The following is a 71491-nucleotide window of genomic DNA, read 5'->3' on the forward strand; positions in this document are numbered from 1 at the left end:
GTCCAGGCTACACAGAGCTCTGCTGGTCAGGGAAAGGTAACTAGAGGGATATAAGGTGGAAGGATTGTTTAGCAGAAGTAGTTTGCACATATTGTAAAGAACCACGGGGCATAAAAAAGGCAAATTATTGTACTAAACCAATGTCTTTATCAAGACTGTGATTTTTCGTGTCTAGTGAACTGATGAATGTAGCCGCCCAGGCTCATCTTTTGAAAGTGTTGTGCAGGTTTCCTTTGAGGCTGAGGACTGAGAGGTCAGCTGTGGAGCGATCGCTTTGTGGAAAGTGTTTGCCCACCAGTGATGTGGTGTTTTTGTCTCCTTTTTTCTGTGTATGTTCAACAGCATCACAATGTGGCTTTGCCCACATATTTATTGTGGAATAAATAGCACATAGAATCGTTACCCAAGACCTGAGCTTTCTGACAAATATGGGGCTAAGTCAAAGCAGTGAAATAGAGGGGTTTAAAGCCCTTAATTTACTGTTCTCTTCTGCACCGAATTACCTATTTTCCTTTACAGTGGTGCAGTAAGAAGCAAAGCTCACCTAAAATAAGACATACATGAGTTGTGGGAAATTTAAATGAAAAACTTAATTCAATGGCATGGTTCAGTCTCCAGATTACTAGACTAAGACTGTAATTCTGCAAAGACTTAATCTTCTGCACTGTGACTAATCCCAGTGGACTCAATGGAACTACTCAGTGTGTCAAGTTAAACCTGGACAAGTCTTTGTATGGCCATGACATCTTCATAGTAACAGGAGGATTAGTATTAATACTCCCTAGCTCTTGTTTTGGACTTTTCATCAACTTTGCCAAAGGAGGCACAGACTTGCTTATGCTCACCCATCAGGCCAGAGCCAGGGTTAGAACCCAGAGCTTGTTCAGGTTCAAAGTACAACAAGCATTTTACCCTCAGGACTAGAAATAGAACCCCTATGTCATTAGGAATGGGGGGTCCCTCTTCTCTCAGGGGGCAGCATTTCCTTCTAACCTTTGAAAGCTCCTAAATTTTCAGAAAGCTTTTGACAAGGTCCCTCACCAACAGCTCTTAAGCAAAGTAAGCTGTCATGGGATAAGAGGGAAGATTCCCTCATGGACTGATAACTTGTTAAAAGATAGGAAACAAAGGGTAGGAATAAATTATCCGTTTTCAGACTGGAGAGAGGTAACTAGTGGTGTCCCCCAGGGGTCTGTACTGAGACCAGTTCTATGAACATATTCATATATGAACTGGAAAAAAGGAGTAAACTGTGAGGTGACAAAATTTGCAGATGATACAAAACTACTCAAGGCAGTGAAGTCCCAGGCAGACTGCGAAGAACTACAAAAGGATCTCTCAAACCTAATGATTGGGCAACAAAATGGCTGATGAATTTCAATGTTGATAAATGCAAAGTAATACATATTGGAAAACATAAAATGATGGGGCCTAAATTAGCTGTTACCGCTCAAGAGAGAGATCTTGGAGTCCTAGTGGATTGTTCTCTGAAAATATCCACTCATTGTGCAGCTGCAGTCAAAAAAGCGAACAAAATGTTGGGGATCATTAAGAAAGGGATAGATAATAAGACAGAAAATATCATGTTGCCTCTGTATAAATCCATGGTATGCCAAGATCTTGAATATTGCTTGCAGATGTATTCGCCCCATCTCAAAAAGCATATATTAGATTTGGAAAAGGTTCAGAAAAGGGCAACAAAAATGATTAGGGGTATGGAACAGCTTCCAAATGAGGAGAGATTAATAAGACTGGGCCTTTTCATTTTAGAAAAGAGATGACTAAGGGGGGCTATGATACAGGTCTATGAAATCATGACTGGTGTGGAGATAGTAAATAAGCAAGTGTTTACTCCTTCTCATAGCACAAGAACGAGGGGTCATCAAATGAAATTAATAGGCAGCAGGTTCAAAACAAACAAAAGGAAGTATTTTTTCACACAATGCACAGTCAACCTGTGGAACTCTTTGCCAGAGGATATTGTGAAGGCCAAGACTATACCAGGGTTCAAGGAAAAACTAGATAAGTTCATGGAGGATAGGTCCATCAATGGCTATTAGCCAGGATGGGCAGGGATGGTGTCCTTGGCCTCTGTTTGCCAGAAGCTGGGAATGGGCAACAGAGGATGGATCACTTGATGATTTACCTGTTCTGTTCATTCCCTCTGGGGCACCTGGCATTAGCCACTGTCAGAAGACAGGATACTGGGCTAGATGAAACTTTGGTCTGACTCAGTATGGCCGTTCTTATGTTACAGTAGTGGATCCTGAAAATATGTCACATACAGAAAAGCTAGTGGAGGTCATTGAATGAAGCCTCCACCAGCAATTAGAATTTTTCCTCTCTGAGGAGTAATGACAGAGGAGTAATGACAAAGGAGCTCCAGGAGGGTAACTGGCCTGTAGGTTGTAGCCTAGATTACATGACTGTGGAGTGTGGCTTTAAGGGTTCACTGGTGCTGATTTGCAAGGCAGGGAGACCAGCCCAAACTGTGGGCCCCACTCTTGCTGGCAGTCCCCACACTGTGCTGGTGGGGCTGCAAACTGAGAAGCACTCACAGCTGAGTGCCCAGTGCAGCAAGGTGGTGGCAGTGCTTAATTTGTAAGGAAAAAGGTACCCGGGCTCCAGCAATTTTTTTTTTACTTTAATAACTGACACAGCAAACCCAGAGGTGCTGGGACTATGAACGGTCAAACCTAGAGGTGCTGGGACTCAGCACTGGCCAAAATTCAGCACTGGCAAGTGGCCGGCAGGTCCTGAGCCTGAAAATCTCAGGTTGGCATGTTCAGACCAATCCAAACCTCGGACTTGTAGTCAGGTCCTGTGTGGGTCAGGTTGTAAGGCTCGATACCCCACCATTGCACAGGCTGTCTAATATAATGACACAACAAGCCTCCCAAATTCCATAAGGAAGCAGCAGTTGATCTTTCACCCACTAAATTATATGTCCATGGACAATGTCGTGAGTCTGTGCCTATGGGTCTAACACTTCCTTCTGGGAATATCCTCCATGAAACACAGTTAAGATGGAACCAGATAAAGGGACACTGCGCTTTTACAAATGTCTAGTTAAAAAAAAAAGGCAGGGGGTGGGAGCGCTTAACAGCTAGAGCATGCACATGCCCTGCAAATTACTTATATATAAAGCAAGTGTCTTCTATGTTCTTTTTCCTTGGAGCTGTCTTGTTTCCTATAACAGCAAAGAATCATTATGTGCCTGATCTTGCACAGTGCTTTATGCACATGAGTAGTCTCATAGCAAGTTAAGCAAATGTGCAAGTCCTTGCAGCTTTCATAGCCACAAACCACTTTGAGGCTGAATTTCCCTTCACAATGAGGTCTGCAGATAAGGAGTTTAATATTGCAACTCTGGACCCAAGAGTCTGTTAAATGCAGACAAACATTAAAAAAAATAGGGAAAGGGATGAAGCTTGAAGGCAGGTGTGTATCCTATACCAATTCCCACCCACACCACATGTTTCCAGGGGTCCCACTGGGACAGATACATGGACATGAACACTTAACTGAGTTGACGACTCAACCACTTTTAATCAGAAAATATTTATTTCACGTGTAACTCCCGCCAGTCTCACAATTACTGCATTTTAGTACAGTACAATTTGTAATACCACTTCTACACAGAACATGACAGTATGTCATACAATGCAGACATAAAATGTCCAAGGGTGTTCAGAACCTTACTGTTCTTAAAGCTTCAGCATAAATACCAAATATTTAAATTGCATAGAAATAATTTAACACATCAAAACAACCCTAAAGAGTTTGCATAAACTTCAGCTAGTGACTGGAAGCCACATTTTCATAAAGATTGCTTTTCTGTGAAAGGAGAGCAGCTGCTAGTCTGTTTCACCCAACCAAGCAAATGATTGTGTGTCCCAGGGACATGTGCCTTGGCAGCACATTTCAGGACTGTAGCAAGTTACTGTGCTTCTTCTAATTGGATTTCACTTTGGAATCCTCCATATTTGTGGGCTCAGAGGCTAAATGCTTGGCAGCTCCAGAATCTGAAGCTCTGGTTATTCACAAGCCAGCAGGCATCCTGCACATCCACAATGTGAAAGGCACAGCTTCACCGTACTGTCCATTTTGAGCTGCTCAGAGGAGCTGAGGGGATGGGCTAGTTGGAATGTGCACTAGATTAACAACAAGCCATTTCTTGAGCCACTGCTGCAGCATTATCCCTTCAGGTGATCAGGAAGATCTAAAGGGCTTAACACAATACCTAGCTGTTGCAGAGCTCTACAGAGATGTATTAATAAATACATAAATAAGCACAGGTTGCAATAACTCAGTGGAACAGGTTGAAGTTGAATGGAGCAGGCTGGTCTCTCAGACCCTCAAAAGAAGAGAGTTCAGCATGGCGAGCTGTCCAGCCTCAGGTTCCCATTCTCTCTCACACACAGGTAGTTTCTGTTGTGGTGCCTTGTTCATTTCCTCTGCTCCCCTCACAGCTTGTTAGATTTACTGCAACAGTCAGACAACAGAAGACGGGTTACAAGTGACATCCGGAAAGACCTCACCTGGACTCATTTCTGCTCGTGCCTTTCCCCTCCACAGGCTCCCCGCTTGCATTCCCTGTGCCCTCGCCTCCGGCTGCCCTCCTGGGAGCTGTGTGTGTCCCGGGGAATAGCGGCAGTGCTGATACAGCTCATCCATGGCGTTTAGTGCCAGGGACCCCGCCAGCCCCAGGTAGCAGCCCGGGGTCATGGCGAAGGGTGCAGACACCGGCCGCTGGCACAACAGGGAGAGCGACACCCCCAGGCAGGTACCTGTTCAGGATCCTGGTGACGATCAGCTGGACCCAGGGCGCGGAGGGATCCAGACAGACTTTCTTGCCGTGCTTCGTGGTGGCTCTGCGGGGAGGCAGAGGGGAGAGCGGATGAGCGCGGGGCTGGCGGGGCGGGGAGGGGGGCGCAGGCTGGGGGGGGAGGGCGCAGGCCCCCGACACTTACATGACTTCTGGCACCCCGCAGTGGGGCCCCTCGGGGATCAGCTCCACGTGGGCGACGCGCTTGGGGTGGATCACCGCGGCCTCGGTCTGCAGGCAGTGGCACCGCAGCTCGCCGGCCATGGGGGCACCTGCCCGGGAGGGGGAGAAAGACTCAGCTCCTGCCGACGGCCAGATCCTCTGCAGGGGGGCGGCCCGGGACACACCCTAGGTCCGGTCCATGCCCCCGACCCAGGCACTCCCCGCATCCGGCCGGCTCTCGGACACCTGGGTCCCATCCATCCCGCCCGGGACTCCCCGCATCCGGCCGGCTCTCGGACACCTGGGTCCGATCCATCCCCCCCCCCCGGGACTCCCCGCATCTGGCCGGCTCTCGGACTCCCGGGTCCCCTCCATCCCCACCGGGACTCCCCGCATCCGGCCGGATCTCGGACACCTGGGTCCCCCCGGGACTCCCCCCATCCGCCCGGCTCTCGGACACCTGGGTCCCATCCATCCCGCCTGGGACTCCCCGCATCCAGTGGCTCTCGGACACCTGGGTCCAATCCGTCCTTCCAAGCTCCAGTGGGAAGCGAGACTCCCCCAGCCCGGCCCCGGGGCCCCCCGGCGCAGCGAGCCCCTCACCCCGGCACAGCGCGGCGCAGGCCGCTAGCAGCAGCAGCAGCAGAGCGCTGCCGGGGGCGAAGCTCTCGGGGTGGCTCATGGTCCGGGCTGGCGGCGGAGGCTGGTGCTGGGATCTGGGCTCGGCTCAGCTCTGAGCCACCGCAGCGCCCCGCGGCCGCTTTTATCCCCGCGGGGACCCGGCCGGGAAATCCCCGGGGCAGAGGGGGCGGAGCGGCCGGAGAAACCCGCTTCAGCTGGGACCCGCGCCAGGAAATCCCGCCCGGCGCCGCCAGGGCGCCCCGAGCGCTGCGGCCGCAGCTCCCGGCCGCTCAGCCGGGCCGCGCCCCGCCGCAGCAGAGCGGAGCCCGCCGGGGCCCCACGGGCCGGCCGAGCGCAGCGCGCGGAGCCGGGGGAGGAGGAGGCCGCTGGTGGGTTTCAGCTTCACGTGGTCTCGTAGCCCGGGGCGGGGCACAGGGGCTGACACCCCCCAGTTCCCTGCCGTGGGGTGGGCCAGGGGCTGCTGGCAGCGAGAACCGGGGCCCGCTGGGGGCCGGGGCAATTGACAGGTTTGTCCCCATCCCGGCAGCGGGAGTCCTGCCCCCGGGCTCCCCTGCCGCCTTACCCGGGCTCGGGGCCGCTCCCCGCCGCTCCCAGGCGTTCGCGGCCAGTGGGGAACAGCGGGACGCTGCGGGGACCGGGCGCCGCTTTAGCTCCACGCGGAGCGGCAGCAGCAAAGGCAGCGGCTCCCCGCAGCTCCCAGCTGCTCCTGCTGCCTCTTCCCAGGCCGCAGCTCCCGGCTTGCCGCTTCCCGCAGCTGCCCTGACGGGAGGGAGCCTGGTGGCACCGTGTGACCGAGCAGGGCCCGCAAACCCTGGCAAAAGTCTGGGGGGGCATGTGACCCCCGTGTGCCCCCATCACCTCTGGCTTGTGCCCAGCGGGGAGGGGGGTTGGGGGCTTCCCCAGGGCAGGACCGAGCCCGGAGCCCCGGCAGGTGCCACCGGCTCTGGAACTGCTGAAGCTTGTCACATGTGGCTCGAAGGGTCAGACAGTTCGGCCACCCCCGTCCTAGCCTGTGAATCGCCCTGGGGGGGGGAAGGGAACTGGGCCGCCCAGAGGGGGGGCAAAAGGGGCAATTTGCCCCAGGCCCCGGGCCCCACAGGGGCCCCCACGAGAGTTATTCGGGGCCCCTGGAGCGGGGTCCTTCACATGCTCGGGGGGGCCCGGAAAACTCTTGCGGAGCCGGGCCCAGGAGCTTCTTCTGCTCCCGGTCTTCGCTGGCGGGGGGTCCTTCCACTCCGGGGCAGAAGGACCCCCCGCCGGTGAATTACCGCCGAAGTGGGACCCGCCGCCGAAGTTCAGCTCGGTCTTCGGGGCACTTCTGCGGTGGGTCCCGGAACGGAAGGGCCCCCAGCTGCCAAAGACCCCAGGCCCCCGGAATCCTCTGGGCGGCCCTGGGGTGGGGAAGGGAACTGGGAGCAGCCTGCAACCTGGGGGGGGGGCTGAAATATGCACAGTGCTGTGATTGCTCAGCTTGGGGGGGGGGTGATGACGACATAGTTGGGCCCAGAATCCTGCTGGAGTTTGTGTCCTTCGAACTCCTTCAATTCCAAAATCGGTATCAGCCCCGAGCGGAGTAGCAGTGATCTGGTGGGGGTGGGGAGAGCTCTGGGCTCAGCTGGGAGAAGTATTTCCTCCTACTCAAGTCATTTTACTCCTGGATCAATATGTAATGACAACCAAGTAGGCTGCCGGGCACTGCAGGAGGCAGACCCTGTGCCCTTGTGTAATGAAGGCAGGGGCAGACCCGCACAGTGCACGTAGGGTTTGGCCTGGACGCATCAGCTAAAGGTGATGATGCCATGTATCAAATTTTGCCCTTGGTTATAGCGAAGCCAGTCTGGGTGAACAGGTGTAGCGGGGGGCAGATTAGTCTCTCGTGTTTAATGTACCAGGGCCGCCCGGGGGGGGGGGCAAGAGGGGCAATTTGCCCCAGGCCCCGGGCCCCACAGAGGCCCCCATGAGAGTTTTTCGGGACCCCAGAGCAGGGTCCTTCACTTGCTCCGGGGGCCCCGGAAAACTCTCGCGGGGCCCGGGCCCCACGGAGCTTCTTCTGCTCCAGGTCTTCGGTGGCAATTCGGCGGTGGGGGGGTCCTTCCACCTCGTGACCCGCCACCGAAGTGCCCCGAAGACCCATGGCGGGGGGCTCCTTCCACCCCGGGTCCCACTGCCGAAGTGCTCCGAAGACCCACAGCGGGGGTCCTTCCACCTCGTGACCCGCCGCTGAAGTGCTGGGTCTTCGGTGGCAATTCAGTGGTGGGGGCTTCATGTGGCCGAAGATCCCAGGCCCCCTGAATCCTCTGGGCAGCCCTGGCTAGTTCCTGGGATCTTAGTGCCCATTGCTGCTCCATTCGGTGGCATAGGTTTTTATTAGGCCTCTAACGCTCCCTCTATGAAATAAGTTCACTTATTCTAACACTCGACGGCAGCATTCGCACAATCAGTCTGAACCATCAGCATGATTTGATAGGAAGCAGTATGGGCCCTGTATTTTAAGATGACTCTGCAGGGATTTTTACATCTGCAGGCTCACGCTCTCCATAATTGCAAAATTTTTACAGAAAGGGGAAGCTAAGAATGTAAACAGTATAGCGACATTTGGGAGATCATGTACTTATTGGCACAGCAAGCACGGTTAGCTGTTAAATTAATCCAGGGGTCTTCTTCCTCCTCATCTGATGAGGAGCTCAGATTTCACTGTTCTCTATGGAAGCTAAAACTCCATATCTGGTTTATTGCAAATGACTGAAAGCACATAGTCAGAGGGGGGAAATCATTCATCCCACGTCATTAACATAACCTTATTTATTTAGATTACACTAATGCCTAAAATGTAGTTGACCAGGGAGTGAGATGTCTATCTCAGCTGACAGCTATGGCAGCCCTAAATGTTTCTTGCTCTGCAACCTTATGGGCAAATTACAGAAACACCTGAAAATGACAACACATTCCAAACTGCGGGGAACAGTTTTACACACAAGTAGCTGTGCACTGAAGATCCCCAGGAATGCTGCATCTTCCAAAGCTAGAGCAATTCTGGGAATTGTGTGGGTCTTTCTGCCAACCCAGTTTATAATATCTGGCAACATGTGTCAAGTTCGTTCCTTTGGTAACATTTTCAATTTAATTTTCTTCATGCAGCAAAGAGGCTGTGTGACCATCTTTTCTCCCATTTCAAAATAGCAAATCAGTAGCATGTCTGTTCTGGGACTCAATCCAGGTCCAATTAAAATTAACAGCAAATCTCACTTTGGGTTCAGTAGGAGCAGAATGGGCCAGTGGGCAAAATCCTGGCGACCTTGAAATCAGTGGCAAGACTCTCATAGACATCAGTGGGGTCAGGGTTTCACCATTGACTTCAGTTGGTGCTTTAGGTGGACAAAGAATGAGAAACAATTGATGTTTAAATGGAGCAGGTTTTATTTTTAGTTTATTTCATGAAAGTTTTTGAATGACACATTTTGGGCCTGTTCTGGCAACAGTAATCACAGCTGGTAGAGCAAGGTAGCCCACTTTCTTATATGTTTCTCACAGAGGGGGAATTTTGGCATATAGAATGATTTATGCCCTGTAGCAGGAACAGAACTGTAAATCCTGTAAGCAGCAGTTTTTGTCCCATAGCAGGTCTAGTGACACAAGTATGTCATAAATTAATAATAGACATGCAAAGCGTACAGCAGTAACAAGTTCTCTGGGGAGTATAAGTACCTCTTTTAGGTACCGCCAATTCCACTGGTTTCACACAGAAATCTTCAGCAGTATTTTCTTAAGTACAATCAATTTTCTGCCACCTTGCCAAATGTGTGCAATAGTTTGTTAAAATCTGAAATCACAGATATCATCAAGCAAAACTATTTATTGCCTGCATTTAGCAAGTGATATATTTTTTGATAAAAGAGTAGCTGAGAACTCTAGTATATGAAAAAATGCTCTTTAAGTTCAAACAAAACCATAACCAAGCCACCTATAGTAAAATCTAATTTTACTTGGAATTATGAAACATTCTGTCACTTTTAAGAAAATACCCATGCTACTTCCAAATCTTGGACAATTGGATATTCCCCAGTGAGGCCAGAGCGCAGTATGGGACTTCGGCTTTTAATGGAATAACTGTATTTCCAGCAACAGTTTTGTAAAGTCTCATGCAGCTGAATGGAAAGTTGGCAAGACCCCTTTTGACATGTGTTACAGTCCTTGCTAGACAGTTCCCATCCCATGTGGGACAAAATATGTGAGTGCATTTTTAAAGGAAAAATCATTCCTACTATGTCAACCGACACTTACTTACTTGAAGGTTCACCCTGAAAAAAAATGCGTCACTATCTTGCCTTTTGGTGAATTCCAATATGATACAGCATTAGTTCATCAGAGCTTCTGTTTAAGATACATTTATTTTTTAAAGATGAAGTTGAGTTTCAGGCATCCTCCAGGAATGAGGTAATCTTAACTCACGAAAGAGGCAGCAGCAACCCATTGCATGAAGGAGCTAAAAGACACCCTTGGGAATTGCTTAATGACATCTAGAAGGAAGATCTCCTTGATCAGCAAACATGACTTGTCAACAGACATGTAACTTCAGCAATATTATTCAGGGAGTAGGAGCCTATTTCCTCAGTCACTTCCAGTTCACTTTCCTGTGTTGTAACTAACTAAACCCATTTGCCATAATGCAAGGCAGAAGGACAATTGTGACGCGTCAGAATGTCTTAACCCTGTGACCAAAGTGTTTAACTTGCCCAAGAATTGACCTGAATCTTGGCCTGAAAGTTAAATCTGCCCTGAACTAGTTTTGAGGCCTTGTAAAAACACCTTCCGCACACTGAATGACAGAGAAATTAGGGATGTACTTAAAGTGCAAAAATGGCGGATAAATATTTGCTTGAACTGAATTCCCTTCGTCCAGGCTAATGCCCATTCTGCATTCACTTTCCGTGACTGTTGGAGCAATAAGATTGCAGATTTTGCTGATGTGCAAAGAAGAATTTGCAATGTGGGGATGTTTACACTAGTAGGGCTTGTGTAATCCACTAGGGAGTGTGTGTTACAGGTCCCCCCAGGCCGTGCCCCTTCTACGTAGGATAGGAGTCTGCTACAGGACTAGCTAGGGGGCTCAGTAGCTCATGGCTTTTAGCTCTGAAGATCCCAGGTCCAACACCAGTTTTGTCAATCAATATGGTGGTTGTCACCTCAGAGCCAGGTTCTCTGGTGGAGGCAATAACAGACTCATATCCTCTGTGGATCAGGCACAGTGGGGATCTATAACAAACTCACCGTACGGTAACACTGGCACATGAAAAATGCAGTGAGGACGAGAAACAGGAATACTTTGCGAAAAGCTCTGAAGGTGAATCCCAGCCCTATTCCTTCACAGGTGTGGAGACCTGCCAGGCAGAATTAGTGATGTGGTTCTTCCATGTGATGGGGGGGCCTGAGTGTGAGGGGTCAAACCAGAGTATTCTCACCTGGGCATGAGTTGCAGCACAGGTGATGGGAAGGCGTGGCCAGGCAGGGTGATGGGCAGAGGCCAAGGATCCATTATTATATGGATCCTTCTCCATCCCTGCAGAAGAGAGTGCAAAGGAGCTGCGGAGGATATTCCAGGCACTGGGTTTGGGTAGCACAGCTGGCCTGGGAGAAGAATTCTTCCTTCATGGCTGCACATCCACCCGGCTTCTCAGCCCGGGCATCGGGGTCAAGATTTGGGCAACAGCGCTCATGCCCTTCACATCGGGCCCACATCAGAATGGGGTCAAAATCAGGCCCAGTGGAAACCATTTAGAAATAGCAAGACAGGGAATGTCTGATGATAAGCGTCATCCTCTCTGTGCCCAGGAGCCAAATACAGTGCGCACGGTCTACTGGTGCTTTGAAATGGTATTAGACAAAGGCCTGAGATTACACTGCAGGCTTTAAAGGAGCTGTCAGTGGAAGCAGAGGTGTCTGCATAATGTTCTTCAATGAGGCTTGTGCTATGAAGGAGCTGATGCTGGAGATGGAAAGGTTGGGGCGCTTTTTTTTGTTTTAAGATCTGTTCACCACGTTTTGTCCAGTTTTGGCCAAAACATGAATCTGCTTAGCACTTGTGAGGCGTTCAAAAGAATTGTTGCTGGCAAGGTCCTGATATCTTCTCCCTGGCTAGTGAGGACAGGCGTGTGCCATCCCTTGTATAGAAAAGTACGACGGGATTCTAGAGCACGGTCCCAAAATCGCTCATCTTAGAGTCAGGACAGTGGAGTGATGCAGTGTTTGGGGATAGGACTCCACAGCTCTGTTCTCTACACTAAGCCAGATGGGCTGGAGTCAGGATACCAACAGCATCGCGCATAAGGTGATTTTGCAGCCTGATAGCAGAGCAAGGTGAGGAGCTCTTCCCCAGAGCCTCATGAGATACCCTGGGCGGTGCTGCTCCTACATGGCAAGACGTCCTACTTAACACAGACATCCCTTTTGAGGAGGACGTGTGGCCCACTGATTGGGCAGAACACGAGCAGGCCCTGTGCTTTGTGTCCTCCCCCAAACATACCGAACTGAGGAGAAGGCATCCCAGTTTCGCAGCTAGGTGGTGAACCAACCCAAAGCAACAAACGTAACGTCCTTGTGGGAGACACGCCAAAATGATTCCAGTGGTGAGAAAAGGAAAAGAGGGAAGAAACAAGCTAATAATAGTAACTAGATCACTCCAAGTAAGTCCGATCATGGTGTGTAACCACAGAATCCAGAGCAGTTAGCCACCAAGAAAACACCAATTATTTAACCACAACTCAGAAAATAAAGTGAGCACATTCCCCTGGAGCCAGAGCCAGCAATAGTCACGTTACACAACTACCCAGCACGGCTGGCAGCCAAAAGGAGGCTGAGCGCCTGAAGCCTGCCAGGGAGTTGTAGGCAGGCAGAGGTGAGGCAGCTTCTCCAATTGCAGTGGGTGAGGGAATGGGGGCGGGGAAGGAAAGCCAAGCCAAGTGCAGAGAGAAAGGAGATCTCTCCACATCCCCTCCCTCATGGGTGTCTCCTTTGTCTTCCCACCCCATGTCCAGCTCTCTTGCCTTAGCTCAGGCGGCTCAGCCCCCCGGTGCTTCTCCAGCTCTGAAACTTCTATAAGTTCTTCTAGCCCAGGCCTGCACAACATACGGCCCACGGAGGGATTCTAAATCCCCCGCACACGCTCTGCGGGCAGCCCAGAGCCCTTTCAATCCCGGCCGCAGCTGGGATTCAAAGGGCTCAGGGCTCCCCGTGGCTTCAGGCAGCCCAGAGCCCTTTAAATCACAGCCACGGGCAGCCCAGAGCCCTTTAAATCACAGCCAGGGCTCCAGCGGCCGGGCGGGGGGGGGGGCCAGGGTTTAAAGGGCTGGAGCTCCCGTCAGTGGCAGGAGCTTTGGGCCCTTTAAATCCCTGCCCCAGCCCCGCACAGCTCTGGGTTCCCCCAGCCGCCGGAGCCCCGGGCCCTTTAATTTGCCCCTGAGGACTCCCAGCCACCTCTTCAGCTGGAAGCCCCTGGTTGATTTAAAATAAAGTATCACCTCCCCACCCCCAACCTTCCTTGTTGGCTCACAGCTAATTTGGGGTGCTGGGGAAGGAGGATTTGTTTCTGCAGGGCTGGGCGTCGCTGGGGCGGGAGGCCAGGAGGTGCTGGGGGGGGGGGGTGTTTCCACGGGGGGGGGGGAGTTCGGCCCTCAGCTGTTTACTTTGTAGTAATGTGGCCCTCGCCGCTTTACGAGTTGTGCAGGCCTGTTCTAGAGGGAACTCACCTCTTGCCTGGCTGTGAAGCTTGTTTGCTTCTGTCTCCTCCTCTTTCCCTGCTTTCTCTTCATTCTTCCTGTTCCCCTCCTCTGCTTCCCTTGCCCTTGCTGTTCTGTCTCACACACATCATCCCAGCCCTGCCTGTCCCTCTCCCATCCCCGTTGGTCTCCACACTCTCCATATCGGCTTCTCATCACCTTCTGCCCATTTCCCCATCTCTGATCGTCCCTAGCTGGGTCCTCCGTCTCCTTCTCCCAGGCCAGGCTTGTTCTCTCCTCCAGTCCACTCTGCCTTGGTTCTCCCAACCCTTCTCACTTGTGCTACTAACCTGCTCCGTTCTCCGCCCTGCCCCCCCCAATATGTGCTCTTTCCCCATCACACAAGAGTTCTGCACATGCGTCCCCTTCCTGTTAACTGTGTGCTGCTTTTTGTGCTGCCTGAGAGCAGAGCAAGGTGAGGAGCTCTTCCCGGAGCCTCATGAAATACCCTGGGTGGTGCTGCTCCTACATGGCAAGACAACCTACTTAACGCAGACAGGCTCTTCTTGTTACCCGTCCACTTCACAGCTGACTGTCACGGCACCTCTGCATGCCCTAGCAAAGGATCAGTCCTGGGGCCAGAGGGGTGGAAAGAGGAGACAATCTTCACTATGAATTGGGGAACAGGATCTGAGAGGAACCAACAACATTTTTTTATGATGGACACCTACATTTATTTATTGTCTTTCCATTTGTCACAGGAGGCAGATACCCAGACCTTCCCACAGCTTCCCTCACACCTGCTGTTTTGATCTTGTGGGTTTTCTACTCCAAAGGCATTTGTGTACATTTTCAGGGTGTACACATCAGGGGGTGAAATCCTGCCCTACTGAAGCAAATGGCAAAACTCTTGTTGACTTAGTGCCTGGATTCCAACCCATGAGGGCTCTGTGGTGCCAGAAAGGTGGTCTTTTTATTATTTACTCCATGTTTCCATGGCACCTACCATAATGGGGCCCTTGACTATGGTTTCAAGGTGCTACCGCAATGATAATAATACTAATGATTAATAATTAATAATAAGAGTTTTCAGATAAGGAACCTTCTAATCATTTGAGACTCACTCATCTCAAGGTAACACAGGTTCACGCCTCGGGTTAGACACTGTCCACAAAGTTAAATAGAAACCACAACTGAGTGCTCATCCTGAAAGAGTGAACTCCTTCCAGGGTGAGAGCTGCATGACACTAGAAAATTATCTGCCCAACATCTAGATTCCAAAACTGGGATTAGCTCATGGCTAGACTCTTCCACTATATAATTAGAAGCCTCAATGTATGCATATGCTTGGTTACACAGCCAGGGGATGGTGAAATATGAGAGTGACTGAGTGGTTCAGTGCCTATTAAAGCAGTGAGCAGCAGTGAATACGTTAATCTATTGTATCGGTAAAATTGGCACAGCAAAGGTCAATGGATCAGATTTCATGCTTGGACATGCTGAAGTGTCTGAAACAGGGAAGACCGCAGGAACATGAGTAACTGCACAAGCATGCGTCTTTGTAGGGGGGTAGCATGCCAACTGCTCAAAATGATGACACAGAGAGGACACAAAATGAATGTTGTAGTCGAAGGATAAATGTGCAAGCCACATTTTCCACTTCCCAGCAATTTGTTTCATGTCGCTGTCACACTCTGGATGGGGAATGAAGACATTCTTCTTGGTTTTTTTTAGGGCATCAGAAAGCGACTGTGCAAACTTTGTTCGTCCTTGACACAGGACAAGGTAGGGCCTGTCCCTGCTCCCAGTAAGTGAATGCCGTTGTAGTGGACACTTCGGGTATCCTTAGAAGAATACAGCCAAAAGCAGCGTTGGGCTGGATTTTCAAAACTGCTCAGCTCTCACTTAGATGGTCAGATTTCCAAAAGAGTTCTGCCCTCCCCGGATCCACCAGAGCTACTGGAGAATGGGCACGTTAAACACAAGGGGAGAGCCCAGACTTTCCAAATAGGAGCTGTCGTGTGATGAACTCCGTTGAAAAGGTGGCCATAGCTCTTTGAATACAGGCCATGGATTTTTTTAGTGGTGCCTAAAATTATGATCCTAAATACATATTTAGTTGCCTGTATTAAGTAACTTGGTTTTCAAAATGGCTGAGTGAGCCCCTAGCACCCAGCATTGACTTCAGTTGGCAGCAGAGTTTGCCCAAAGTGCTCTATTTTTTTCAGGTGTGGCGCTGAATGGCATCGCCAACAGCATAGTGGATAGGCATCTACTCCAGTCTTCTATTCCTAGAGTTCTCCTCAGCCACTGCACTTCAGCCTCGGTCGGAAGCTTTCATCCTGGCCTATCCACCGTTAACAGAGCTGCCATCCCAGGCTCTGGAGACAGAGCAAAAAGCCACGATTTGTCATAACCGTCTATTCCCAAATTTACTCAAACATCTAAAAACCCATCTTAATAATTAAAAACTGGATGGATAGCCCAGTAGCCCCAAGCCCTCTCTTTATCCAGTGATCAAGTCAGCTTCTGCACACTTCTCCTTTTGCTGATCTCAAAAGACCATCTCTAGGGATGAGAGGACAGTCTCCATGACTAGTCCAGCCTCAGTTTTATTGCAGATACAGTCAATATTGCTGGTGGTCTTTGTGATCTAGGCACCAAGAGGCTATCAGGTGCCCTTTTAATTTCTGCAATTTAATTGGCTAAGTTTGTGTGTGTATTGATGCCATCTGTATGTCAGACCTGCTCAAGTGAGTGTAACTATGTCGCTCGCTCGTGACTGCAACCCCAGAAGGCCTAATCCATAGGATGAACACCACAGGTGACCAATGCTCTTCTTTAGCTACCAGAGGCAGGGGCTTTGTGGTGTTGAAGTCAAAGTTCCTGGCTTCAGTCTGAGATATGGCATGTGTGTCGTTTAGCTGATGCCGGCAAAGTCTGTTGTTTGCAGCCACACAGCTTATTGCAGCCCCCTCTATTGTGTTCTCTCCCTTGCGGTGGTTAGACCACTGCTTTCACTGAGGGTCTTAGCCCTCGTCTACACTGCGGGGTTAGGTCGAATTTAGCCAGGTTAGGTCGATTTAAAAATGACTGCGTCCACACAACCAACCCCGTTCCGTCGACCTAAAGGGCTCTTAAAATCAACTTCTGTACTCCTCTCCAACGAGGGGAGTAGCGCTAAAACTGACCTTGCTGGGTCGAATTTGGGGTAGCGTGGATGCAAATCAATGGTATTGGCCTCCAGAAGCTTTCCCAGAGTGCTCCATTGTGACTGCTCTGGACAGCACTTTGAACTCCGATGCACTAGCCAGGTATTCAGAAAAAGCCCCGGGAACTTTTGAATTTCATTTCCTGTTTGGTCAGCGTGTTGAGCTCAGCAGTACAGGTGACCATGCAGTCCCCCCAGAATCATAGACCCTATCATCTGCATCCTTGAGGTTATCGCAGATTAGAAGGTGAAAAAACCACACTCGTGATGACATGTTTTCCGAGCTCATGCAGCCCTCCCACACTGATAGGGCTCAGCTTAATGCATGGAGGCCTTCAGTGGCAGAGGCCAGGAAAGAATTAAGTGAGTGCGAAGAGCGGAGGCAGGACACAATGCTGAGGTTAATGGGGGAGCAAATGGACATGATGAAGCATCTGTTGGAGCTGCAGGAAAACCAACAAGAGCACAGACCCCCACTGCATCCACTGTATAACTGCCTATCCTGCTGCCCATGTTCCATAGCCTCCTCACCCAGACGCCCAAGAACGTGGTGGTGGTGGGGGAAAAGAGGCTCTGGGCACCCAGCCACTCCACTCCAGAGGATGGCCCAAGCAGCAGAAGGCTGTCATTCAAGCAGTTTGATTTTTAGTGTGGCCAGAATAAGCAATGTGGCCATGTCCTTCCCTCCTCCTCGATTCCACCTGGGCTATCTTATCCGTTAGCTCATTTTTTTAAATTAATAAAGAAAGAATCCTTGGTTTCAAAACACTAGTTACTTTATTTCAAAGGGGGGGAGGGTGGTTGGCTTACAGGGAATTAAAATCAACAAAGGGGGCAGGTTTGGATCAAGGAGAAACATACACAACTGTCACACTGAAGCCTGGCCAGTCATGAAACTGGTTTTCACAGTCTCTCTGATGTGCAGCGCACCTTGCTGTGCTCTTCTAATCGCCTTAGTGTCTGGCTGCTCAAAATCGGACGCCAGGTGATTTGGCTTAACCTTCCACCCCGCCATAAATGTCTCCCCCTTACTCTCACAGGTATTATGGAGAACACAGCAAGCAGCAATAACAATGGGAATGTTGGTTGCGCTGAGGTCTGACCAACAGCGCCAGCGAGCTTTTAAACCTCCAAAGGCACATTCTACCACCATTCTGCACTTGCTCAGCCTATAGTTGAACTGCTCCTTACTACTGTCCAGGCTTCATGAACGGATCCCCTGAGCTGGTCGCTGGGGAGCAGGAAAGCAGAGTTGTAGCAGAAGCAGTGCACAAGGACGGTTAGCAGATCTACTGCACCGTCTGCTGCCAGCAGCACCCAGGAGGACCTGAACGGATCCCCCGAGCTCGTCGCTGGGGAGCAGGAGAGCAGAGTTGCAGGAGAGCAGAGTTGCAGCGGAAGCGGTGGAGCCGTACACCATGCCCTGGAGGTTGCTAGGAGCTGGCCAGGGAAGACTTTGCCAGAACCCCCGACCAAGCTACATGTCCAACAAGGACAGTTAGCAGTCCTACTTCACCGTCTGCTGCAAAGGCAAGGAGCTGCTGCTGTGTAGCAATGCCAGCTGCTGAAGGTGCTTCTGTGTCGAATGCTTGGAGGTCCGGATAGGGCAAGATACCTTGGCCAAGGCAAAAGAACAAGAGCCCTGGACCTGTTACATGTGTCAACCACAGAAGTGCTATGGCGTGTTACAGCGCCGAGCAGACTGGAATGTTCGGCTGCAAGACTTCCTCACCAGCGACAAAGGACAGGAATATGATGCACCTAAAATCTAAGACGGCCCGCACATTTCCCAGAGTCACTACCCTTGATAACAGGGCATCAGTGATTGCATTGGCTACTTGGATCACAGCAGCCCCCACAGTAGACATGCCCACAACAGCAGCAGTGACAGTGAGCTGAGCGGGCTCCATGCTTGCCGTGGTATGGCATCTGCATGGGTAACCCAGGAAAAAAGGCACAAAACAATTGTCTGCCGTTGCTTTCATGGAGGGAGGGGTGACTGACTAAATGTACCCAAAACCACCCACAACAATGTTTTTGCCCCATCAGGCATTGAGAGCTTAACCCAGAATTCCAATGGGCGGCGGAGACTGCGGGAACTGTGGGATAGCTACCCACAGTGCACCGCTCCATAAGTCAATGTTAGCCATGGTAGTGAGGACGCACTCGCCAACTTAATGCGCTTAGTGTGGACATACACAATCAACTGTATAAAATTGATTTCTAAAAATATTAATTATTTGTATTGAGGTAATGCCTAGGAACCCCAATCATGGACCAGCACCCCATTGTGCCAGGTCGTGTATAAACCCACAACAAGAAGACAATGACTGCTCCAAAGATTTTACGTAATCTGTTCCCCTAATTCATTAGCGTCAAACACCTATGTACAGTACAGCGGAACAGTGAACACCGTGGCATTGCCAACCAGTGATGTAATGAACACAGACTGCTAGAATAGCTTGTCTATAGGCCACAGTTCCTGTTGGGACCGTCCAATGTCTGGCTGCCCTGAGTGTATGAACAAATGATTCAGGAGACAATCCGATGGGCACTGCTAATTGGATTCTAAAACGATTGAACTTTACATAATGCAAAACAACCCCCTCAAGTCAGAAGCCCTGGGAGGCTGCATGACCCACTTTATGAAACCACCCTGTAATTTGGCACAACTGGTGGTTTGCTCAGGAGAGAGTCAGGCTGAAGAGCCAGGGGTGTTGCATGCCAGGACTGAGATGCGTAAGCAGAGTTTGCCCCTCCTTTATTCAGATTGGATCTGGCCAAAGCCAGTTCTATTAACAACCTTGCTTATATGGAGGAGTCAGACTCATTAAGAGAAAAAAATATTTGTAGCTCAGGGAGGGAAAGTATTGCTCTGCTGATCTGGGTGCAGCATTAGAAGTGTTTGCGTCAGAGAGAACGGAATCAGGGGCGTAGGTGGGAGAGTTGGAATTGCAGGTGAGTTTCCGGGCCTTCTGAGACAGCGGGGATCTGATTCTGATCTCACTTCTGAACTCCACTCCCTTTGATGTACCCCACTGGTGAAACTGAAAGCACACTTAGACCACCTGTGGTTTCACTCACCTTAAATTTCCTTGGATTCAGGCTTTCCCAGGCCTTTATCTCCCTCTCTCCACTGAATAAGACCAGACCCAGGTTCCCTCTGTGCCTTTCCAATGTAGGTGATCCATTCAGTTGAAGAACAGTGAGGCTCTACCTTGTAATGTGCCTTCCCCTACTTCTCTAAAGAAAAGGCTCATCCAATCAGGATTTGAGCTGGAAATTATTTTGACTTATGCAAGAATTCTCTTTTTTCCCCATTCCATATAAGATAAATCGTCATGCTAACTCATAATTTAATCTGGGGACATGTTTTGAGATGGAGCGGTTACAAATGATACTTTTAATATTTATTTCAGAGACAGAAGGTTATTTCTTTTTGATGCTTATAACCAAATTTAGCTTCCCAAGGGGGTGAATATTCCTAAGAATTTAGCTGCTGATAAGTATCAACTGCCCAAGTCATTTTGTTTCACTTGAAATGGAACTTAAGCAACATAGAGCCCAACCGAGCCACCACTGAGCGCAGAATTCCCAGTGAGCTGATACAAGGTTCAATCTAAACACTCCGGCCCATAACTCCATCCCAGTGCAAATTTAGACAGTGTAGCTGAGCCCTTGGGCAAATTCACAGGATTTAATTGCATGCATAATTTAAGACCAAGGTATGTAATATATGCTAATGAATGGAAATAAAGGCCAGGTTCATTTTAGAAAACATTTATTTATTTAAAAAAAAACTAAATAAACCTATTAGGCGCATACAATGGAAATTCCAGAATCAAAAGGTCCATTTAATCCCCAGAACATGCCTGGAACAATCTTTTGTTATATTTATGCTCTGGTGCAATTTTTAAAAGGGAGCAAATTATCTGACTTGGTGAATTCTTCTTAGAAGGTGAATAGATTTCTTCCATAGTTTGTAAACATCGCTGTTATAGTCTAGTGCTTAAAATGCAAGACACAATACAAAATGTGGGCAACATAGGGGCCTTGCCCTACAGAGTTTACAGATGGAAATCAGGTGATATAACTAGGCAAGAATTCAAGGGCAGGAAGAAGAGGCGATTCAGAAATGGCATTATGGCCATTCAAATTGTGGTGTTGTGTTTTTTAATTGTACCATCTGCCGTCCTTGTCATGCTGTCTGGAGTGACTCAGAACCGTGAGTGCCTGCCTCAGGGCAGACTGGCAAAAGCAGGGCAGACACCCCAGTGTGGTGGTATGCTCTATAATTAGGTTCCCCTAACCCAGTTTAAATGTGAACTCCCAAAGTACCACAGCAGCCTTAGAATGGAGTCACAGACAGTCTCCTTATTGAAGTGTCTGTCTTGCTACCCAGGCAAGCCGTGCTGTGTGATCAATGGTCACTTACACCCAAAATCACAAAATATTTCACATAACACCAGTCCCAAGAGATCAGTCACTCATCCAGCTCGAGTTGCATCCTAGTCTCACACCAAAGCCAATGCAGGGAGCTAATTCTGTAGTAGGTTAACTAAAGGGTGATGAGAGTTATTGAGAGGTTACAAATATATGTACGGGTGAGTCACAGGCTATAATTTCAAATTGGAGCAGAGATGTAGTGATCTGCCATTTTCTCAGAAGTCTTTTGGGGCTACCCAGGATAACTCTGGGGATCTCCATCTTCTCATTCAGCTATTCTGCCCTATTACAATACAAACAGTCCAGAGAGGATGAACTTTTCCTTGTGTCCGTACTTATAGCTTCTTCTCACAGCAAAACAAACAGACAGTTTGGCTATCCACATGGGCTCTTTCTTTGCTGGCAGAGAGAGAGGAATGCATTTAGTCTTTGATCTCTGATCACGCACAATGACCACGTGCTTTGAAACGCGCGAGAATTAGCACTTTCCTATTAAAGTTCTTCATTTGCATTCCACAAGGTTTTTTTCTCATGTGATGGGTTTTTTAGTTAGAAAGGGGAGATATACAATGGACATGTTTGCCACTCCATTATAACAGGATACACCAAAGTGAAAATAATGCAAGTAGCATCCCATTAGTTTTCATGAAGTTTAAATACCAAATATGTTCATGTACATTTAACAATGCATTTATACCATTCTTATACATTTAACTTATTGGTCTGGCTTCCATCTGCATTTGTCAGTTCTCAGCTGACTCGGCCCTGGCTGGAGCCGATACTTGGCTTTCCAGCGTCACAGTCCTAATGACTATGTCCTCACGGAGAAAGGGATCTGATTCGTCATTTGTGGCCAAATCCTAAAGCCCTTACTCGTCTCCATGTCAGTTTTGACTAGTAAGGATTGCAACAGCTGGCCTTGATAATATTAGTTTAGATTCCACTTCATTTCAGTGTAGATTTCCCGCCCCCTACGCAGAAACATGAACAAAGACAGGGGAAATTGTGCACATGGAATCCAAAGACAGAATTCGGTCCATAATAATAAATGAACCATTCATCAGCAGCACAGCATTTTTCATAGACAAATGGACATTGTGCCGTACCTAAATGACGTAACACGTCTAAGGTTGCAGGGAGCAATATACACCAGCTCCCTTAAGATTTGAGCATTGGAGATTAGACAAAAGCAATATACACTTGTATGAACAAGTTCAGTACACGAGCTTTTCTCTTGGGGAGGGTGAATTTGAAGCTGATGGAAAGAACAACTGCTGGGTTCACTTTGGGCTCTGTCCAACACCCACCGGAGTCTGGATGAAGCTTCTCCTCTCTCAGGGTATGTCTACACTACCAGCGTAGTTCGATTTTACTTAACTCGAATTTGTGGAACCGACCTTACAAAGTCGAACGTGTGTATCCACACTAAGGACAGTAATTCGACTTTGTGAGTCCACACTAATGGGGCAAGCGTCGACATTGGAAGCGGTGCACTGTGGGCAGCTATCCCACAGTTCCCGCAGTCCCCGCTGCCCATTGGAATTCTGGGTAGAGCCCCCAATGCCTGCTGGGGGAAAAAAATGTGTCGAGGGTGGTTTTGGGTAACTGTCGTCATTCAACCGTCAGTCCCGCCGGTGGGCAATCAGTTCGCACACTTTTCTGGTGAGTGACAGCGCGGACGCCACAGCACTGCAAGCATGGAGCCCGCTGCGATCATCGCTGCAGTTATGGCCTTTGTCAACTCCTCGCACCTTATCATCCACCTTTTTCACAGTGAGATGCTGAGAAATTGGGCGAGGAGGCTCCGGCAGCGCGGTGAGGACATCAAGTGTGAGAGTGGCACAGACCTCTCACAAAGCATGGGACCCCGCGCCGTGGACATCATGGTGGCAATGGGTCATGTTCATGCTGTGGAATGGCGATTCTGGGCCCGGGAAACAAGCACGGACTGGTGGGACCGCATAGTGCTGCAGGTCTGGGATGAATCACAGTGGCTGCGAAACTTTCGCATGCGTAAGAGCACTTTCCTTGAACTGTGTGACTTGCTGTCCCCTGCCCTGAAGCGCAAGGACACCCGCAGCCCTGACTGTGCAGAAGCGAGTGGCCATAGCCCTCTGGAAACTTGCAACGCCAGACAGCTACCGGTCAGTAGCAAACCACTTTGGCATGGGCAAATCTACCGTAGGGGTTGCTGTGATGCAAGTTGCCAACGCAATCATTGAGCTACTGCTCTCAAAGGTAGTGACCCTGGGAAACGTTCAGATCATCATAGATGGCTTTGCCACGATGGGATTCCCAAACTGCGGTGGGGCTATAGATGGAACTCACATCCCTATCCTGGGACCGGACCACCAGGCCAGCCAGTATATTAACTGAAAGGCTACATTTCAATGGTGCTGCAAGCACTGGTGGGCCATAGGGGACGTTTTACCAACATCAACGTTGGATGGCCGGGCAAGGTTCATGACGTGCGTGTTTTCAGGAACTCTGGTCTGTTTAGACGCCTGCAGGAAGGTACTTTCTTCCCGGACCACAAAATAACTGTTGGGGATGTGGAGATTCCTACAGTGATCCTCGGGGACCCAGCCTACCCGCTAATGCCCTGGCTCATGAAGCCCTATACAGGCGCCATGGACAGTGACAAAGAACTCTTCAACTACCAGCTGAGCAAGTGCAGAATGGTGGTGGAGTGTGCTTACGGACGTCTCAAGGGGAGACAGCGAAGCTTACTGACTCACTCAGATCTTAGCGAAACCAATATCCCCATTGTTATTGCAGCTTGCTGTGTGCTCAACAATCTTTGTGAGAGCAAGGGGGAGACCTTTATGGCGGGATGGGAGGTTGAGGCAAATTGACTGGCTGCTGATTATGCCCAGCCAGACAGCCGTGTGATTAGAAGAGCCGAGCTGGAAGCACTGTGCATCCAGGAGGCTTTGAAAGCTAGGTTCCTCAGGGAGCAGGGTAACCTGTGACTATTCATTTTGTTTTCAGAGAAGCTGAACCTGTCCCCGTTTCTTTACCCAGTTAATGTTGACTATCCTCTGCAGTTACATACCCCGTTCACCCCGTTCACCCCCTTCCAACACATGTTTAAAAATAAAATACATGGAACTTTGTTAATCAACACCGTTTTCTTTAGTACTGATTTCGCGGTAAAGGGTTAAAACTGGGATGCAGACTGTGGTGGGTAGGGTGGGTAGTGCTGCAAAGACCGCTTCTAAACTCGAGGAATGACAGGCTCCTGCTCCTAGAGCGGTGCGCGGTGGCGGACTGGTTGTTTCAACGGAGCCTGCCACCCCTCCTTCTCGGGACTCTGTGTGTGGGGGCTATGTGACTTTGTGGCGAGGGAGGACGGTTACAGATCAGCTGCTGCGTGGCTCTGTGATCCAGGATAAGGACCGCTGCATAAGATCTCTAACCACCCTCCCCCGCCACAAAGTCACATAGCACCCCCAAAACAGAACGTGAAAACAACCTCCCAGACTGACCAGGGTGCCTAGAGACTGCACTGTATGTGTGACCTGCTGCTGAACCTGCCCCCGTGTCTGTACCCTGGTAAAGGTGACTGACCTGTCCAATTACCAACCCACTTCCCCCTTGAAACACAGTCTCCTCTAAAAGAACATGACAGAAACAGTAATTAATAGAAAAGTCTTTTTTATTATCACCTAGACTAGGGGATGAAACTGGGATGGGGGCTTGGGTGAGGCAGGAAGGAAAGGACTTCTCAAAATTTAGGGAATGAGAGCCTTCCTGTAACTGAGCACTGTGCAGGGGTGGAGTGACAGTTTTCACGGCCCCTGGCGCCCCTCCTTCTTGGTATTTTGGGTGAGGGGGGTATGGGACTTTGTGGCGGGGGAGGGCGGTTACAGATACACTGCAGTGGGGCTCTGTCCTCCTGCCTGCGGTCCTGCAGAACATCCACAAGGCGCCGGAGCGTGTCCGTTTGCTCCCTCATTAGTCCAAGCAGCGTTTGAGTCGCCTGCTGGTCCTCCCGTTCACTGTGTGAGCGCTGGAACTGAGACATGTTCTCCCTCCACTGGGTCTGCTGTGCCGCCTCGGCTCGGGAGCAGCCCATAAGTTCAGAGAACATCTCGTCTCGAGTCCTTTTCTTTCACCGCCTAATCTGCGCCAGCCTCTGTGAGGGGGATGCCGGGGCAGGTCGGGAAACAGTCGCAGCTGTGTGATGGGAAAAAGGGAGTGAATTCCTTACAAAGATACATTTTTGCGAACAATGAACATAGTCTAGTCTGTCTCTGTGAACAAGACCATGCACAGCACCTATCTCATGCGCACTCAGGACAAGTTCGAATTGTCGGCCTTCGCATTCATTGCCTGGGGTCTTGCACTGGAGATCAGACAAGCGGGGCAGGACAGCAGAATTCGTGGAGCAGGCACACATGGTAAGCCGTAGACTTTTGGCTGCTTAAAACTTAATGTATAGCAGTGTCCTCCTGCTGCCGTCAATCCGGAAAGCATGAACTCTGCCCCTGTTCCACCCCCTCGTGGCTGTCCCCGGGAAAGATCCCTGTATGCTGCCCCTCTACCGCCTCCACCACGTGGCTGTAAACCGACACTTATTGTTATGTAAAGGAACAGTCAAGCATTCCCAATACTAACATTCCCCTAATTCCCCTAATTCACAGCAGGATGCGCTGAGCGAGATCACCCTGAGGAGGATCACTGACAGAGATAGAGAGCGCATGCTGCGTGAAAGCCAGCACAAACCAGGGGCCTATGCCGCCATGCTCTTCGAGGCAATGCTCCCAGAGTACCTGCTGATAGCCTGGCGCGGAAAAGTGGCCTACAACAGAGCACCCAATAAGGCCGCTCTCCCCAGGAACCTCCTGCGGAGGCTTTTCGATTACCTCCAGGAGAGCTTTGTGGAGATCTCCCAAGAGGATTTCTGTTCAATCCCCATATATATTGACCTTCTTTTCAAATAGTTAATATTCCTGCTCTGTTAAAAATAAATGTTTACATGTTTAAAGCACGTACCGACTGATCCTTCCCCTGATTCAGGGTCCGGGTTAACGGCTGGGGAGGGTTGGTAGGGGATCTCAGTGAGGGTGATGAAGAGATCCTGGCTGTCAGGGAAATCAGCGTTGTAAGCGCTGTCGACTGCCTCATCCTCCTCATCTTCCCCGTCCGTGAACATCTCCGAGGAACCGGCCGTCGACACTATCCCATCGTCAGAGTCCATGGTCAGTGGTGGGGTAGTGGTGGCGGCCACACCTAGAATGGAATGCAGTGCCTCGTAGAAGTGGCATGTCTGGGGCTGGGATCCGGAGCGTCCGTTTGCCACTTTGATCTTTTGGTAGCCTTGTCTCAGGTCCTTGATTTTCACACGGCACTGCGTTGTATCCCGGCTGTATCCTCTGTCTGTCATGGCTTTGGAGACCTTCTCGTAGGTCTTCACATTCTGTTTTTTGGAGCGCAGCTCCGAAAGCACAGACTCCTCACCCCACACAGCGATCAGATCCAAGACTTCCCGGTCAGTCCATGCTGGGGCCCTCTTTCTACTCTGAGATTGCATGGACACCTCTGCTGGAGAGCTCTGCATCGCTGCTAGTGCTGCTGAGCTCGCCCGGATGTCCAAACAGGAAATGAGATTCAAACTGGCCAGACAGGAAAAGGAATTCAAATTTTCCCGGGGCATTTCCTGTGTGGCTGGTCAGAGCATCCGAGCTCGGACTGCTGTCCAGAGCATCAACAGAGTGGTGCACTGTGGGATAGCTCCCGGAGCCATTAACGTCGAATTCCATCCACACCTAGCCTAATTCGACATGGCCATGTCGAATTTAGCGCTACTCCCCTCGTCGGGGAGGAGTACAGAAATCGAACTAAAGAGACCTGTATGTCGAACTAAATAGCTTCGTTGTGTGGACGGGTGCAGGGTTAATTCGATTTAACGCTGCTAAATTCGACATAACCTCCTAGTGTAGACCAGGCCTCACAGTTTTCCTATATTACAGGGGTTCTCAAACTTTTCTTTTTGCTGGGCCCCTCTTTGAAAATATTTCGGGCTGTGACGACCTCCCAGAAAAAGCGATAGCGAATTGCGCCCATGGATATGTACAGTATACTCATGCTATTGCCACCCTTCCGGCGGCTCTGCTGCTGGGGCAGTGCTGCCTTCCGAGCAGGGTGGCTGGCAGCTGCTGGCTGGGTGCCCAGCTCTGGAGGCAGTGCCACTGTGTGGTACTGCCACCCTTACTTCTGTGCTGCTGCTGCTGGCAGCGCTGCCTTCAGAGCTGGGCAGCCAGAGAGCAATGGCTGCTGGACCTCCCCCTCCCCCGCAGCTCCTCTTTCCCCAGTGACATTGTTATGATCTTACAACCCCCCTACAATAGGCTCGCGACCCCCACTTTTCGGTCAGGCCCCCCAGTTCGAGAAGCACTGCTACATTAGCTAGGAAAGCTTTTCCCCATCACAGTCAGGAGTGTGTGCAGAACAGAACTGATCAGATGTTTGGGGGATTAGCTATGCAAAGTCTTCCCTTGGCTGCTATATCAAAAAATGAAAATCTAAACAAAAATCCATCTCTTACTTTTGAACACTGGGCTGTCATGTATTACACTGGAGACAGCGGATGCCTTCATGAAATACGTGAATACAGGGGTTCCTAAACTCTTTTCCGTGGTCCAGAGCTCTTCCTGATGGTGTGCAGAAAGATAACCGAAGAGTGGACATCATCAGAGTATTGAGATGAGAATGTCCGTAAGATCATCTTCTGAAGTGGTCCACAAAAGGACTGCTTGTAAAAGCGTTTGCTACTAGCACACAGTGAATCCTACTTTCTGATTCTGTTTTCTCTTAGTGAGGAGTTAACGTAGCCACCTTAATTACAAAGCATGCTGTAATATTTAAATAAATACAGTAAAATTTTGCTGTATTACACACAAATATTTAATAAATAGGATGAGCACAAATTCAGTGTGTCTCACAGATAGAATTATTTTCTTGCAGTCCCTGGCTCACAAAATGCAGGCAAATCCAGAGGTTTTCTTCATGATTTTTTTGATGTTGTACTGAAAGGAAAATGAAATGAGCTAAAATCAGCACTTATGCACGCAGGCAATGTGATAAGACCCAGACTGGCTTTAAAGGAAAATAGTTTTGCCACGAATGGCGTTATCTCAGCACTTAGTATTTTGAAAAGTGAACAGAGAACTCCAAAATAACTGACAACCCTCAGCTATATATTGCTTTGAACAATGAGTGTTTCCGAGCCAGGCTTTCTCCCTTGAAGTCATAGGGTCCGTTATTTGGTAAAGGTTCTCTCAGCCAGACTGACAAAGGGAAATAGATAGGTAACACGAACCAGTTGTAGCTGACTTCAGTGATATTTCTGGGGGAATGAGATACTACTCAGGATGAGTAAGAGTGGCAGAATCTGGACCCAATTGGAATGGATGACAAGTCACTTGGATACTAAAAGGTTATTTGTTTTTTTTTTATATTTACAAGAGACATAAGGTCAATTTTAGGAAATGAATTTCTACCAATAGAGATATGCTAATCATCATTAAAACTACCTTCATTTGTGTTGGAACAGAACAGAAATACATAGGGTTAGTGTAGCATCAAAGAAAGCAATCTAGGACCCAGTTCTACAATGCACAGACTAATATGCCTGTAGTTTTATTCATTAGGCTAGTAACGAAGATAGAGGTGTAAGTGTTTGCAGAACTGGGTCCAGCACCAGGTTGCTGGAATGGGCTCTTTAATCACAAGAAGTCACACTAATCAGATATCTGAAAATTAATAGTAAGCCCTGATTTGCATGCGGCTCTGTAAGGCTCTTACTTTTCTTTCTATTGCTTTGTAAATGTTGTTAATATTTTTCAGCCAGCCCAGGGGTGGAGAAAAATCGTGCGTGTCTATATCATGGCTTTGGAGCACCTGGGGTAGCCAATACCAAGTTGCATGCTCATCACACCACTTTTAAAGGCTGGAAATCTCATGCACAGTCCTAGGGTGAATCCAGCTCACCTTTTAATAGGCTTTGACTAGTAACTTGTGCTGATGCTTGAATCAATTCGCAGGACAATTTCTGAATGATGACAAACAGTCTATCAAGTGGAGGGGAAACATTTCTGTAAAGAACAGTCTTTGGCCAGCCCAGTCCCGCTGCCAGCCAGTGCACCGGGTTGGGTTATTAACTCAACGAGGAAGCCAAGCCTGGGATTTGGGTTTGTTTTTGCTGTAAGCAAGTCCCATCTTCCTTTTACCCCCCGGGGGCGGCTCATTACATCGATACACCCCCTGCGACACCCGGCAGCGCCCAGATTAGAGCTGGCTCCTGCTGGGAGCACCCGGAGCACCCCCAGGCAGGTACCTGTTCAGGATCCTGGTGACGATCAGCTGGACCCAGGGTGCGTTGGGATCCAGACAGACTTTCTTGCCGTGCTTCGTGGTGGCTCTGCGGGGAGGCAGAGGGGAGAGCGGGTGAGCGCGGGGCTGGCGGGGCGGGGAGGGGGGCGCAGGCTGGGGGGGGGGGAGGGCGCAGGCCCCGACACTTACATGACTTCTGGCACCCCGCAGTGGGGCCCCTCGGGGATCAGCTCCACGTGGGCGACGCGCTTAGGGTGGATCACCGCGGCCTCGGTCTGCAGGCAGTGGCACCGCAGCTCGCCGGCCATGGGGGCACCTGCCCGGGAGGGGGAGAAAGATTCAGCTCCTGCCGGCGGCCAGATCCTCTGCAGGGGGGCGGCCCGGGACACACCCTGGGTCCGGTCCATGCCCCCGGCCCGGGCACTCCCCGCATCCGGCCGGCTCTCGGACACCTGGGTCCCTTCCATCCCCCCCGGGACTCCCCGCATCCGGCCGGCTCTCGGACACCTGGGTCCCATCCATCCCCCCGGGACTCCCCGCATCCCGCGGCTCTCGGACACCTGGGTCCCATCCATCCCCCCGGGACTCCCCGTATCCGGCCGGCTCTCGGATACCTGGGTCCGATCCATCCCCCCGGGACTCCCCGCATCCGGCCGGCTCTCGGACACCTGGGTCCGATCCATCCCCCCGGAACTCCCCGCATCCGGCCGGCTCTCGGACACCTGGGTCCCATCCATCCCCCCGGGACTCCCCGCATCCAGCCGGCTCTCGGACACCTGGGTCCGATCCACCCTCCCCGCATCCGGCCGGCTCTCGGACACCTGGGTCCGATCCGTCCTTCCAAGCCCCAGTGGGAAGCGAGACTCCCCGAGCCCGGTCCTGGCCCCCCGGCGCAGCGAGCCCCTCACCCCGGCGCAGCGCGGCGCAGGCCGCTAGCAGCAGCAGCAGCAGCAGCAGCAGGGCGCCGCCGGGGGCGAAGCTCTCGGGGCGGCTCATGGTCCGGGCTGGCGGCGGAGGCTGGTGCTGGGATCTGGGCTCGGCTCAGCTCTGAGCCACCGCAGCGCCCCGCGGCCGCTTTTATGGCCGCTGGGTCAGGCACCCGCAGGGGATCCCCATCCCGTGGTGCGGGGCTCACTCACCCCGGGAGGGGAGGGGAGGCGAGGCGGGGCGGGGAGTTCCCATTCCCCATCCCGTGGCTCACATGGGCCGTGGATGGGTCAGGCGCAGTCAGCTGTGAGCGTGGGAGGGAAATAACACCCTGGCCTGGGGCTAACCCGCCGCGGCCCTGCCCAGGCGGGGTCAGCCTGCCCGGGGGTCACTGGCCCTGCGTGCCGAGCAGCAGCCAGGTAATCATTAGTAGGAGCGAGCTGTGTTCTCTCTGCACCCAGCGCCCCACGAGTGCCTGGGGCTCTCCCGGGGAAAATAACATTAACCAGCCTGGCAGAGGTTCCGTTTCACAAGGAAATGTAACGCTAAGCTTCCAACCTTGGTAGTTAATATGCATGAATATTTTTATTATTATTAATAATCCATTAATACAGAACCATTACAATGGCTAGCCGCCAGCTCTGAGCTCCCAGCTAGTTATTTCAATTTATTAAGCCACCATCCGTTCCCAACGCTAGATCCCCTCTGCCCCTGCTTGCTAATCAAATCACTAAATCATATGTAAAGATTGAAATCCCCTAAAAGATGCATTGTTCCTAAGCAGGGCCCAATTAAGGAGATTGGAGACCCCTGGGCTAATGTTTTTGGAGGTTCCCTTTCATGTGAACAGGGTATGAATGAAAGCCAAAGAGTACCTGGTTTGTGAAAGTCAACCTCATGTAGTCAAGTATCAGAGGGGGAGCTGTGTTAGTCTGGATCTGTAAAAGCAGCAAAGAGTCCTGCATCCGACAAGTGGGTATTCACCCACGGAAGCTCATGCTTCAATACGTCTGTTAGTCTATAAGGTGCCACAGGACTCTTTGCTGCTTTAACCTCATGCATATTACTGACTAAAAGGAAATTGAACACAATGAACAGATTGTAGACTGGCTGGACAAACATCAAAAGTAAAAACCACCAAGTCCTGAAATGCTGCATGTTTAAACAGGCACCTTGCAAACCTTAAGTGTCACAAATTTAGTTATTATTTGCTCAAACAAGAGTGTACAAAGGAAATTACATTCGATTATCAGAACAACAAGAGCATTAAGCTTTTTCTAGCCTCCTTGACCAAAGACTGGTTTTCACCCAGGCAAGCTTTCAGAACAATTCTCTGCTTCACAGCTGGCAATGGTACTGCCAAATACAGGCTCATCTCAATGAATACATTCCGGAGAACATTACTCCCAGCTTTGTCTGCAAAAATGCGATGACTCCAGTAGCACTCTTATCCTGCATGTCACAATATCATAACAATGTTGAAAATTAATACATTGTAGCCAAAAGCTCAGGTTCTGGATCATTCCCATGAGCATAGAACATCTCCTGAGTGCATGTTCTCATCTTCTCTTCCCTTCATACTTGACCCAGAGACATAAAGAAGCCAGACCTTGTGGCTGGTTCAGCATAACATCGATGTATTCGTTTTAGTTCTGAACTTAGCTTGTCAAGGTTAAATAACACAGAACCACTCAACCTCACATTTCCTTCCTCCTCGAAGGAAGTCACTTTTGCCATTGGGAAGATTTTGCTTTCCAGTGTGTTTGTATTCTTCAGGTAGGACTCATCTGTGATTCTGTCTGGAGTGGCTCACAACAAACGTGAGGGCCTGCCTCAGGGCAGACTGTCAAAAGCGGGGTAAACACCCCCAACTGGTGGTATCTTCTATATTTAGATTTCACCAAGCCAGTAACAAATGTGAACTCTAGAACTACTCTAACAGTCCTATAATTGAGTGACTCCATTATATCTCGCCACCCAGGCAAGATGGACTATGTGATAAACGGTAATTTACACCCAAAATCACAACATCTTCAGGTTACACCCAGTCCCAAGAGACCAGTCACTAATCCAGGACACGTTGCATCCTAGATCTCACACCAAAGACAACACTGGTAGTCAGTTCTGTAGTAAGCTAACTAAAAGTTGACTAGCTAAGAAAAAGGAATGAGAGTTATTGAGAGGTTAAAGCAGATAAAAATATATGTACAGGTGAATCACAGTCTATAATTTCAGAAGGTGGCAGAGATGTAGTAATCTGCCAATTTCCCAAAAGTATTTTAGGGTCAACCAGAGTAACTTTGGGGATGTTTGTCTTCTCATTCCATTATTCTTCTCTTTAAGAATCCAAACAGTCCAGAGATAAAGAATTTTTCCTTGTGTCCATATTTATAGTTTCTCACAGAACCTAAGCTGGCAGCAGCAGTTCCCACACAGGTCTCTTCTTCATGCGGAGGACAGGAGGGAAGGAATGGACTTCAAAGTCTTCGATCTCACACATAATGACCATTTGCTTTCCATGCACAGGATTTAGCACTTTTCTGTTAAAGTTCTTCATTTGCATTACCCAAGGCTTCTTTCTCGTTTGATGGGTTATTTAGTTACAGGGGTATATACAATGCAAGTGTTTGCTATTACATTATAACAGTACAGATTATTGAAAACTACGCGTGCAACATCTCACCAGTTTTTCATTAAGTTTAAACACTAAACGCATTCTTATACATTTTATCATCTACTTTGAATCATAGTGAGCTGGCCTGGCTTCTCACTGTGAGTTTGTCAGTTTTTAGCTGATGCCTGTGGCCTTGTATAGAGTGGCACCAGCATTAGATCATCAGCATCACTTCCCAGTTGTTTTGCTTACTACTCAAAATCATCCAATGGAGACTGTGAGCTCATGACAAACTCTGACAAGGAAGTCTGCAAATGAACAGCAACAACAAGATCCAGATCTGGCTTTTGAAGCTTTACACTAGTTTTGTCAAAACTTTCTAGTACCACATCCTATAAGTTACTCATAAGTGCAGTTTCCAGTGGGCAAAGTCTTTTGTACAATGATCATGCTTCCTTTGGAATTTCACTCTTTCCCTCAGCATTCTCTGATATTTCTTTCAAACAATGTTGAATGCTCTCATAGTTCACTACAATTGTTTTACAATATTCAGCATGGCAGGATCCTCTCGTATCTGACAGGGATTCTAGGACAAGGGGAGTTCCTTGTTCACTTTTGGTAAGATTGTTGCACAAAACTTTTATCACCTGGGTGATGCTGCAAGAAAACCATATAGTTTCTGAACAAAACAGAAAAAGTTTATGGCTTCCATGCAAGAATCAATGCTGTAAGTTCCAACTAAGTTCAGAGAATGAGTTGTCCATGGCACACACAGAGCTAGTGGGTTTAGTCTTTTGATCTGAGCTTCAAGACCTTCATACTTTCTAAACATGTTACTTGCATTATTGTATGACTGTCCTCTGCAGTTTTCAATACCAGTGTTGTTTGCATCCAATAAAGACTTCATGGTCTGGAAGAGTGACTTGCGTGTGTGGCTTTCAGTTGGTAGAAACCTAACTTATTCATGTCACCATGTAAGCAGTATCATAAAATGACAGAAAAATGATCAACATGAGTGATATCAGAAGTTGAGTCTACTACCAAAGAGTAGTATTTCACCTGTTTGACTTCAGTTACAATGAATTCTAAACCCTTATATCCCATTAGCTCAAAGAACTCATGTGATAAATGAAGGGGGGGGAGCTCCCTTTGATGGACACCCAGCCAGCCAGTTAGCTGTAAAATCCCTCTTAGTAGCTGTTCTCTACTTGCTTTACCTGTAAAGGGGTAAAAAGTTCCCCAGGTAAAGAAAAGAAAGTGGGCACCTGACCAAAAGAGCCAATGGGAAGGCTAGAACTTTTTAAAAATTAGGAAAGAAACTTTCCCTTTGTTTGTTGTTCTCTGGGCTGCAGGGACACGGAACATCAATGCTATAAGCAGCAATTCTGTGTAAGGTTTGAACCAGGTATGAAAAATTATTTTCCATACCTAGAAGGAATCATTGGGATAGGGAATGTTTAGATAGACGCGATCAGGTTGATTTCTTTATTTTGGCTTGTGGATCTCCTCTGTTCTAACCCCAGATGCTTTTGTTTGCTTGTAACCTTTAAACTGAACCCCCAAGAAAGCTATTTTGGGTACTTAATTTTTGGAATTACTCTTTTAAAATCTAGCAAAAGCCTAAATTCAAGATGTATTTTCTTCCTTTTTGTTTTTAATACAATTTACTGTTTTAAGAACAGGATTGGATTTTTGGTGTCCAAAGAGGTTTGTGCATGTTGTTTGATTAGCTGGTGGCAACAGCTAATTTTCTTTGTTTTCTTTCTCAGCTCTTCCCTGGGGTGTGTGTGTGTGTGTGAAAGGGCTTGAGGGTACTCCACAGGGAGGATTCCCAAGTGCTCCTTCCTGGATCCAAGGAGTCTTTTTGCATTTGGGTGGTGGCAGCATTTACCATGCCAAGGTCAGAGAAAAGCTGTAACCTTGGGAGTTTAATACAAGCCTGGAGTGGCAGTTATTAAATTTTTAGAATCCTTGCGGGCCCCCACCTTCTGCACTCCAAGTGTCATAGTGGGGATTCAGCCCTGACAACTCATCACAGATTATTTCTGACAAGTAGGATGAGGGATCTTTCCCTTTGTTTCCATAGCATTTAATATGCTTACTTAGATAAGGGTCAAATTCAGTAATGGTTTCAAGAACATCTAGATCGTTTCCATTCTGAGGAGAGCTGATAACTTCCGCCCTTCCTCTAAATGCTAAACTGAGTTCAGCAAGAAGCTTAACAACTGTCACAATATGCCTTAAAACTTTCTTCTAACCATTTTGTGTTAGAAGCAACTGTGTCATTGCCCTGTCCATGCGGTTCTTGCCTTGCGAATGCACTAGCCGTGCTACCATTGCATTGCAATGTTCCACACCGTTTTCATGAGAACAAATCTTCTCCGCTACTTTTTTCCTATCGATAAAGCCTGGGACTATGACAGCGCTAAGATTGCTAGGCAATGAGAAGAGTTTTCACACAAAACAGAAATCCGCTCTTGAGGGTCTAGAATACATCAACCGATGCCTCAGATAACACTCCCTGTTTCGTAGTTTTTGTTCGAAAAGAGGGCAGAGAGATTGTTTCCGCTGTTTGTACTGCAGCTCGGAAGCTATAAGTTTGTCGTTACAACTCTGAAAATAAAGTAAACCTCTCTCGATACACTGAGTATGAAACTCCTCCTCAAAGAAGGCCATTTAGACAAATCTTGTTTGATGTTAATGGCAACTCTATCCTCTTTAGCACTGTGATTCTTTCCACCTTCTGTTTGGTCAGGTGGTTGGAAAAGTGGATCATCCCTTTCCTCATCGCTTTTGCCCTGGATTTCAGGAATGCTTGTCTCATCTTCTGCCCTCTCCTAAGGGAACAAGTTCATATCCGTATCTTCACTTTCATGATTGTTTTCCAAGAAAGATGGTCCGTCATCTTTGGAAGATGATTCTGAAGCCATAGGTGGCGAGTTCCATACCCACATGGTGCTCGGGCACCAGCAATATTCAGAGCCTAGGGGCCCAGCTCCACGAATATTTAGGGCCGGGGGGAGGAGACCCGGCCCCACCTGTGGCCCCCCCACGCCTTCCCCGAGTGTCCCTGGGCCCCGATTTGCTGCCCCCACCCCCCACTCACCTTTCCCGGGCTCCAGAGCAGAGAGGCACTGACACAGGGTCTCTTCAGGGCAGCTCCATGTTGCCTACCTGAGGCAACTGCTGCCGCAGGGTCCTAGTGCCCCCCCCACTGCCAGGGCAGACTGACTGAGCCTGCCCTTCCCTTCCCTTTTCCGGCAGGACCCTCCAGCAGCACAGCACCCCTCCCCCCCCGGCCCGCAGTCACTGCTCCTGCCCCATGCTGGGCAAGGAGGCAGCCCCCTCCCTCAGCCCCAGTGAGGCTACAGTCGGGGCAACAGCAGGGGAGGAGGCGCATGCAGCACCCCCTGGCACCCACCATGAGGGAGGTGGGGGAGATTCCTGGACCTGAGAGAGGCCTTAGGAGCACATGCAGTGACAGTGGCGGGGGTGAATGTGCTGCTGGGGGGGCGGGAAAGTGGGCTTCTCCCCCAGAGCTCGCTGCTGCTGGCAGGGAAAGGGCTGCGGGGAGTCCCAGAGCCCCTGTCCCAGAGCAGCTCACCTGCACCCCAAACTCATCCCCAGCCCTGCCCCACCCCAGAGCCCACACCCCCTGCCCCACCACACGCTCAACCCTCTGCCCGAGCCCTGAGCCCCTCCAGCACCCCAAACACCTTATCTCCAGCCCCAGACAGAGCCCTCACCCCCTACACGCCTACTCTCACCCTGAGCCCCTCCCATACTCCAAACCCCTCATCTGTAGCCATACCCCACAGCCCTCACTCCTGCACCCCATCCCACTGCACCCCTCCCTCACCCAACCTCCCTCCCAGAGCCTTGGGCAGGTAGGGGGCAGAGTTGGGGGGGGGGACGGAGTTTGGGCACCACCAAAATTTCTACAAGCCTGCCACCCCTGTCTGAAGCAGTACCAGCAGAGAAAGCTAGTAAGTGTAGGCAACTGGCTCACAATTTTCTCTCTTTCTAATGTAGCTTTCCTGTCGATCCTCTGCTTGGAAATTGTCGACCAGATATTTCATTGGAGCGAGGTGAAAACAGTACTATAATTAGCAGTGCCATAATTAGCAGCCAGCAACCAGTGACTAGCATCACCAGTTCACACCCCCATCACCAGCAACTGAAAGTCTGAAAGAAATTGATTAAATTTCAACGTAAGAAGCTGGAACAAAATTGGCAAGGGGCACGAATGATGTTTTGCTCTTTTCTTTTTAGTGTTAGTAGGAATATAATCAAAATCTCCCTTGTTTATACTGTATATTTCAAGGATTGGAGAATCCCGGGAAAGCAGAGGCCTGGGATTGCAGCACCGTCAGTTTCTGCCCCCCTCCCCCTTAATCCAACACTGCTCCTAACTCCTTGGGGAAGATGTCCCTAAGGGTCATCTGCTAACCTGTGAATTTTATTCCATCCTTTTGCTGAAAAGAGGTGGAAGTTGGCAGGTAAAGACAATCTTTTCTCTGCTGTGGGAGATCCTGTAATATTTGCTGTAAATTCTAGTGCACAGGTGATTAGGAAAATCAATGAGGAAATATGACTCAGGTTCAGAGATGATGTGCAAAGCCAAACTTCCAGTGAAACCTGTCAAGCTGTCTCGAGTGGCTCATCACCATGTGCGCCAACCTCAGGGCAGAATTTTCAAGAAACGGGGCATGAACCCCAAACTGGTTGTGAAGTCTATACCTAGATTTCACCAACCACATAACAAGTGTGAATTCCTCAAGCACTGTAACAGCCTTAACAGGGAGCCTGAAAGTCCCCTTATGTACTCTGATCTATCTCACCACCCAGGCAAACTTGTCTTTGCGATAGATGGTCCCTTACACCAAAAATCACAATAATAATCAGGTTACTCCCAGTCCCAATGGACCAGGGCAACTATACCTTAGATCTCTCACCAAAGACAAAGCCTGTAGCAAATACCATAATAAACTAACCAAAGGTTTATTAACTAAGAAAAGAAATGAGAGTTACTTACAAGGTTGAAGCAGGTAAACATACACAAATGATCAAGTATCAGAGGGGTAGCCGTGTTAGTCTGGTTCTGTAGAAGCAGCAAAGAATCCTGTGGCACCTTATAGACTAACAGACGTTTTGCAGCATGAGCTTTTGTGGGTGAAGAAGTGGGTATTCACCCACAAAAGCTCATGCTGCAAAACGTCTGTTAGTCTATAAGGTGCCACAGGATTCTTTGCTGCATACACAAATGAGTACAGTCTTAGGTTTCAAAAAGGTAATAGACACTGCTGTAATATGAAAACTCTATATATCCTTTAGGATTAATCCAAGCTAAAAAGCTGGGGACCCCTTGCTTATGCTTAGAAATCTTTGCCCCTCAGGGTTCAAGCTGCATAGGGATAAAATTCCTTCTGGTTGGGGATGTTTATCCCCTTCCCACAGAGCTCCAGCTGTGATAGGATGAGCGTTCGTGCATGTCCCCTCTTAATGGGTGTGCGAAAAACAATCAACAAAGTCCTTTGTCCAGTGATGTTCCACAGTGGCTGGTCTGGTGTCTACAGGCTTTCTTTCATTGGGTAGGAGATGACACCTTTTGTGGTAAACTAGTATTTCACACTTGGTAATGCTTCTCTCCTGACTGTGGATTTTCCAGTTTTAAAGCAAACAGTTTAATAGTTACAGAGCAAACACATACATAGTACCTTGTAAAACATGGGCTACAGCTATTATAAGCGAGACTAAAGCATGCAGCAACTTACCAACATTTCATAAAGTCAAAACACTAAACACGTTCTTATGAACTTAATATCTATTTTAACAATGCTAACATACACGTGAGCCAGACTGGTTTCCAGCTTTGCATTTGTCAGTGTTCAGAGAGTCCTAGGGGCCATGGCATAAGCTGGCACCTGGTCTACCAGTGTCACAAAACCAATGCAACTTTTCCCTACCCAAGAAATGATCCAAGAGAGTGTACCTTGCTGTACTGTTTCCCAAATAGTGGGTCCGTTGCAGGAAGGTTGTAGACGGGTCACCATCAGGACTCTGAGCAAACATACACTTCTCCCAGCATGATGGGGGGAGGGGCTGGAGAGTAAACCCACCCCACACACTCATCCCACAGCGGCAGGTCCTGTCCCATCAGGGTGGGCCCAGCTCCCTGCTCTGGGCATTGCAACCTGCTGCACAGGGTTGCAGCACCACTAAGATTGCCCCGCGCAGTGCTGTGCACCAGGTCACAATGCCGGAGTGGAGAGTGGACCCAGCCTCACAGGACAGGAGCCATGGCAGGGGGTTGAGTTTGCTCTCCAAGACCCCTTGCCCCCTCTGCACTGGGCTAGGATTAGGATTGTGGTGCTGGGGTGGAGGGTGCTGCTGTGGGTGGTCATTACTGGGTGGGGTGAGGAGGAGGAGGTGGCGGTGGAGGAGGTAGTTGCAAAAAAAGACAAAACGCAGTTGGTGAGCCATCCTGGTAAAAAGTCTGGACACCAATGACTTAGTGGATCGTATGCCTTCTTCCCGCCTTCAGTGTAAGTTGCACTCACTTAAGCTCCAGTCCTACAAGCTGCTCTGGGCAGGCAAAGCACTGTCTGCGCCCGAGAGATTAAAACTTCCTGACGGAATAATTTTCCATTGGAAAATGCAGTTTTGATGAACTCAGAGGCATAGGGAAGTGTTAATTTCAATTAAATTTTCTAAGCAATCCTCTTTCACATTCTTGTTTCATTTTGATCATGCCAAATAATTCCTCGGGGGAGAGAAACAAATTTTGAAATGTTGGAATTTCCCAGGAAAGGGAAATTCCATTTTCCACTCAGCTTTACCCCCAGCAAGAAGCCAATGGGGCCTGTGCAGCCTACTGCAGGATCAGGGCTTAGGCCTCTTTATCTCCCTAACCAGCAACCTGCAGCTTATATCCCTTTCACCTTGGAATTAGGACCTGTGTATTGACAGTTGTACCAGATGTTTCCTTAGCTTATGAAATGCTGATGGCTGTTCAGGAATTTTAAGTTAGCCGTTACTTTTTTGTTTGTTTATTTTTATTTCCTCTATACGGTATGATGGAATGGTATTGCTACGCTGCAGTATGTAAGTATTTGCCTTATTTGTATGAGCTGAACCAAAGCTAGGTACATACATTCTGCTTACAATAGAATAGTCCAAGCTTGCGAAGGAGAGATGCATTGATGAATTCCTGATACAATGACTCTTTTCCCCTATAAATGAAGCCTGATTCACTGACCCTTTCCCCCTATAAATCAGTCAAGCCAGTTCAAAATGCCAAACCTTCAGTTTCCTTTTGAGAAGTGTTTTCTTACCCTTCTGTGTATGTTCTCAGAGGGCCACGTTTGCCTCGCAGGGGAAAAATGTACATACTTGTGTTTGTAGAGTGTTTGGTACTGAAAAGAATGCAGGAAATCTATTTATAATCAGCAGCGTGAAGTCCAGGGCTGCCAAAATAGAAAGCTAAAGGAGATGTTAAAACAGGGAGGGTGATTTTTAATACCTCATGGAATCATGCTACAAAATCCTTCCCGATCAAGAAGAATTTTCTTTCAAAATGAACAGAAAACAAATCCAAAGTACTCAGAATGTATGAGATTTAGCAGGTCTTTCAATCCTGATGAATCAGTGAAAATTTGAACCACAGTAGTGGCACAGCTTGATTCTGCACAGGAATTTCCAACACTTCCTGAGTGGTCATGTTGTTCATGTGACTCTGGCCACACTCCCGCCCCAAAACCCCCTGAATTCTTCACTTCAGGAAAACATCAATCATGCAAGAAAAACCTTTGCTACAAACAGGCTGTGATTTTCCTAGCTAACCAGGAAGTAGCTAATGAATATTTCTCACCCCTTTTCATTTCTGGCATGTTAATGCTGTCATTCTCTCAAGCAAGTTTTTTTTTCAAAAGCTGGAGGATGAACAAAAATAGGGGTTAGACTAGAAACAACTTGCATCCTGTATTTCCTTCCTATGGACCATGCAATGCCATCAGCTTTTAAGTAAAATTAGCTCCCCGTTGACATATAGAGGGAAATCTGCTTTACAGCTGAAGACTTATATGGCCCCATGACTCCACGATGTGAGACACAGACCCCTAAAAAAGGATCACCCCCAACCCTCACTTCTAAGGGCTTGGCTACACTTACAAGTTGCAGCGCTGGGAGTTACAGCGCTGGTCATGCAGCTGTGGAAGGGCCAGCGCTGGAGTGTGGCCACACTGACAGCTACCAGCGCTGCAGTGTGGCCACACTTGCAGCACTTTCCAGCGCTGTATTGAGAGGTGCATTGTGGGCAGCTATCCCACAGAGCACCTCGTCCCGTTTTGGCGCCGTTTTGGCGCTGAGTATTGTGGGAAGGGGAAGGAAGTGTGTGGGTCATTCCGCTTCCTGTTTGCCAGCGCCCCGTGGTGCATCGCTTCACATCCCAGCATTCACTCTTTCCAGCAGCGTTTGGCGCCATTGTGAGTGTCTTTCTGTTACTCTCTGTGTGAATCGCGATTTCTGTGGCAAATGGAGCCCGATCTGCTGAGGACTCTGCTGATGAGTGTCACCAGCACAACACGTTTGGCAGTCCAGCTATTCCTTCAGCTCCAAAGTGACAGTGAGGATTCCGACGATGATATCAATATGGATTTGCCTGCCGCGTGTGACACTAAAGTGCTTGCGGCATTTACGGAAATGCTCAGCACCGTTGAACGCCGCTTTTGGGCTCGGGAAACAAGCACTGAGTGGTGGGATCACATCGTCATGGAAGTCTGGGATGACGAGCAGTGGCTGCAGAACTTTCGTATGAGAAAAGCCACTTTCATGGGACTGTGTGCTGAGCTCGCCCCCACTCTGCGGCGCAAGGACACAAGATTGAGAGCTGCCCTGATGGTGGAAAAGCGAGTGGCTATTGCAATCTGGAAGCTGGCAACTCCAGACAGCTACCGGTCGGTCGGGAACCAGTTTGGTGTGGGAAAGTCGACCGTGGGAATCGTTTTGATGCAAGTTTGCAAGGCAATTAATCGCATCCTGCTAAGAAAGACCGTGACTCTGGGGAGCGTGCAGGACATTGTGGATGGCTTTGCACACATGGGTTTCCCTAACTGTGGAGGGGCGATAGATGGGACGCATATTCCTATTCTGGCCCCCCCCCACCTGGCATCAGAGTACGTTAATCGGAAGGGGTATTTCTCTATGGTTCTCCAGGCGCTTGTGGATCACCGCGGGCGTTTCATTGACATTTACACAGGCTGGCCTGGAAAGGTGCATGATGCACGCATCTTTCGGAACAGTGGCCTGTTCAGGAAGATGCAGGCAGGGACTTTTTTCCCAGACAGGAAGATCACAGTAGGGGATGTCGAAATGCCCACTGTGATCCTTGGAGACCCCGCGTACCCGTTACTGCCTTGGCTCATGAAACCCTATACAGGGAAGCTTGACAGGAGCAAGGACCGGTTCAACTACAGGCTGAGCCGGTGCAGAATGACTGTGGAGTGTGCTTTTGGGCGTTTAAAAGCCCGCTGGCGTTGCTTGTATGGGAAGCTAGACTTGGGGGAAAGCAGCATCCCCGCGGTTATATGCGCTTGCTGTACCCTCCATAATATTTGTGAAGGGAAGGGTGAAACATTCAGTGAGGCATGGACCACCGAGGTTCAAGTCCTGGAGGCTGAATATGCACAGCCAGAGAGCAGGGCTAATAGAGAGGCCCAGCACAGGGCTACAAGGATTAGGGATGCCTTGAGGGAAGAATTTGAGGCTGAAAGCCAACAATAATGTTTGCTGCCTTGCATGGGAGTGAATTGCACTGCTTACACTGTTATTCTATTATCCATAATAATAATATGATTTGTAGTGCCTCTTTCTTTACTGGGCTAAGGTATCTTTCACTATCTGCTATAATAAAGACTGTTTTCAAAGCCAAGAATTGTTTTATTGAAAAGAAAAAAACTTCCTTGACAGACAGACAGACACACAACATTTCATGAACACAAGAGGGCAGGGGTGTGGGTTGGTGAACTGTACAGTCACAAGTTTGCATATGCCCTGTCTGGATTGCTGTTTAATGAATCCTGCACTTCAGGGTTCATATACTGCATGGTGATGGGGGTTGAATGCAGAGGGTAAGGGTGGTGGTAGGTATCAGGGCTGGTTGGGGAACATACAGGTGTTGGAGGCAGCTGGTGGTGGTAAGAACCTGGATGCTGGGGAAAGGTGGTTTGAGCTGACATTGGGGCACAAGGCACAAAGGACGGGGCGGGTGGGGGAGTAGCACGGTAGTGCTCTGCTTGCATGGCAACGAGTGACTCTATAGACTCCGCTTGGCGCTCCAGGATGCTTAGCAGCCGCTCCGTGGTTTTCCTCTTGGCCACTGCATTTCTCTTGCGTGTCCTGCTTTCTTTCTCTCGCCAATCCTTCAAGTCCTTACTCTCTCGAGCAGACTGATTAAGAACAGTTTTCAGCATGTCTTCTTTGCTCTTTCGGGGATTTTTTCTCAAATTTTGAAGCCTCTGTGATGTTGAACATCTGGGCAGTCCAGTAGTCAAGGTCACTGTAGAAACAGAAATGACAACATTTAACACGGGCAGCATTGTATCCACTATCTCCAGACATGAATTGTTACACTGAGGGAGTGAGTTCTTATTTAAGCATTCTTTTACCCACACGCATAACACTACAGAAGCCACGACATGGTGAGTGAGCAGTGCTTATATGGGGAGAAGTGGGGCTTGGGTGTAAGAGGGGAGCTGGTTGCTTCGGGTAATCTGGAGTGCTAGAGGGGTTGAGTGAAATGCAGATGCAGGGGTGATCTTATCTCCCTATCTCTTCACTAAAGAGTCTCCCAACATTTTTCACAGGACTTAATCCTGGAAGATGTTTCCCTACTGCGAGTCACTAGGGAACAGCGGGGGGCTCTTTTAGAGCAATGTGGATTCCGCCCGGGACCCTATGCGGCTTGCCTGTGTTCAGAAATGGTCCCCCCACCACTGGCAGAAGAGTGGCGCGGACGCGTCACCGTCACTGGGACAAGGGACACAGTGGCTCTGCCTATAAACCTGCGCAGGCATATTGCCCACGCTCTGGATGAAGCTTTTGCTGAGATAACTGAGGCAGATTACCGCGACGTGATAGACCACATCAACGGGCTATTCCACATCTAGAGGCTGGCATGCATGCATCCATAACCCCCCCTCCTCTCCAGAAACATTTCACCCAGAAAATAAAAGCCGCTTACCGGTAACACGCTCCTCTGCTTGTCCTTCTGCAACTGCTGGCTGCTGCGATTGGGTGCTTTCCTCCTGGCTTGAGAAGAGCTCCTGGCTGCATGCCTCCAGGGAATCTGCGGTTTCTTCCCCCATGCCAGGAGCTTCACTCGCGGTTTCCTCCCCCCCCCACGCCTCCGCCTCCGCCGCCTCCTCCGCCTCCTCCTCCTGTCCCCCAGCCTGCTCAGAAGTGTCCATCGTTATCCTGGGATTGGCAGTGGGGTCACCCCCAAGTATCTCATCCATCTCCCTGTAAAAACGGCAGGTCGTGGGAGCAGCTCCGGATCGTCGATTCCCCTCTCGGGCTTTGTAATAGGCACTCCGCAGCTCTTTAATTTTCACCCTGCATTGTACTGCGTCCCGATCATGGCCCCGATCCAGCATGGCCCTTGATATCTGCTCAAAGATATCGTAATTCCTACGGCCGGAGCGCAGCTGTGCCTGAACAGATGCCTCACCCCAAACACTGATGAGGTCCTGCAATTCACCAGTGCTCCATGCTGGGGCTCGTTTGCCGCGTGGAGGCATGGTCACCTGTAACTGATTAAAACTGATTGCACTCCACACCTGGCTGCAGCAAACAGGAAGGAGATTTTTAAATTTCCCGGGGCATTTACAGGGCGGGTCACCTGAGCCAAGAGCAGTAGAGTGCAAACTGATGTGCAGAGTGGCTGAACAGGAATTCTGGGATACCTCCTTATTCCCTGGAGGACAGGTAAAGCGCTGGTGAGTGTCCACACCTGCTGGGCAGCGCTGGATCACCAGCGCTGCACTCCTTATACCCCTGCCGGGATGGGTTTTCAGCCAGCGCTGCAACCAGGGAGTTGCAGCGCTGGTTGTGCCCTGCAAGTGTGGACGGGGTGTTGTTGCAGCGCTGGAAAGCCTCCACCAGCGCTGCAACTTGTAAGTGTAGCCAAGCCCTAAGACAGCTGAAACCCTTCTGTTAAACAGCTCTGCAGCGTGACTGCTTGCCAGTGGAAACAACAGCAGAGTTATTGATGACCTCGAGAGGTCATCAGCCCACAGGTTCAATGGGAAAACTAATGGTGGCACAGTCACGAAGGCACCTGTGCTGGCAGGGAGACCAGAAATCACCCAGAAGATAAGTTGCTTCCCATGGACATCCTAGGTCGAAGGGATGGAAGGGATTCCTAGCAGATCCTCCGACTTCACAAGGTTGGCAGCATAAGCTCCTTGCCCACTCTACATGGCTGCTGCTCCGTCTCCTAAAGGGGGAGATGCACTGGGTTCTCTGCAAGAGGACACTATGGGGACAGATGGTTTACCTGCCTGCATTCGCACCCACACAGTTGAGCAGGCTAACATATGTAAGCAAAGTGCCACAATCCACGTAGAACCATCGAACTGGAAGGGACCTCGAGAGGTCATCTAGTCCACGCACAAATTGTTTGTTTGCATGTGCCCATGCCTGGTTTGGAAGTTCACAAGCTATGGGGGCATATACATGTTCACCCAGCCAGTTTCTTAGATTGTCCATGCTTAATTTAGAAAATCAGGCCTTGTGGAGTTTTATATATTTTCCTTGTCTCTGTTTTGTGTCCCCACCCCCGCCACCCCCCCCCCACCACAAAAAAGGGATGAGATGGCTTGTATTATTTCAAATGTTTCCACTGGACAAAATTATCAATATTGGATTTATACCAGGCAGGAAATGCCAGAATTATATCTCAGAAAGGGCAGCAGGATCTGGCCCTATATTAAAATGTTACATTGGTTGTTTTATTTAATAATTCCTCCACCGGCGGGTTTTTGTATTATTGATATAAAACCTTTAAAATGCAAGGGGACTGTAGAAATGGCCCGGTGTGGTTCTGTGAATCACCTCCAGAAATGGGCTCACTTTCCAGATGAGAAGATGCCTTTTGGTAACTGCTGTCCCTGCAAACTGAATAGCTAATCTGAAAAGCAATCTGGGTTCTTTCCAGCGTGGTTAGCTGTTCAGCTGCGTGCGTGTGTTCTTTCTGCATGCTGGCTCTGGCCAGATAGCCGGTACAGCAGGCTCTGATTGAACTGCTCAATAAGACCACAAGCCTTGGTTTAGTAGAGAGGGTGCCTGGCCAGGTTTATTGCCAATGAAGCACGATGCTAATACTCTGGCTTAATGTCTGCAGTTACACTAGCACGTGTGTGCCCGTGACAATGGACACAGCTCAGTCAGTGGCAGGACTTTCCACTGCCCCTAGGCTGGACAAAGACACTTCCTTTGAGAGACATTTTTATACACCAATACAAACAAGTTATGTATTACCCTTGATGTATCAGGGTGCCACCCTCTGACGTATTGGGGCGCCACCCATTGCCTTGTACCTGTAGGTTCGCTCAAAACATCTTTATTCATTAGGCTGTCATCCGGACCTTATCCTTAAAATGGGCAGCATGTTCCTGTTGTGTTTGGGGAATGTGTTTATCGGGGTGTTCTGGTACCACCGTTCTGGAATGTGCTTGTGTGAGTGCTTTGGGCCAAGCATTTCTTAGGAATATGTGTTTTTGCAATATCAGCCCCATGCTTGCCAAATTTTGTGAGCAGGGCCTGCCTCTTGCTCACAGCTTAACTTTGTTTTCTAGCAGCAAAGTTTTGACTACTTTAGCCCAGGCCTCAGGCCTCATAGCAGGCCTCTGATACATGGGCTTATGTTTCAGGCCCTCTTCCTATTACATTCCCCGCACTTTTTGTCTTTTTATGGGGAGGATGTTTACCCATTGCCCCGGAAAAGTATAATGTATCGACTGAAGATGACCCCATGGGCTAAACATTGCTATATAGTTACCTTATTTTGCCATTTATGCTCCGTCTGTTCCTTAGTCTGCACATTTCCTTGTACAACTGATGGACAGATTTTATTTTTCAATCATATGTTTAGTTTCTTATAGTAGGCCTGGGAATGTTAGGCCTGGGACCTTGACTGAGGAATGTAGTTTTATGATTGAGCCTTGGAGGCACTCCCAGATAATTAGTATATATGAGTAATATGGATATGGTGCATATATATATATATATATATATATAATATGTATGTGTACATATGACACTACCTTATATTCAAGCATAACAATCCTTTGTTAATCTGGTGTTGTAGTTTGGCACTTGTGGTATTGCAGATAGCAACACACAACGCCATTTCTACAGTCCCCTTGCATTGAAAGGGTTTTATATCAATAAGACAAAAACTCACCGATGGAGGAATTATTAAATAAAACAAACAATGTAACGTTTTAATATAGGGCCTGCAATTACAGTTACCATTTGTATTAATAGTAGTCATAGGCTGAGTGCTTTGAAATACTGGGATAGGGGTTGTGATAATGTGTCCCACAGTGCTATGTATATGCGAAGTAAAACAGAAGTTTGGAGTAGTGACACACCAATGAGGCCTTTATGTAGAAATGTTTTGTAATTAGTTACTACACAGTACTGTCCATCCATGTTAGAGGTTACCCTTACTGCTGGTTGTCACCCTCTGATAAGCTTTACTGGGCAGGGAAAAGGAACGGCTAGCTTCTTTGTTTCATGGTGGAGTGGGGTGACTCTGACAGAAAAGGGGTTAAAAGCAGCCCTGGAGAGGGCTGCAGCAGGGAAAAAGGGATTAAGAACAGCTGGGGGAAGCTGACTGGGCAGCTGACCACAGCTGTGGCCAGCTCAATCAGGGCCAGCTGGCCCTTAGAAGAGGGCTGTGGGCCAGAAGCTAGCAGACTCTCTCTAGCGTCTGAGGGAGAATGACTGGGCTGCTTGGGAGCTGAGCAGGGTACCTGAGGTGGAGCAGTGCTGGGGAAGGGCAGAGGGAGCTGGGGAGCTCCAGCCTGGTAAAGGGCCTATGAAAGGTACTGGGGCTGCACAGAGGCAGCCCAAAAATAGGCAGAGGCAGCTGGTCCAACCCCCCCCTTGCTGCTGCTGAGTGGTTTACAGACTGCAGTCTGCCCCAGTGCGGGCTAGATAGTGACGGGCAGTAGCCACTGAGGCAAGGTGGGGATAGAGGGTTGGGGGTTCCCCTGTGAGGGGAGACCCAGATTGTGGGGTACTGTGGGGGCAGAACCCTGAGGAAAAGGGGCACTGGGGTCTGGGAGGGACACGGGGCCCGTGGCAGGCGAGACACCGGCCTGCAGAGGGTGCTCTGGTCTGGAAGAGCTAATTCCCAGGATGACCAGCGGGAGCCGCCATGCCGGTGAGTCGTCACCCCGCCACACATGGGTTGCATTGCTCTGTGGTCAGGGCTGGCTCCAGGCACCAGCCCACCAAGCACATGCTTGGGGCGGCACCTTGGCGCAGGGCAGCACTTGGTTTTTGGGTTTTTTTGGTTCATCCAGGCAGCGCTGGCGGGTTTTGTTTTGTTTTGTCGGCGTGGTGCAGCACTCGGAGGGGGCAGGGGCTTGCGTGGTGCTCGGGGGGTGGCGCTTCGGGTGGCGTGGTGCTGGGGAGGGCGGGGGGGGGTTGGTGGCGCTCACGGGGGGGGGCGGGGTACGGCGGGGCAGCGCTCTTCTTTTTTGCTTGGGGTGGCAAAAAAGTTAGAGCCGGCCCTGTCTGTGATACCCCAGTAGCTGACATAGATCCAGTTGTTTCGTATGGATGCTGTCTTCCAGATAACCTACTGAATGGACAGTAACCAATTTTTTGAAGTCCTGCTGTGTCAGGATGTAGTATTGGCACCCAGACACTGAACACAATTGTTCTGAATAACATGTGAATCAGTTAGAATGCCATGTCACTAACCCAAATTATGACTGGCGCTGCCAGGGAATTTGTTTACCCAATTTGTAGTTACTGTGTAACTTTTTTTTTTACCAATTTTTTTTCCTGCCATTATGTTGTTTGCTACCGTTCGTTTGTTGATTTTTACCTGTGTAAAACAGTGGTTAGGCTAACTTGTGATTAAACAGTTTAGCAATGTTATGCACATTGTAAATGAGGTACAGCAATAACACAGCTGTGTGCATCATCACCTGTCAGAAAGGTGCTGCAGGCCAAGCTACGTGCTCCCAGTAACATACATGCAGCCCTGCTGCCTACAGCAAGTTTGCACAGGTGTAACTGAGTGGTGCGTCGTAAATAGTGACGATGATGTCAAATGCCTGGCAAATGCCATTCTCAGTTGTATTAATAGGAGTGTCATGGGTAGGACACAGGAGGGGATGGTTCCGAAGTATTGGGCACTGGTGAGGCCTTTCTGTGTCCAGTTCTGGGCACCCCATTTTAAGGAAGATGCCGACATATCAGAGTCCAGAGGACAGCAACAAAAATGATAAAATGTGACCTATGAGGAAAGGTAGTTAAACTACTTGGGTATGTTTCGTCTTGAAAAGAGATGGCTGGGGGCGGAGGGGGGGACTTGATAACACTCCTCAAATATGTAAAAGATTATTACAAAGGGGATGGTGACGGGGAACAATTAATTTCCACTGAGGGTGGGACAAGAAGGAAAAAGCTCAATTTGCAGCAAGGGAGATTTAGGTTGGATATCAGGAAATCCTTAAACTATAGGGTGACCAGATGTCCCGATTTTATAGGGACAGTCCTGATTTTTGGGCCTTTTTCTTATATAGGCTCCCCCACCCTGTCCCGATTTTTCACAATTGCTGTCTGGTCACCCTATTAAACTCTAAGGATAGATAGATAAGCACTGGAACAGGTTATTAAAGGAGGTTGTGGAATCCCTGTCACTGGAGGTTTGTAAGGACAGGTTAGAGGGTTAGACATAAGAACATGAGAACGGCCGTACTGGGTCAGACCAAAGGTCCATCTAGCCCACTATCTGTCTACCGACAGTGGCCAATGCCAGGTGCCCCAGAGGGAGTGAACCTAACAGGCAATGATCAAGTGATCTCTCTCCTGCAGTCCATCTCCATCCTCTGATAAACAGAGGCTAGGGACACCATTCTTACCCATCCTGGCTAATAGCCATTTATGGACTTAGCCACCATGAATTTATCCAGTTCCCTTTTAAACATTGTTATAGTCCTAGCCTTCACAACCTCCTCAGGTAAGGAGTTCCACAAGTTGACTGTGCACTGCGTGAAGAAGAACTTTCTTTTATTTGTTTTAAACCTACTGCCTATTAATTTCATTTGGTGACCCCTAGTTCTTGTATTATGGGAATAAGTAAATAACTTTTCCTTATCCACTTTCTCAACATCACTCATGATTTTATATACCTCTATCATATCCCCCCTTAGTCTGCTCTTTTCCAAGCTGAAGAGTCCTAGCCTCTTTAATCTTTCCTCGTATGGGACCCTCTCCAAACCCCTAATCATTTTAGTTGCCCTTTTCTGAAACATCTGAAAAGGATGGTCTAGGTATATTTATCCTGCCTCTCCATGGACTAGCTAGTCTCTTGAGGGGCCTCCCAGTCCTAGCTCTCTATGATGCTCAGGAAGAACTAGATTCTGCTTCCCGCCCTCTTAGCTGTGTTGCCTCTGCAGAGCTAATATAGTTAAAAACAAACTGACTAACAGTGTTTAGGCCCCAGTCCCGCAGCTGGGTAGCTGTAAGCAGGCTGCTGCCCTCACAAATCGTCCGTGAGCCTTTGTCACTAACATCCCGAGATAGGACTCTGAATAAACACAGAGAGCAGATCAGTTGCACAAGAAGCTGTCATTTTTTACATCATCACTTTCTGGAGTACAACCACAGTTTAAAAAGTTGGTTTTGGACTGCCCACATGAGTAAGGACTACTATGCTGTGTTTCATACTTGGCTGACCATTCATGATGTCTGAACAGACACAGTCATTCCTTAGCTGTTACTGTTTCTGGAATTTCCTCAACAATCTCTCAGGATTTAAGGCACGAGGCCGGTGTTTTGGAAACAGAGCAGCCTGATCAGCACTACAGGGAGGTGCATCACCCAGAAACAAGCCTCAGTCAGTTCCATAATCGTGCTGCAATTTAGATCAGTGATAAGGAGTGGCTAATCAGAATATGGGCTTGTGACAGAGTGCACAGACAGCAACTGAATCAGCATTCTGCTCACCGTTGAACCTATTTGGCCCTGGTGCAGGACCTGAATAAGGAGATGAGTTCCTGGTTACCAGACCAGGTTGAGGCTGGATAGCTAATGGATAATTAGCCCATTAAAAAGGAGACTGGATTTAAAAAAGCACTGGAAGGCATTACAAGCGGGGGAAATAAATAGGCTACCGAGGTCTGATAAAGGGAGCTCTCTGTGTGGAGAGACCTTTCCCACCCCCAGTCCTTGGGAGAAGGGGCAGTTAAGCTGAATGATGCTGTAGATAGCATGGCTGCAGAAATATGTAAAAGGTGGTGAGGCGAAGCATTGGGGTAGCTACAAAAGGAGGGTCTCTGAATGGTCTGAGTGAGAGCAAAGAGGGTGGGAGCAGGGGATGCCCCATAACAGGCCTTCATTCTTCAAGTTCTTACTCATGTGAATACACCTTGCATGTGTGAAATCCACAGCTGACATCAATGGGATGACTCACATGAGTAAAGACTACTTGAGTGAGTAAAGGTGGGGAGGATTGGGCCCCAAATGGCCATCCTAAATATGGAGAATGTGGGTCAGTAATCTTCATTCAAATGAGACAAGGCAAGAAGGGTATTAGGTGTCTTTAACTGTGCCCATGTCTATAGATTAGAACATTCAGCACTGTGATCATCACATAACACACTCCTTGTCTCCACCACGCACCACCAACGTTATCGTTGCTATGGCAAGTGTTCCCAGTCTCATTTTAGACAGGTGCAATGCACACTTAGGGCTTGTCTTCACTACTGGCTAAATCAGAGTGGCTGCGATCGATGCAGTGGCATCGATTTAGCGAGTCTGGTTAAGACATGCTAAGTTGATGGGAGAGCATCTCCCGTCAACATCGCGGTGTAGACACCGCAGTAAGTCAGTGTAGGTTACGTTGACTTCAGTTGCGTAGTTTACATAACTGACGCACCGTAACTTACATCGACTGTAGTGAAGACAAGCTCTCAGAGCATGAATAAAAATTCTGGGATGAAAATCAAGTCAAGGCCCAGGTGCTTCTAGTGTTTTTGTGAGGGACAGAGAAAATCACTTGAAAAGAAATCATGACTCTAATTATTCTTGTATTTGCATAAGTGTTTAGATGGTTTCTCATTCCCTATAGTTAATTTTGTATCCTGAGAGCTTGTTGCAAATGGAGCCAATTGGGGAGGCATTGCAAAGCAGCATATGGCCTGCACTTAGGGCTACTTTCTCTTCTCTTCCCACTTAAAATCTCTGCAGCGCTGGGCAGTATTTCAGATGGAGGCTGCCTGGAAGTGGGCGACTGTAGGAAAGAGAAGTAGGGGAAAGGGGCAGCCCAGCCACGTCACATTTGCTACAATGTTAAGTCTGTACCATTAGATCTGACCTCAAATTTGTCCATTAGTAAAAATATCCCTTTGACCTCCTCAGAGGCACTCTGGGTATCTCATGATAATGATGTCTGACAGTGGTACAGCACTCTTTGACTTGGCACAGTAAGACCAAGTATTCCCATCAGCCTTGATTCTCCACTCCATCCAAACTCTGCCTGGATGGCGAATTGGTTATGGATCCCTGGTCCTGGTGCAAATTTGGGTGGTACTGAGGCCGCTCTAACTTTTCTCACTGCTATAGTAGCAGTGGAGTAGTAGGTGTAGCAGAGTTACCTTTTTGTCCATGTTCCCTGCATTCCCAACCCCTACAATACCCTCAACATGTCCTGTCTTCCACCTTACCCAGGGGTGGTAGCTAGTGGTGCAGGAGGAGCTGGAATCACCTCAGCCAGATTTAGGTCAGTGGCGAGTGCCCCAGTGCAGCATAAATCCTCCACTGGAAGTGCCCCAGTGCAGCGTAAATCTACACCGGCTTTAAGGCCTCTCTGCACCACAGACATGACTTGAAGCTGCATTAGCTGAGAATCAGCCCATTGACTTTAACTTGAGTTGGGAGTGCTCAGCATTTCTGGAAACCAGGCCCAGCATGTCACAGTTTGGACACCAAGAACAGGGCATCCAAAATTAGCAGCATCCAAAACCCTAAGACTTGCCAAAGTCCACTTGCCCAAGCCCAGTTCTGTTCTTTAGTGGCCAGGCTCTCAGCAATTAAAGTCAGCTTTTATTTTTCCAGAGAAAATTGGTTATTTCTTCCCTTTCCTCATGGCGGTGAATTTTTTTTTACTTACTCATTTTCTGAGTCAGAATTCTCATAGTCACCTGGCTCATTGCCATTATTCTGTCAGCCAGGTCAGTGTGGTGTTAGCTGTGAATATTCAGAGATGCTACTCTGGCTGGTTACTAGCGGGCTTATAATAAGGAGATCAGTCTATGTAAACAGGAAATAAAGACAGTCTTGCATTCATGATGTCCTGACCATGATGTCCTAATACACTGTAATTTCTACAGTCAGATTTTTGGCATTCAGAGATCTGTGTATTTTAGCTTTGTTTTTTTCAGTTTAAATATTTGCTTTTGAAGGCGTTGGTCTCCTCAGTCTAGGGTGTGATAGTGGTCCCATTGAGGTTAACAGGTTAGGTCAGCATTGAGCATTTGGACAAAAGCTCACCTGACGGGAGTTATGTTATTGACATCGATGGGGATGGGAGCAGATCCTTAACCTAGACTAATCCCACTAGGTATTAATTTGCATTTGCAATATTAAAAACCCTCCATCTGTAAAGCAACAGAAAAGAAAATATGCAATTAGTAGTGTAGTTCTCTTTCAGGCTGAGTAAAGGTAAATAGATGTCAGACAAGTTACTCATAAGTGTCTGCATCATGCACTTTTGAATTAGTAACTTTATGGAAAGTAAACAGAACTATTCATGGTGTAATGCACATGATTTTCTTATATCAGTATTAAAACAGTGGCACATGCAAACAGTATGGGAATACAGCATAGTTTACAGTAAACTGAGAGATTTGAATCTGGATTCTTCCTGCCCCATCAAATGCCACTTAGGGTATGTCCACACTGCAATTAAAAATCCATGAATGGCCTGTGCCAGCTGACTTGGGCTCATGGGGCTCAGGTTAAGGGGCTGTTTAATTGCGGTGTAGACATTCATGCTCAGGCTGGAAACCGGGCTCGAAGACTTGCAGAGCTCAGGCCCTAATCCAAACATCTACACTGGAGTTAAACAGCCCCTTAGCCCGAGCCCCACAAGCCCGAGTCAGCTGGCACGGGCCAGCCACAAGTTTTGAATTGCAGTGTAGACGTAGCCTTAGGACATGAAAGAGGCTCTGCCATCCCTGTCTATCATGCTGTTTGCTGGAATGGCTGCCTTGTGTTTCTGTAACTTAGCTTTTTTTGTGAGGCTATCGCTCAACCCCCAACCTGGTGGACCAGTGCCCTGCTTTTCGTCAGGTCTACCACTTTTTTTTATTAATTGTATTGCCAGAGCACCTAGGAGCTCTAGTGTGACAGTCAGGCTCCACTCCTGTCCTGAGATCCCACCCAAACAACCTTGGACGCGTTCTGTTTGTTAGCACCTCCATGAGCTTTATTTAATTACCTCCACTGAACCACCATCACAATCCTGTGCAGCAACTATACAGTTTTCCCTTGTCCTGAGTGCTCCCTCAAGGAAGAGGGGAAGATCTCATCACCCTGAGATCTCACTTCCTCTGGGCTCTGCTGGCTTCCCCATTGCACTTCCTTCCTTTTGACCTATCCTCTCAGGTAATGGGATTATTAGCTCCTTAGCTCATCAACCCCCTGGTTAGGTAATTAAGTACTTCAAATTGTTCAGCTGTTAATCTCTTACAGGCAGTAAGTCCTTCCATTTGACTTCATTCTTTTATTTTGATCAACCATGTGTCTACAGGTGATGTGTTTTTTCATCCATAGTGATATACATTTATTGGCTGCAGTCATGGGACCACTAAAGAGGTATCTCTGTTCTTTAATTTCACCAAATCAAGACACTTTCCTAACAGCTTAGTAATAAGAGTTTGAGGGAAATATCCCTGAAATAACTCTTATGGCGGTTTTCTAAAATCAGATGAAAACGCTTTCAATTTGGGATGGTCCCGGAAGATACAGAGATGATTCCTGATAGCCAGGAATCCCCTCTACCACTTTGATGTGAATTTTGTGTCTGTTTAGTTTTGCCTATGAATATATCCAATCACTGTTGCCCACTGGTATTCTCTCCATGAAGCCGAGTTAGTACTGCTCCGAATGGCTAGTATTATTTTATGATATTGATCTGTACTGTTGCAGCACCTACCACCTATGAGCCCTCATCATGGATCAGGACCCCATTTCAGTAAGCGTCATACAAACACACAGCAAGAAGCCAGTCCCTGACCCAAAGAGCCGGCATTGTCTCATTCCACTCAGCTGGAGAGATTTGTTGGTTCTTTTCCTTTTCCCAACCTAACGTCAATGTTGCTCTGCAATTCTGCAAGAGAAAGCACATGCAACGTGACTATTTGTTGTATTTTTAACCAGAAATCTGATTACTTTGCAATTCCCTTACATACTGGGGACAAATCTAGTTTGATCTGTCTCAAACTCTTATTATTTTGTAAATAACACCTTAATTGTAAGAAAATACATATTTCCCATCTGTCTAACGTATATTGCGAAGGATCTTGGCTCAATTTTGTCAACTACTTTCTCACACATTACAAAGATTTTTGTGGCTATTTTTCTCTTATCTCTTTTGTGAAGTTAAGGCTAATGTCTGGGCTATTGTAAATGGTGGTGAGTTTTGAAATTTCCCTTGAAATTTCTGGCCGTTTCCTCATATCTTCCTAGATTTTCAACACACGGGAAATCCTAGAGGTTATGACTGCCCTTTGAAGCAGAGATTTAGCAGAAACCCCAAATAACATCACTGCTTTGGAGTGTGAATGACAGTCTGAGCAAACATGCAAAGCAGAACACACCCAAGTGCTTCTAATACCCGCGCAAACCTTATGCTAACATTGCTCTAGCGTTTCCTTAGCAAAGGCTACTACTAAAATTCCTTTGGTCACCCTCATCTTACACCTTTCCGTTTCTAGTGGTGTTCTTTTCTTCGCAAAGGTAGTTAATGGGATTTTGCCAAATCCTAACCCTGCTTTCTGTGGCTGCTTAGGGGTATAACAACCTCCAATGGCTGCACACACAGGCTCCATGGAGGGCTGACTGGCTGTATTTGGGCATGATGGGTAAAGGGGAGGAGGGAATTCGTATCCATTTTGCAGGCAGGTGGTGTAGAGTTGCTTGGCTTGGGAGGAATTCATTTAAATGAGCAATTCCCCTCCACCCTGCCCGAGTCTCTGTGCGGCTTAACCCTCTCACTCCTCCCTACTAGAGCTACAGCAGCGACCCCACATGTCGCAGCCAGGCTGGACAGTCATAAACTCAGTCCCCGGGGAGGGGGAGAGGTTGGTGATTGTGTTTGTGCTGCATAAGCTTCAAACATCCGTGGTAGCGGTGCCTGTCTCCATCACGAAGCTGCTGAGAGGCCCTCACTGTGCAGGCTGCCATGGGTCAGAGTTTCAACTGTGTTGTCATTTATTTGTATTACTATGCTGCATAGGAGACCCGGTCATGGACCAGGATCCCATTTGTGCTAGGGGCTGTACGAACACAGAACAAAAAGCCAGTCCCTGCCCCAAGGAGCCTACATCTGAAGTATAAGACAAGTGGCAACAGAAGGTGACAGGCTGGTGGGGCGTACAAGTAACCGATGCAACGCTTGTGGTCTCAGCACTGCAGCCGCTTCACTTCTTGTCAAGTTTTTTTGTTTTTGCTTCATGGCAAAGAAGAGTTTTGAGGAGGGATTTGAAGGTGGATAATGAAGCGGATTTGCAGATATGGATGGGGTGCACCTCCCAAGTGTTGGGGGGGCAGCATGGGAGAGCACAGGAAGGGGGGAGGGATACTTCAGTGGTTTGAGCATTGGCCTGCTAAACCCAGGGTTGTGAGTTCAATCCTTGAGGGGGCCACTTAGGGATCTGGGGCAAAAATTGGTCCTGCTAGTGAAGGCAGGGGGCTGGACTCAATGACCTTTCAGGGTCCCTTCCAGCTCTAGGAGATTGGTATATCTCCAATTATTACCTATTACCTAAGGGGCTGACCAGTGGGTGATGGCGGCGGGCTTCATGGGCTGATGGAAGGCAACCTTTGAGAGCTCAATAGCAAACGAGAGGTAGGGAGGGGACTGGTTTTGAACAGCCCTGGAAGTGAATCCAAGCTGCTTATTTTTGATGGGATGGAGAAGAGAGATCCAACGGAGGGGTTCAAAGAGAAGAGTGACAAGATCAAAACGACGGGCTAGGAAAACAACCACTGCAGCAGCATTCTGAAGGGGCAGGAGTGGGGAGAAGATGGCATTTGTCAAGGCCAGAAAGAAGAACAGTGCAGTAATCGAGACGAGAGCTTAGGCAAGAGTTCTAGCTAGGTGGAGGTGGGGGAAAGAGTGGCAGTTTGTGTGTCAGCGGTGGACAGGTTAGTGATTGCAGTGACACGTCTTTCAGTCTGTGGCGTAGGCTTGACAGGAGAAACTGTGACACAAATAGCATCTTTGAATAAGTGACGGCATGTAATTGCTTTGAACCTGTGTCTACACTGTGGCTCATGTACTGCTGGATCCTGAGAGGTGCTCAGCACTTCATATGAGGTACTAAACTATCACAACTGAACTTCCTGATGACCGATGGCCCTGTGGGATGCAAGCCACAGCATAGCCTATACAATTTCAAGTTTCCTCTAGCTGCTTTGGTTAAGCTTGAAAGAAAAGATCCTGAGTCAACAGCACCAGCACAACATTCTCTTCACCTCTCTCTCTCTCTCTCTCTCTCTGTCTCACACACACACACACACACACACACACACACACACACACACACACACACACACACACAGAGTTTGCCGGAACCGACACTCTGGGCTGTTACAGGAGAACTTTGGGGAAGAGTGGAATGTTGGACATAAACACGTGAGCCAACTCCCTGTAGGAACTCCAATCCAGTGGAGCTGACTATGCCTTGAGAAACTGTTCCGGATAGTTACAGTCTCTGCTCTGAACAATGACACTCCTTGAGAAACCAGTGGCAGTGGAACACAAAACCAAAAGGGCATTGGAATCCCCCAAATCCTAGAAACTCTAGGAATTCTTAGTCGCTTTGGCCCTTGTCCTTTGACAATGTTCATGTCATTGAGTGTGGTTTGCTATAGGGAGGAACAGCGGAGTTGCCTCATGGAAGCACGCCTTTACTTTGACTCATACATATAAGAAAATGAAGTTGCCATTTTTGGAGACGGTAAGGTAGTTACTGTAAATCGAGCATGAGATCACTCTGGAATGTAGTGAAGGTTCATTTGCATTGGACCATCAGCCCATCTAGTGTGGCAACCTGTCTCTGCCAACAACTGATGACACATGCTTCAGAGGAAGGGAAAAGTTCCCTCTAATGCACTCTGTTCATTATGCACAGTGGTGCCTTGACAAAGAGTGGAAAATTCCTTTCAGACTGCTACAGGGATGAGTATAGATGAGGTTTAGTTAGGTGGAATCAAAGGGTTTCATTGGCTGGAGGCTGAGGGAGGGGACAGAGTGCAGCAGAAGGTCCTTTTTGAGAGGTTGTTTGTCCCTGTGGTCACCAGGCTACAGGCCCCAGACCCAGCTCGACTCCCAGCTGTAGCTTCAGTACCCAGCCAAGATCCATCTGGGGTGTTCATTGAGTCCCCACCAAGCTAACATGTCCTGCAACCTATGCAGTCATTGGACACTATTCTGGGCTTGGCTGGTCCATGAGCCATGCACTGAACAGTTCATCCAGTTCCACTACCAGTGAGACTACCTGTGCCAGTGTAGACAGTTTGCCTGTTTTGTGCTTTTTTTTGGCTTTTTGGTGCGGGCAAGCTGCTCAGATAGGGTCAGGAATGTCTGCTTCTTCATGTGTAAGCTCTGGCACCACTGCTGGGCATCCCAGGTCCACAGACTAATGTGGCCCCATCAGTCTGTGCTAGAAGCCCAGCTCCAGAAGTGCCAATCTACATATGGGGAATCTGCAATGGTGGCAGCAGGCATCAGCTGGGTGGTGGATGCCATGGCGGTATCCCCTCAGAGCAGCCTTTGAAAGGCCAAAGACGACCACTGAAATGTCCGACAGCATCTCACAGATGCAGGGCCTGAATCCTGAAATAGCAGTGAAACCACAAGCAGGAAAAGATCTTCCAGCTGTGCTGGATTGGTGTTGCTGACACTGGTTGCCGGGAATATGCAGACCCCAAAGTGGCTCAGCTGGATGTGTTGGCGGGCTAGGAGCACTTCCAGGCAAGTGCTGTGGGATGGACAGACAAGTTGTCCCGCAATACACCATGACCCAAGCCCTAGAGCAGCTGCAGCTACCAAGGGTACTAAGAACCCTGGGATCAGTCCCTAGAAATCACAAGACAAGACACATGTCTGCATATCACAGTACGGACACGCTAGCCTGGGTCAAGGGCAGATACAAGGCACATGTGGCAATGCGGCATAGACGATCAAAGGTGAGCCTGGAAAGTGCGGGTTCATAGATCTGGGTGCACAGACACATGTTTACTATGCAGTGTAGACACCGCTTCTCTAATCAAGCACTGCAGCCTGATTGGCTGACTGAATGGTATCCACTCTGCTTCTCTCCAGTATTAAAAAGCACTTCGCCGGTCCCTTCAGGGAGGAAGTGGCATTAGAAGTGTTTTTTAAAAAGCGGATCCAGCCTACAAACTTGTAAATTCATAGATGTCCATCATTAGGGTGTGTCAGATGAAGTGCATTGCGATACTTTAAGCCCTGTACACTAACCGATACAATTTCCCTGCTTTCTGTTCCTGTCCAACGAGCGTACTCAGAAAGGGAGCACAGAGGAATTCAAGGGTTCCTCTCTCTGGCTTTTGGGCACATTATCATTGCAGTGGAAAATCACGAACACAGGTCATTCAGCAAATCAGCACAGCACTTGTCTTCTAAAATAGATCCGGGTTTGTTTGCCCTTTATTCTCCCCCCTTCCCTTTAACCCCAGAATCAGCATCAGTGTGTTTCTCCTTTAATGAGCGTGAAACAGTTTCACTAGGAAATAAGAACGGAGATGGGAGAGTGGTTGAGTTCATGAGTGATGGAAGTCCTGGAATCCATACATCTGCAAAGGCAGGACAGAGCTCTCTGAGAGAGGCAGCACCCCTACGGCGAAGCAAAGACAGATCTGGGTCTAGTGAGTAGGACTGGGAATTGGGGAACCTATTCCTGGTCTTCTCAGTGATCTACTTTCTGTCTTTGGGCAAAATCACCACGCCTCTGTTTCTTCTTTATTTGCTTTCTCTATTGAGATTGTTATCTCTTTGGGGCAGGGACTGCTTCTTAACATGTATTTGCTCAGCTTTTAGCACAATGGAGCCACAGCCTGGGTTGGGGCCACTAGGTATTCCTGTAATATAATTCATAATATATTAAACTAATACATTTATGGCTCTGTCCTGTATTCTGTATTTAACCCAAACCTCTGCTGACTCCCGTGGGAGATTGGGGTATGTAAGAAATGCATTATCAGGTCCTTGGTCTTATCCAGAAGGCTGCCATGTTACAGCATGCAGTGCTGCTGTGACGTACGCAGGCAGGTTTGTTAGCTCCTGTTCTGCAAACCTTGCTCAGGATGAGCAGCAAGTAGCCCCACTGGTTACAGAATCGGGCCCTTTGTTAAGAGGGGAAGTGCCACAGAGGAAGACGAGAGAGGAAAAACAAAGAGATACCAGCAGTATAGGAATGGTGCCAGGGCTAATCCCTAAGTAGGTCAAGATTAAATCCAAAGTATTGAGTACTGCACCTCTAACAGGAGCTTCCCCAGACTTTAGGAACCTGAATTCACCCAGTAGATAAATATTATCTCTTAAGTAGAAAGGCAGTGAGTCAATTATTACATTTTCTTTGGCATTTTGAATGTCCGTGTTGGGGAGGGGGAGGAGAGTCTTATGGTTGGGAGCAGGCCTGCTCAGATCAGTGGTTACTAATTCATGGACCAGTCCAGAGTTCTTTGACTATATTTATTCTTCGTAAATGTCAAACGGATAATTTGAATGTGTAACTTTCAGAATTTGGGAGGTTTTTGAAATTCTTTGCAAGCTGGTCACTGTTCAGCATTTCTGTTGTGTGACTGAGCCCCTACCTAGGGTGACCAGATGTCCTGTTTTTAAAGGGACAGTCCTGTTTTTTGGGGACTTTTTCTCATATAGGCATCTATTCCCCCCCCCCCACACACACACACCCCTGTCCTGTCCTGTTTACCTCACATGATACTGTTCTGCTCCCTGAATGGACAACAAAAAATTCTGAAATGGAACAAAAGCCTCATGCCTAATATGCAAATTCCTTCCAACAGGAGAGAGAGCGCACAAACCACCAAGCAGCTGTTTGGGCTAGAGGACTGGTCGGGGTCAGTAATGCAGGATTCAAATCTCTCGCACATCCTCACGGAGGCTGTGGAATAATAGTCCCTTCACATTTTTCAGAAAACAACCTGATGCCTAAGTTACAAGAGAGAGGGAGCTACGACACCGCCACAAGGAGGTGCCAAGCGGCGAGCTGACCCCCTGCACATCTCATTGCAGACAGCGAGCTTAGAGCAATTGTGGGGTGGTAGGAAGAGGCCCAGGAAGGGCAGGCTTAAGGTGTCCCTGGCTGTCAGACCTCTGATAAGCCTCCCAGGACCCTGGGCTGGGGTCTGGTGGAATGGAAGGGCCCGGGCTCCCCTACCAACCTCCCCTCACCCCCCAAGGCAACGTCCACCGTGAGAGAAGTGATGGCTTTCCCTCCGGGGTACCACCATAGTGATGGCTTTCCCTCCGGGGTACCACCTGGAAGTGGGGTACCACTGAGCTCTCTGATCCACCAGCCTGGGCTCCCACTCACACTGTGCTGCCGTGACAAGCTACAGACCCACTCCCGATTCTTCACTTCCTCCAGCATTCACACAGATAGACACACCCAGCTGCAGTTACAGTTATGCAGTTACCAGCCACTGCATAAACCAACAATAGAGAGGCTACAGCCAAAATAACATCAGCTTCCCAGCCCAGGACCCCAGAGCTGTACCATCCTGCCCTGGCCCAAACCCCAACCAGTAGGAATTTCTTATCCAGTTCGCCTCCCCCTCAATGTGGAGAAGAAATGCAACAAGCCTGTGTTAAACCAAGCTGAGATTTCCCCCTGGCTCTTCACTTAAAGGCACATTGGGTTTAAATTAAAACATTAAATAAGTTTATTAACTACAGAAAAATAGATGTTCAGTGATTATAAGGGATAGCAAACAGCTCAAAGCAGATTACCTAGCAAATAAACAAAAACACAAACTAAGCTTAACGTACTACATAGATTAGATATACATTAGTAGTTTCTCACCCTAGGGCCTAAGTGATGGTACAAGCAGGCTTTGCTTTGTAGCTTGGGCTTCCCCAGGTTTTCATACACAGGCTAGAAATCCCTTTAGCCTGGGTCCAGCACTTCCCCCCAGTTCGGTCTCCCGAACTTAGGTGTTTTCAGGAGTTTTCTTGTGTGGGGAACGAAGAGCAACAGATGATGTCACTCCCTGCCTTTATACAGCTTTAACATAGGGCGGGAACCCTTTGTCCCAAACTCAGTTTGTGGAAAAACAGACATCCCAAGATGGAGTCCAGAGTCATGTGGCCTGGTTACATGCCCTTGCATACCTTGCTGAGTCATAGCAGCCATTACTTACATGCTGTCTGGAATGTTCATAGGAAGGTTAAGTTCTTCCAAGGTCCATTGTCTTTGTTGATGGGCCATCGGCACTGTCTGGCTTCCTCATTGTTTTACCGGAAAGGCTAGTTGTGGCTGTCACCCACAGTAAGCACGTTTGAAATACAGATACATAGTCAATATTCCTAACTTTAGATACAAAAACGACACATGCATACACATAGGATAATCATATTCAGCAAATCATAACTTTTCCAATGACACCTCTCATGTCCCGTCTTGTACAAAATGCATCATAATTATGCCATAATCATATCATAATATCACTGTGAAGAATATGGGGTGAAGTGTCACAATCATCACAGCCATATTTTGTACAAATATTATCGCAGTAGGGTGTGAACATAGGGATGTCTCGGGTCACAATCACCCAGAGCTCTTCAAGAACCTTCTGAATCCACAAGAACTGTTTTCTTTGGCAATCTCTAAATCAAAAAGCTGAATCTCTTTCTGTAATAGTTTGTTTGCTAGAGATCCCCATCTGGACTGACAATCTTGGAGCCAAGTTTCAGGCAACTGCATCTGGAAACCAGATTTAGTAAAGTCAGGAAAAAAAAACAGAGTGGTTGCCATAAAAATGCTAACAGAACTTTTGCTGCAATGCATGGATCTGGGTGCTGCTGATGCTTGAGTATTAATCACGAAGAATAATAAATACAGAGGTCAAAAGATTGCAGCCGGGCTGATGCAGCCATCACCCAAACTCTGCTCCCCTGTGTGTATGCATCATGATACAGTCTTCATTTGCATGGGGTTTCTCAAATACAGTATACCGTCACATACTTGTTAGGTACGTCCCATAAGAGTGCACAGTATATTGCAGTAAACGCATGTAAATAGCGGGAAAAGACCTTTATTGTTTCTGCTTGCTTTGTGGACAGAAGATGCATGTGTATTTCAGGTTATAAAAATGTTACAGTATTATCCTGTAGTGTTTGAGCTACAGTGGCATATTGTCATATATTCCGCAGGGTCTCATCGAGTCAGCTGTACTTCTACCTTTGCCCAGTGTAGTCGTTAAAAGGAGGTTAAGTACTTTGATCTGAGGAGTGTCCTTTAGTGGATTATTCAGTAAATGGTAACTAACTAAACAGCCTGGCATGGCCCTGCCCACGCTTTTCCCCAAAGCCCCCTCCTGCTTGCCCCTCCCCTTGGCCCCAACCCAGGCAGGCTGCTCCTCTTCAGGGAAGCATGCTGGGGCTAGGGCTAGGGCGGCTGGGACTTCAGGAGGCTGCGACTGTGCCCCCCAGGGTAGGTGGGGTGATGGAGGCAGTAGGGCTGCCCTCCCTGTACTTGGGAGGGCTGGGGACACTGGGCCTGGAGGGGGCACCCACCACCTGGCTGCCCTGCGCTCGGGGGCCGGGAGGGTGCACATTGCCTGCCCACCTGGCACTCCGGGGCTGGAGTGGGGGGGGGGAAGGAATCTGGTGGCCGCAAGGACGGGGGGCTCCAGCGGGGGGGGGGTCCTTGTGTGCAGGGGTGGGGCCAGCCAGGGGCTAGCCTCCCACAACCAGTGGTTCACCCACCACCCATGCTTATTTCTCATTGCATTTGTTGTCCATTTCACAACTTTGATGCACAATTTAAACGCAAGATTTATCCCAATCATATAAGATGATAAATTTGCACGCTAGGATCTGTAACTCTATATTTCTTCATGCCATATATAAGCAAATAAAAAATTTCATTTCCTCTAAGCTCATAGAAACTTTTTAATTTTAAGAATAACCGAAATGTATCAAGAAATTGAACTGTGCCCCCACATTGGGTGGACCGGTATGAAATAATGTGTGGCAAGGCACCTTCTCGGTCTCCCCAGCCTCTGCTGCTTTTAGCCCTGGTGAGACAGGATTGGGTAAAATAGTCCCTCTTGGTGGCACAGGGGAAGTCCGTTCCTTCTCTCCGCCAGTCTTTTTAGCTGGTTTTTCTCCCTTATGGGAGGGAATGCAGCCTCTCCGCCTGGTGAGACTCGCTGTCTTGCTGCTCCTCACCTACTGGCAGCAGAGCAGAGCTCCTTCTCTCTCTCCTCTCTGCCCTTCTTCCCCCCAGGGGAGGGTTTTAAAAGGTCTCAGGCAGCCCTTAGCTGGAATCAGCTGATCCTAATTAACCTCAGGCAGCTCCCTCTCAGCTGATTCTAACTGATACTCTGGTAACCCCTTTTCAGCTGAACCTGATTGACCTGTAGTTACCCCCCTTCAGTATAATAGGCAAAGGAAGGCGTTGCCTCCCCTAGCACAGCCGTCCCTGACACCCGACACCTAAGAACGGCTGTTCTGGGTCAGACCAAAGGTCCATCCAGCCCAGTATCCTGTCTGCTGACAGTGGCCAGTGCCAGGTGCCCCAGAGGGAGTGAACCTAACAGGTAATGATCAAGTGATCTCTCTCCTGCCATCCAGCTCCACCCTCTGACAAACAGAGCCTAGGGACACCATTCCTTACCTGGACCATGGTGTCCCCCCACTTCTTCCCCTCCCCGCTCTGACCCTTCCCTGAGGCTCCCAGGGCTTGCTGCTGCTGCCTGGAGTCTTCCTCCTTTCCTCTCCTCCATCCCCTCCCTTTCCCCCTTCAGAGGTCCCTGCAGCTGCCGATGGCATCTCTCCTCATCCCCCACCCCATCCCCCTGGGGCACTGTGTGTGGGTGTGTGTGTGACTGCCAGGGGGGAGTCAGTGGCAGATGTAGGGGAGGGAGGAAGTGAGCAGAGAGAATCACTGAGTAACTTTACACGGTGAAAAAACCTCCCAGAGACCTAATAGCAGAGATCACTGCAACTGTTAAAGAGCCTTTCAATGGTAATAAAGCCATTGGACAGGAAGCCTTTGGCCACATTCGCTGGCTTTTCTATTGTCGGAAAATGTGTTATTGGGGTTAAAAGCAGTTTCCAAATGACCCGTCGGTTATTCTCTGTACCCAGCAGAAGTAACTGCTAACCTGGCTCAAGGAGGAGCTGACATAGCCAGTGAGTTTATTTCTTGACCTAGTTGTTTTCTCCAAACCCAGTTTAAGTAAACGAGCTGGCCAGGAATTCTGTGGAAAGAAGGTGCCCGAACGCAGGCTGTCACTGACAAGCACCTTTTCCAAAGGAGAGATCCGGCGCCAGGTTGGCGCAGGGAGCCTGGCTTTTCATCTGTCTCTGTGCAGCATACCCCGAACTCCCTGCCACGCAGAGGAGAATCTATCTGGCAACTGAGCTCCACCTGCCGCCTGTTCAGTTCCCTTGGGGAATGTTCTCAGTGCTTTAAGGTGGAAAGGGGAGAGGGTGTCACGGGCGGGACGGGGGCAGCAGCAGGGTGAGGAGGTGAGTGGCGAGCCAGCTGCACAGCAGGTTGGGGGGTGTCTCGTGGCGGGCAGGGAAAGGGTCTGGTGGGGGAAGGAGGTGAGCAGAGGGGTGGATCTGGGGGGGTGAGTGGTGAGTCAATGGGCCTGGGGCAGAGCAGATGTGAAGTGTGGGCAGAGCTGTGGGTGGAAGAGGCAGGACAAGGAGCTCGCCTCGCCCAGGGGAAGCTTCACCCACCACCCATGAGGTTACCTGAGGATCAGTGGGACTGGGACACCTGACCTCCCCCCGAAAAATGTCTGAGCAGGAGGACTGGTGGCCACTCTGCCTATACAGAAGATTTGAAAGGTCTTGGAAGGTTTTTCCAAGGACTGTTTTTGGAAGGTGAGTTGTTGAAGTCCCAGGAGAAGTACTAGAATTTGGGGAAAGGGAACCGGGATAGCTCAAAAGGATCCGATTGATATTTAGTTTATATTCAGGTGGCCGCACGGCACTCATGACATTCGACAGCAATATTATTCTGTGCACCCTTCTCGAGCCTCAAACTCGGGTGCATTCTAAGGGTGGAATATACAGGAAATGTTTCTCAGTGTAACTTGAAGAACTTGATTTTGGAGGCCTGCTGGGAAGGAAATCTGTCATGGATTTTAATTGGCCGCACTGCCCTTCCCTTAGGAAGAAATGAACTCTGACTTGTGGGGAAAAGCGCAACAGTGTTATTTATAAACACTGAGAGATCAGCTGAAAAACTCAGTCTACAACAACACTGGAGTGACAGGAAAGCAAATGTAACAGCCAGAGCCTTATCATCCTCGCAGCCAAGACAAACAACTGATGGCAAGTTTACATGAATCACGTATTATGCCTTATCACTTTTAAGACCATAGATGCACATAGTGAATGTTTGTTTGTTTTATTTTTCAACACACACAGAAGTCAGAGCCTGTCCTCTTCATCCAGATTTTTCAAGAGTTTACTTTGCAGACAGAGGCCACTGAGATAGGCCTGGGGTCGGTACTTCCATGAGAGGTGAATAGCAAAAAACACCCAGTCCTGTATCTAAGGGCTTGTCTACACTGGCACTTTACAGCACTGCAACTTTCTCACACAGGGGTGTGAAAAAACACCCTCCTGAGCGCAGCAAGTTTCAGCGCTGTAAAGCGTCAGTGTAGACAGGGCACCAGCGCTGGAAGCTACTCCCCTCGTGGGAGTGTTTGTTTTTTAACGCACTGGGAGAGCTCTCTGACGCGACCACACAAGCCTCATTAAAGCGTGGCGGTGGCAGCGCTTTAACATTGTATCTTAAGGCAAAAGCTGTTCCCTGCGGAAAAGCCCTTTTGTGTGATCGAAAAGGAAGCACTGTCAGGTAAATAGCCTATAATTGCCAGGATTATCTGGGTATATCTCACTTAATTATTTCCCTGCCATTGTGGGGGCCTGAGGCACCGGCGGAGCTTGGCCTCTCCCATTCTCTTGCTGAGGTACATATCGAGTCTGCTGCAGACTGTAATATGTTGATCTAATTTCGATGGTTAGGTTTAGCATGTGGGGGCTGGATGGTGCTGGTGGCCTGTGATCCACAGGAAGTCAGACTGGATGATCTGTCAGTCTCTTCTGGCCTTCAACTTTCTGGCTGTTTAGCACCGCACAGCAATGTGAACTTCCTTTTGCGGGAAGCAGGAGAGTCACGCTCAGCCAATGGAATCCCAAGCGCCATCTTGGGAAGAAGGGTACGTGGTGGGGGAGAGCCTGTCACAGGAGATGGGAGGATCCTTGCTCCATGCAGCATGGCTGTCTGAAGGAGCAGGATTGCAGCTCAGAGTTCTCCCGCCCCTGGAAGCAGAAATTGCTCACCAGGGAAACGGCATGAGATCCTTGGCAGCCATTGTTACACCATTGACTGACTGTTTAGTGGTCTCAAACTTTTTCCCAGTGGCAGGCATCCATCACAAAAACCATTTGCATGTTGGGCAGTAACAGAAATCTTTATTGCCAGTCTCAGGAAAGGTTAAGGACTGAAAGGCCACAGAGACTGTCCCATTTCAGGAAGGCAATGGATTATCTGGAGAGTAATACTGTGTTCATAGTCTATATAAGAAAAAAGCCTGTGGAGTTAAACAAAGCAGGGCTATGCAAAAGTTTAATTAATGAAGATCAATCAGTCACAGAAGGCATTCTGGGACATAACTTCCCTGAAGGCTGATGCTTTTACTCAGGGAAGCTATGGGAAAAATTGAATTTCCAACCTGGGTTAGAAAAGGCACTTACGTAGTATGACTAGCCAATTAGCAGGACAACAGTGAGCAATTTTGGAAAGAAGGCTTCAAGGAATAAGAAGCAAAAGGAAAAGACCAGCATGACTGGCTGAACTTCAGTGAGTTGCGCCTGGTTTTCGCAAACAAGTTTGTGTCAATCAAGGTGTTCAATTGCCTCAGAGCCACGTTTTCCAAGCGGATGAGAAAAGGGACATTTTAATTTTAGCACCTGATGTGTGTGCAGGAAACAGATGGGTGTGACTGCTGCGTATTGAGTGGGAGGCAAGGATAAGAAGTGGGTGGTATTTCTGCAATCTCTGCGTTGGATTTATCATGGATAGAATCTACTCTTTAATGTGCTCATAATAACCACGCTTGTTTCTGTAAGGTTTGCTTTTAGGCTAGGTGAATATTCTTTGAGAACAACTGCAACTACTAGCTGTTGTCATTTAAATGATATGAAGTTCACATTGGCCTGATCCAACTCCCATTCATTCTCCCCATCCAGATCTGAGGCCTGGTTTACGCTGCGGGGGGATCGATCGAAGTTACACAACTTCAGCTACATGAATAATGTAGCTGAAGTTGACGTACTTAGATCTACTTACCGTGGTGTCTTCACTGTGGTTGGTCAACTGCTGATGCTCCCCCGTCGACTCCGCCTGCACCTCTTGCTCCGGTGGAGTACTGGAGTCAACTGGCGAGCACTTGGGGGTCAATTTATTGCGTCTTCACTAGACGCGATAAATTGACCCCTTCTGGATCGATCGCTTCAGAGGTAAGTATAGACATGCCCAGAGTTTGGTTGGCAGCTTACCCCTATTTCTGTAATGGGCCAAATCCAAACATCAGCATGGATTTCTCAAGAACAAATTGTGTCAAACTGACCTGATCGGGATAATCAATTTATTTTTTGTCAACGTCCAAATTACTTGGTCAAGGTATAATCAAGGTCCAGACTCCGGAGAAAATAATCCAAAATAATAACAATTATGATAAGTAAATAAAAAGATTTCAAGATCTGTTCAAAAGCATCTTGTGGCCTGGATTTGGCCCGTGGTCCACCTATTGTCTACTCTGGGCTAGAGGGTGGTTTGGGACAGAAACTGAGCCACCTGCTCATCTCTAGCAGTTTGTCCCACTAGATCGGGGCTGCTGAACAATGGCTAGCTAGTTAGGACCTTAGACCATGTTCCTGTCTGGTGACCCATGTGGATAGACTGGTATCTTGTCTATGTAGATTGTGAGCTCTTTGGACCAGGGACTGCCTCTCACTATGTGTTTGTACAGTGCACAGTGGGGTCCTGATTGCGGCTGCTATTGTAATACCAATAATAATAATTAATAACTAAAGGTGCTGTGATAGATTTGGAGCTGCCTGTAATCATTTACGAATACCACATCAATGTGTTGTTTACTGTGGGCAGCTATTGTGTTAATTCACTAGTGGGTTTGTCAGGAAATGCACCCAGGAAGGGCGAGATGAATCCTCTAGATATGTTCCAGGAATTATTTGGGGGAAGTTCTACAGGTTGTGTCATACAGGAGGTCAGGCTGGATGATCAGAGTAATCCCTTCTAGCCTTGGAAACTAGGAATATGAATGAATCCTGATATGTCCCTCTCTGTAAAAACCTGTAGGACAGCTCAGAGCCATTCACATTGAGCCTTGGCTTAGTCATCCTGTTGGGCGTGGGTTGGAGACAGTCTCACCAGGAGAGATCGTCCCTGTGAGGAGGTGAGGGAAGGATCAAAAGACTCAGGAGGGTATAAAGACACAGGTACTCTCTTAAGGAGGGGTCAAATGACTCCAGAGTCTGGGGTAAGATAGGCCTGCCTAAGTCCCCAGCTCAGATCTGCATAAAGACTGTTCATTATTTAAAAAAAAATCCTTTTCTCTTGTTATGCTGTGTTCCTCCAGTTAAGATTAAATTTAAGAAGGCTGCTTGGAATCTTTCTATTCACCACGGGTCACAGCTCCTGCAGGGAAGAACCAGATAGCCAAACCCAGTAGGACTTTTTGATGTTTTGGGGGAATCTGTCTGTACAATTTATGAATTCAAGTATAAAGGTACACAGGACTATAAAGGTCTGGGATTCAGATCTTTAGCTGAAGCAAAATTCTCATAGCTCCATTGATAATCCCTAGCTTTTGCTAGTGCTTTTCATCAGTAGATCTCAAAGCAGATAAACATCGCTACCTTCGTTTTACATATGGGGGAGTGAGTTACTGAGCGTGACACTACACCCCCATATTCTTCATAGAAATATTGTTATGATATTATTATGGCATCACTCTGATGTATTTTGTACCAGATAGACCATGTGAGGTATCGTTGAGAAGGTTATGATTATGATTCTCCTATCTGTATGCATGTATCATTTTTGTATCTTTCGCACTGACTGAGGGTGGGAATCACACTGGGAGACAAAGGATTTCCTCCATATGCAAAAACTATTTGTCAAGGGAGTGACATCATCATGGTTCGTTCTTCACTAACTCCCAACCCAAGAAAGAAGGCTGCTGGAAACACCTGAGAAACAAAGACACTGGGCAGGGTGGGGTGGAAGGGCTGAACCCAGGCTAGAAGATTGTCTAGCCTGTGCATGGATTATCTGAAGTTTTAAGCCACAAGCAAGTCTCTGCACTCTGCCTAAAACACCATTCAGGGTGAGAATTTGCTACTTGTAACCAATTTCTTTAGTACATTAATCTTAGATTGCATTTTGTTTTACTGACTGGGTAATCTGCTTTGATCTGTTTGCTATCCCTTATAATCACTTAAAATCCATCTTTTGCAGTTAATAATCTTCTTTTTGTTTTGGCTAAAACCCCGTGTGTGGAATTCATAACTGGGGGGAAGCTGTTGCATGTCTCTCTCCACATTGAGGAAGGGGGTGAATTCCATGATCTTATGCTGGACAATTCTCCGTGCAAAGTGCAAGACGGTACAATTTTGGGTTTGCACTCCAGAGGGGGGTGGTCACTTGAGTACTGGGCAGTTCCTTAGCTGAGCCCTCCCATGCAGAGCTGATCACAGCATCTGTGCGTAAAGCTGCAGCGGGGTGTGTCCCTACCTGTGTGTGGGCTGCTTAAGTGCAGTC

At 48.5% G+C, this 71491-nt stretch overlaps 1 protein-coding gene across 3 annotated transcripts; it reads right to left on the reverse strand.

Moving 5' to 3' along the window:
* Positions 1-3545: 3545 nt before the first annotated feature.
* LOC123370738 (growth-regulated alpha protein-like) lies at positions 3546-30549 on the reverse strand. 3 transcript variants are annotated; one of them, XM_045017498.1, is made up of 4 exons: positions 30478-30549; positions 29528-29654; positions 29343-29426; positions 3546-4485 (listed from the first exon to the last, which is right to left on the reverse strand). In XM_045017498.1, exons 1-4 carry the CDS (start codon positions 30518-30520, stop codon positions 4467-4469), a joined length of 273 nt encoding a protein of 90 aa, XP_044873433.1. In that variant the 5' UTR covers positions 30521-30549; the 3' UTR covers positions 3546-4466. The 3 variants fall into 3 exon arrangements, with proteins under 3 accessions (XP_044873433.1, XP_044873431.1, XP_044873432.1); XM_045017496.1 differs by lacking the exon at positions 30478-30549 and adding an exon at positions 30247-30469; XM_045017497.1 differs by lacking the exons at positions 29343-29426; positions 29528-29654; positions 30478-30549 and adding exons at positions 4791-4874; positions 4974-5100; positions 5594-5736.
* Positions 30550-71491: the final 40942 nt, after the last annotated feature.

Source organism: Mauremys mutica, chromosome 5, assembly GCF_020497125.1.
Source record: "Mauremys mutica isolate MM-2020 ecotype Southern chromosome 5, ASM2049712v1, whole genome shotgun sequence".
NCBI lineage: Eukaryota > Metazoa > Chordata > Testudines > Geoemydidae > Mauremys > Mauremys mutica.

Coding starts and splice junctions, on each gene's coding strand:
- LOC123370738 (XM_045017496.1), bottom strand. CDS start 30,334: ATGAGCCGCCCCGAGAGCTTCGCCCCCGGCGGCGCCCTGCTGCTGCTG. Junction 29,655..30,246: donor CTGCGCCGCGCTGCGCCGGG/GTGAGGGGCTCG, acceptor CCTCCCGGGCAG/GTGCCCCCATGGCCGGCGAG. Junction 29,427..29,527: donor TGCGGGGTGCCAGAAGTCAT/GTAAGTGTCGGG, acceptor GCCTCCCCGCAG/AGCCACCACGAAGCACGGCA.